The sequence below is a fragment of the Homo sapiens genome, chromosome 12, assembly GCF_000001405.40.
Source record: "Homo sapiens chromosome 12, GRCh38.p14 Primary Assembly".
NCBI classification, from domain to species: Eukaryota; Metazoa; Chordata; class Mammalia; order Primates; family Hominidae; genus Homo; species Homo sapiens.
The window spans coordinates 43,164,217-43,236,305 of NC_000012.12; positions in this window are offsets into that span (position 1 = coordinate 43,164,217).

A 72,089-nucleotide genomic window follows, 5' to 3' on the forward strand; every position below is an offset into this window, starting at 1 on the left:
TCCATGTTTTCCATCATAAAATAGGTTTTTCCAAAAATTGAATTATTTACAAAAATTTAAAAAAATCCTTCATCTTTAGAATGTATTTTTTGAATTATCATTCGTTATACCAGAAGATACTTAATTTAAGAAACACATAATTTCCTTATTAATATTCTACAATAAATTTCTTAGGCTCATTGTTCTTTAATATATAGGCAAAAATATTTGGTGATTTCTTAAACAATTGGGTCCAAATACTGCCTTAATTTCATTTCCTACCAATGAATTCATTCCCTTAAAACCAGAGAGATTCCAGTTTTTTACACACGTTCCCCAAGAAACTGAATATTTTAGGCTTACCACAAAACAGACAGTAATAAAATTATAAAAGCAGAGATGTACAAACATGACTCCAGAGGTCTCAAAATGTCTCTAACAGGGGATGCCTGACATTATGGCAAACTAAGCTTGCTAGATATTCAGCTTCTTACCACAAACACATTAAAAAATCATGACTAGAAGATAAAGATAAAATATTTAAATAAAGACATTTTAATTACATACGTTAGCTCAAAAGAAAAAAAAAAGTGAAACATCTAAGCCAGAAGGATTAAATACATTTATATTCTGGCCACTTCTGGGGGAGTTGCATCCTGTTCTAGGTTTGGGACACTGGAGTTCTAATATTTTTAAGGACACAAAAGATGACTCTTCTAGCATGTGAAGACAGAAGAAACTGGAACTGAACCCCTTACATAAAACCTAGAGCCTTTCAGATCTGTCCTATTGTTAATAGGAGAATAGAAAAAATGCCACAGAATGATCTGAGTAAGCAGCAATATAGCTCATCTTGCTCAAGAGCTATTTTATGAAAAGAAAATAAGAGTCACAGGAGAAATCAAAATTCCAATAAAGATGTGAGCCCAGGTCTTTCTTATTTCAAAGCTCTTGATTTTTGCTTTGGTCTCTGCTGGCCTTCCTTTCTCTGAATTGTCTTTATGTTATGTAGAGTAAAGAGAGTTTTATTCTTGAACCCAGAACCAAAGCTATACACAAACTATTCTCACAACTTTTTTTTTTAAAGACATGCCATCCTATCGACCTTGTTAAATGATTTTTTTTGGAATGATAGGGCATTCCTCCTACTTTTCCTGCAATTATTTTCTAGCATAGATCTCAAAGATCTGCAAACTAGTAAACAATAAACCTAAAGCAGTAAAAACTTCAGACCCCTGCATCCAAGCTTAATTAAGTCAGAAATTGAATTCCATTATGTCATGGGATATGCCCTAGAGAATTGTATTGATTCTCTCCTCTACGCCCAAATGCACTTGAGCTAAAAGGCATCTTTGCAATCACAAAGCATCCCAGCCTGGAGAAAGCTATATTTTGAGAAAGAATGTAGGTAGGTATTCATATTAGATGTGGGAATCAAAGTCACCTTAAGTACAATCTTGATGTTACACTTGTGTTTTAAAAAAATGGGAAGTTGGAGATGAACTCGTTCATGGAGCTCAGAATTATTTGCTGTTTGACCAATATTGTACCATATAAGCCGTGTTATCTGTAAAACTATACATTCATGTATTAAATATGTATAAAAGGTAAGAGGATTGTTCTTTTATTGTGCACACATTTCCATGAGCTGCAAAGATGAGAATGTGATGGATGTAATAATACAGACAACAAATTTGTGGTTGTATGGGGAATATTCACTGCACCCACTGGAATTGATTCTAGGCTAGAATCTATAACTATTAGATGTAAGCATGTAGAGACCATCTCATTTTATTCCTAGTAACTGGCATTTCTTCCCACCAGGGTTTATCCTGAAGCTGATGATTGAAAAATGAATCCTCAAACGTAAGATAACTGTTAAATACACCCACCCAATAGACTAATTGAAATATAATAACACAGTTTACAGGAATTAATTCTAGAGTAATTTACAAGCTGGGGAAACTTAAATCAGGGACCCTAATCCAAAAGCAATATGGAATAGAATGGTGTTTTCTAAATCATAGTTGTTATGATAACACTTTCATGATTTTTCCATGTAAAATTTCTGAACTATATTTAATATTTTATTTAAAATCTACTCATTCTTTTTGTTAAGTACACTTATTTTAAGAAGAACTTTCATACTTCTGCCATATGTAAAAGTGGTGTCACCTGCTGTTCCATATTTGATGATCCACAAACATCTGTGACACTATTCACAGCTACAGTTTTAGGTAAGGATGTCTCACTACTTGTGAAACCCAGAAGGCTGCCAAGTCTATCCAGTGGTGCCTTTCAGCATGCTGCTGGGTTAGTGTACATGATGAACAGATAGCATATTGAATGGTGCCTGGGATGTCAAAGGAGCCAAGGTTACATGCCACCTAAAGTCATCTCGCATATTATCTCTAGTATGGATACCATCAAAAGAAAAGAGACCTCAATTAGGAGTTCAGAAACCTAGGTTTCTGAGGCTAGTCCCAGTTCTACTAATAACTTACCTTGCCTTCGGGAAAGTCACATACCTCTCTGGAACTTCTCATTTGTAAAATGAGAGCTTCTTGGAACTTCTCATTTGTAAAATGAGAACAAACTCTGCCCTGCCTCCTCCAGAGCAAGATTTTTAGGATTAAATGAGATGGTCTGGTGGAAGTGCTTTGGAAATTCTAAAATGCAAGCTATACATAAGCAAACCTTATTGTGTGTGCTTCTGCAAGCATGAAATGCCTGGTCAATGACTGGCAATGGGTGCACTTGAAAACATGTTGAAAATTTTGAAGCGATATAAAAATGAAGTATTACTACTGTTTTCTGGCCGCAACTTTTTTTTTGGCGCAAGCACAAAGTCAGCCAGCATTCATGCACTCTGTAGGTCTCATAACAGAACAAAGTGTACCTGTGTTTTCAAGACTTTAATCTTTGCAGCACAACTCTGTAATAACAATTAATGGATATTAAACATCACTGTCTCACTGCGATTTCTGCCATCTTGTACAAGATTCCCTTGCTATGCTACGCGATCTTCCACCCTGTATGTTTTTGCATTTCTCCCTTCTTACCTCCACTCTTGCCCACTCCACTTCTCTTGATTTCCATCTATTTCTTCCTCAGATTTTGTTTAGCTTATTTTTTTCTTTTATTTTTGTCTGTTATGAGTCCACACTCAATATCCTACATTGCATCTCTTGTTCATCGACATATTTTCCCAAGTAGAGAGTTAACTCTCTAAATACTGTTTACAGCTGCCAATGTAAACATAAAGGAATATAATCCTTAATAAAAATATAAGTAATGTATAAACAATAAAAATACTACTCAAAATTATTGAGAACTTACTATGTGCTGCGCACTTTTTTATGTGATTTATACAAATGAACCCATTTAATCCTCTTAAAAGTACTTTGATCTAGGTATTATTATTTTATCCATTTTATATATAAGGAAACAGAAGCCCAGAGACATTACATATATTACCCAAAATTACATAGCTGTTAAGTATTAGAGCCAAAGTTCAAACTCTGACATTTTTACTCCAGAGTTTATGCTCTTAATATTATGATACAATGCACCCAAAACATGTGAAAACTGCTCCTATTAAATCTCAGGAACACACGCTACTCATTCTCTCAAAACAAATACTATGGAGAATTATATTCCATGAAAAATGGCTTCATGCCAGTAATAAGAAAACAAAAAGTACAGAGATGGTCCTAAATAGATTGCAATACAATTGGAGAAAGAAATGTGAATCTAATGAATGAAACTTCATTTTATGTCGCTAATATCTTTTGAATTTAAATGGAGATTTCCAGTTCTTTCACAGATAAACAATAGCATAGACATTTTCCTTTCATCTAAATTAATGAGTTTGGCTGTGTTTTTCAACGAATGTTAAAAATAGAAAGTATGACACATTGTATATATATTCTTTTTTTTCCTAATTACCAGTTTGTAAAGGAAAAGTGTTGAATAGGTAACTCAAAGTTTCAGAGAATTGAAATTGATGCTGGAAAGTAATTTTTTACAATTATGATTAACTTTTTCAATGGAGGCTTGTGTGTGTGTGCGTGTGTGTGTCTGTGTGTGTCTGTGTCTACCATCTGCAATCTTCTGCTCCAAAGAGAGGGCACCTACAATTTGTCCAGGATAGTCTACACTCAGTCAATAAATGTTGTAAAATTTATGACAGTCAAATATAGATAAAACAATTCTCTAAGTTCTAATAGTAGCACATGTTTTATACACGTTAACTTGCAATTTGGATAGATAACTTCTTAGAAAAGTATTTTTTAATGACAAACTCATCTATGCAAACCAGAAAAGGTGTTACAAAGCTGAGTTAAGATAGGGAAAAGGTGAAAACAATTATCTACCTTTACAGCATAAAAAATAATCATGATGTAAATTAGATTCTTTAGATAGGGAATAAATTAGCATTCACCCTTAAATAATAGCTTAAAAGCAGACTACCTTCATAACTTCAGAAGTAAGGCAGGATGAACACATCCCTTTGCTTTGTTTGACACATTGGACAGATCGAAGTGTGCAATGATCAGAGAGTTTGATGGTGGTTAGAGCCTAAGTTTGTTTTTCTATCTTCCTTTCTCATACTGTCTTCACGGGAGAGTGTCCATATGTATTGATCTTTCTTCACTAGTGGGCTTTCTTCTTACTGCTCTTCTTTGAGAGTTCTTAATTCTTTCATAAGTTATCACACTCCAACAAAGGAACAACCCAACCAAAGTGTAATAATTCTGCTGTATGTGGGAAAGCATGTTTGCTTTGAAGAATTCTTCCTAGCTTGCCAGAAAGCCTTTCTCACAAAAGAGAAAGTTATTTCTACTAGGTTGAGTTTATGTGTTTTTGTCTTATGTTTCTAGATACTTAATATGAACTTGAGAAACTTTGAGAAGTTTGGAATTTCGTGAATTATGTGTGATTCAGGAAAATAAACAAAATTTATCTAATTCAAACACGAAGACATGATTAACTTTAGAGAACTTGTTGACATTTTCAATGTGCACATCAAGGATTAGAAGATATATAAGGTAGGAAGTAAATGTCAGGAGAGAACAATTGTGGTTTGCTAAACACTGCATAAAGCCTAGGTTTTATGCTGTTTATATATCTTTACTGCTTTTTTTGAGCTCATAAAATCATGAAGTGTCCTGAGCTGAATTAATAGATGTTCTGTGTGGGTGTAAGGAAGTCATTTTAAAAGTATCATCTTGCAAGATGTTTAGTTTTTAATTATCAATGACAAAGAAGAACAGGGACAAGATTACCTCATTTACCACTAGGTAATCTTTCATTTTAACACATTTAAAATGTTTTCATTTGACATCTACAGCCAGACTAAATGGTGGGCATCTATACAGAGGGCTTAGATTCAAAGGTAGAGGCATCTATATTTTCAGGACTGTAACTTAGTACCCACATTTAAACTGATTTTATAATATCGAATATGTATTACACACCTGGTGGTGAACACTGGAGTAATTTAATATAGTGTCTCCCCATTATAAAAACCTATTACTTAGAAAGCTAAATTTCCCATGGAATTCTGTGCAAACATCTTTCTTTAGTGTCACTTTTTGCTTTGCTTTAGAGGATTAAAGACGTTGTAATACATAATCTGATTATGTCAGAATATAGGAGTCTTTTCTCCTCGTTTCAAACTTTGATATAATAGTTTCTTCTTTTAAGCTTTTTAAACTATATGATACTCAATAAAAAAAAATTCACAGCTGAATTTCTCCTTTTATTTTCATTTTTTGAGATGGAGTCTCACTCTTTCACCCAGTTCAGTGGTGTGATCTCAGCAACCTCCACCTTCTGGGTTCCAGAGATTCTCCTGCTTCAACCTCCCAAGTAGCTGGGATCACAGGCACGCTTGCCATGACACCTGGCTAATTTTTGTATTTTTAGTAGAGACAGGGTTTCACCATGTTGGCCAAGCTGCTCTCAAACTCCTGACCTCAAGTGGTCCACCGGCCTTGGTCTCCCAAAATGCTGGGATTACAGGTGTGAGCCACTGTGCCCAGCCCACAGCTGAATTTCTATGCAGCAAAATTTCAATCAATTTTTTACTCTAGTTCTTGTTCACTGTTCCAATTGATAATTGATAATATTTTTAAAAGGTGAAGGTTATGGAAAGGAGAGAATGGAGTAGAAATTAAAACAGGACCCTCCACATTTGAACATTTAAGAGTATTCTAGAAACTTAGGTGGTTATAAATATTTTCATTCTCCTCATTAGGAAATATTTATTTAGATTTTGGATTCAAAAGCTCTTTTTCTTGTTGTGAATTTTACAGATTTTATGTGGCTCACAGTTAAACTTTCTTCAGGAATTTGGAATGTTCTTTAGGATTTCCTACATAATTCGTGGGCTGCTTATTAAATGAAATACTAAGTTGAGAGACCTATTGTGCAGGTTAAACATTTTATAAAAATAGGGTATGAAACTATGGGTTTTGAGGATAAATGATACAATTAAATTCATGGGAATGCTAGGGATACTGCCACCTTGGGAGGAGAATTTACGGCATGTCTTTAAAAGATGTGTAGACTCTGCCTATTATCTAATTTTATTACCAATCAATTAATGTTGACCTGTCTAGTTGTTGTTAATGGTGGTGACGGGGCAGTTAATAAAAGGGTTGGGTGAGAGAAGTGTAGCAGGGATAGAAGTTTAGGTAAGAATAGGTTTGGGCCTGAAAAACTAAGAATGTCTGGTACATACAACTTCAAACACAATAATGCGTTCTATAAATATTCATAATTATTTTACATAAGGCGATCAGCCATAGTTAAATCAGTCTCTCTCTCTTTCTTCCCCTTGTATCTCCATTCTCCACTCTCTTTCCTCTCCCCATCATAAGCAAAAACTTCCTAATGTTTAATGTATATCTTTTTGGTTTGGAGCTCTTAGTTTCTTATATTTTTTTAGCCAAAACTACACATTTTAAAGTATATTGAAGTATAACATACATACAGGAAAGCATGCAAAGTGTACTGAAGAATGGTTGCAAACTGAACACACCTGTGTTACCAGCACCCACATCAAGAAATGTAATGTTTTCGGCACCTCAGCTGCCTCCTAAAGCCCCCTCCCAGGCACTCCCACGAAGGGGATCCAATCACCGTGACTTCAAACACCCAAATTAGTTTTGAACCTTGTATACATGGAACCATATGATATATACTCTTTTGTGAGTGCTAAACATTGTCTCTAAGATTTATCCAGATGATTAGTTTCAGCAGTAGTTTTATCTGATTATTTCTTCATAGTTGTCCACAGTATGGATATACCATACTTTACTTACCCATTTTATTCTTGTTGGATGTTGAAATGTTTCCCAGGTGGCTATTACCAATGCTACCTGTGCATTTAGTTCAGTAAACACATGTAAATATTTCTCCTAGCTATCTACTAGGCGTATAGTTGTTGTTTCATAGTGTATGCACTTGTTCAGCTTTAGGAGATACTGTCAAAGAATTTTTCAAAGTGGTTTGTTGATTTATACTCTCATAAAAGTGTGTCCAGTACCTAGAACTGTCAGCTTTTTAACTTTATCCATTTGTGTCTGTGCAGTAGTATTTTATTGTGGAGTTTTTAATAGCTTTATTAGGGTACATATTTAAAATGTACAATCTGATGAGTTGTGACAAACGTATACACTTGTAAAACCATCAACATAATCAAAGTAACAAACATAGGCATCATCCCTAAAAGTTTCCTCCTGCCATTTTGTAATCGCTGCATCCTCTTCCTCTTTTTCTCCCCTTGCCCCAGGAAAACCACTGATATCTTGTTCTTATGTATATAATTTTCTTTATTTTTACTTTAGCTTCCTTCTAGCTACTTTTAAGAGTTTTCAATTTGTCACTGATTTTAAGTTATTTGATGATGTGTCTCGGTGATTTCTTCATATTTCTTGTGTTGGGGTTTGTTGTACTTCCTGGAACTGTAGGTTTATTATTAATCAAATTGGAACACTTTCTGGGCCATTATTTCTTTATCTATATATGTTTTTTCTGGCTTCCCTATCTCTCCTTTCCTTCAGGAACTTCAGTTACATGTGTGTTAAGCTGTTTGAACTTCTGCCACAGCTTATTGATACTCTTTTTTAAAATTCATACTTCTGTGTTTTATTTTGAATAATTTAAAATATTCTGAGCTTACTAATCGTTTCTTCTGCTACATCTAATCAGCCATTAATCCCATCAGGTTTATTTTTCCTACTAGAAATTTTATATTTTATCTCTAGAAATTTAGAATTTCCATATTGGTCATTTTTATGGTATCTTTCATGTTCTTCTTTACCATGTCCATGTTTTCCTCTACCTTTTTAAATATATAAAATATGGTTTTAATACCAATTTTAATGTTGTAATTTTACTATAAGTAATTTTTCAATCTGTTTTTATTGATTGGTCTCTTTATTTTGGATTTTTTTTCTGCCTCTTTGCACACGGTCATTTTTAATTGAATGATAGTGTGAATTTAATTTTAATTAAACTTTATGTGTTGGATATCTTTGTATTTATATAATTATTCTTGGAATGTGTTCTGGGACTCAGTTCTTTTTTTTTTTTTTTTTTTTTTTTGAGACGGAGTCTTGCTCTATTGCCCTGGCTGGAGTGCAGTGGCACCATCTCCGGCTAACTGCAAGCTCCGCCTCCCGGGTTCACAACATTCTCCTGCCTCAGCCTCCCGAGTAGCTGGGAGTCCAGGAGCCTGCCACTATGCCTGGCTAATTTTTTGTATTTTTAGTAGAGATGGGGTTTCACTGTGTTAGCCAAGATGGTCTCGATCTCCTGACCTCGTGATCCACCCGCCTCAGCCTCCCAAAGTGCTGGGATTACAGGCGTGAGCCACCGCGCCTGGCCAGGCTCAGTTCTTTAGTTGGAAATAAATTTAATTATTTTGACGGTTTCCTATGAAACTGTGCTAAGCATGACCAAAGCAGCCTGTATTGTAAATGTCTATTCAAGTAATTTGTACATTTATCATTGGGGCTGTTTATGTTTTCCTTACTTATTTTTAGGACAGGTAGTCACTCATTGAATATATATATTATATTATATATATGTACACTATGTATATATATACACACAAAAAATACACACACACACACACACACACACACACACACACACACATATGAAATATCTTCTCTCACTCTGACATGATTTTTAACACTCCCTGAATAAAAATGTTTTTTCCTGAGGAGGAACGTAATAAATATTTGCCTCCCTGAACAGAGCTGTCTGCATTGTAGCAGCCAGATAAATAGCTTGTTAAAATGATGGAGGTCTAATGGGAATTTTGTTACCAGTTCACTACATAGGGAAGTTCACTGGAGCCCTTCCTGGAATCTCCTCAGTCACATTACAATCATGCCATCTACTTTTATTGCTGCTGAGATTGGTCCTATGTGTAGAAAAGTATAAACAAACTTTCCCTATGACATGTGTTTGCCTAGAATGGGCCCTATAGATATTTTAAAAACCTCTGGAGATCTTTTACCAAGAAATATTATAAAATAAATGAACCAGCCTTCCTTCTTATTAAAAACATACTTTTGAAGATGAATGCTTATTCAGAGATGAAAATGTCTATAGAAATATTTTTCTAGAAATATTAATCATCCAATACTTTAGCTTTTCACTTAGAAAAGAAAATGAATCTTTCTGTGTAAATACATCTGCTGTGGCTTGAATATGTCCCCCCAAAGTTCATGTGTTGGTAACTTAATCTCCAGTGCAACAGTGTTGGGAAGTGGGATCTAATAAGAGGTGTCTAGATCATGAGTGCTCTGTGCTTATAAATGAATTCATGGTGTTATTGCAGGAGTGGGTTAACTGTTGTTAAAATGCAGTTGTTATAAAAGCGAGTTAGCCCCACTTGTGCTGGCCTGCTCTTTCACTCTCATGCCCTTCCACCATGGGATGACATAGCAAGAAGGCCCTCACCAGACACAGGTCCCTCACTCTTGGACTTTCCAGGCTCCAGAACTATAATAAATAAATTTCTTTTCTTTATAAATTACCCAGCTTGTGGTATTCTGTCACAACAACATGAAACAAACAAAGACAGCATCCAAATGGGAACATGTTATATCAGGTATTTGTGTTTCAAAGGGAAAAGGGTTAATTAAAGAGCTTCAGATTAATCACTGTTAAAATAAGTAACTTCCACTTCTTTGTCTAAATTATTTTAAATATTTATTATACTGAAATTATAATGACTGGGGAATATATCCCTTATTTTTACCTATCTTACATCCCAGATAATGTTAATCTATTTATCTATTTGGAAATAATAGCTTACTGTGAGCCAAGCACTAAGGATACAAGACAATATAAACTAGACATCAGTCCTTATCCAAAGGAGTTTTTGTTCAGAGGGATGAGATATAGGTAAACAGGCAATGTTAAGTACTATCACAGAGGTCAGTAAAACCTTTAGATACCAGGTGATAGTTTGTCTTGTTAGAGACTGATGCCTGGAGGAAAATATTTTTGAATGTTATATGTTAAGCATGTAATGAAGTCAATAAATCTCATTAAGCCAGGACTTGATGTCTTTTCCAAGTAAGTGAATATTGCAGATATTTAAGTACGAGTGTGTCTAAAGTGTTTTTAAGGGAAAGAGGGGAAAGAAGAATCTATAGAGAGTTAACAAGGTTCTTTTGAAGAAAACTATATAAAACAGAGGAGCACATCACCAGTAATCATTATCATCCCTATCATTATCAAAACTACTACCATTCACTGAGACTTGATTCTGTCCTGGGTGACCCATGTGCATTGAAACTTAGTATAATGGCTTTCTTTAAGGTCTTGCTGCTAGTAACTAGATTCAAAATCTTTCTCTCTTTAAAGGCATGTTTTTTTTTCTACTTCACTAGGGTTTCTAGGGTTTCTCAGAGACCAGCACGTATAGTACATTCTAATCCAGTAAGATGAGAGTAACGAAACCACCTGATAGTAGAACTTCAGCACACAAGTCCATAGGAGATATGCCTAAGGCTCGGACAAATAGGATCTTTTCTATTTACAAACTAAAAGAAGTCCTAAAATATTAGATAATTTAAAGAGGACTGGTAAAGCTATCATGTAGAAACCTCAAGTGGTAGGGCCTGGAAAGGACTCTTAGATATTACAGTGGGGATGGGAGCTGGTAAATGCCTGGAGGGATTGCTTAGTGCCTTGCCCTTACATTTATTAAATTAGATGAGCAATGTGAAACCATAGTTGTTACATATTCTTACCCTCTATAGTTAGAAGGGGCTCAGAATATGCCATCTTAAAATATGGCACTTTCGCTTAAGAATTATTTTGAGCTGAAGGCAATTGAGAAACAAAAGATTCAGGAAAAGTTCTGTGCCCCCCACATTATGTGCATAGCATTTGCCTTCAAGGAAGTTACCTCCCTGTACCAGGAAGAGGAGACCAAATTTTATCACAGGGATGGGGGGTCATATGAGCATGAATGTGCATAAACAAACCTTATCAAAATAAGTCATATCTTCCGTTAGTTTCCCCCATATATTTCCTTGTCACTTTCCCACAATTTATCCCAGCCAGAAGCCCAAATCCCCCTTCCTTTGTCTAGTCATTCCTCCACAACTTACCACCCTTTGTTAAAATGGTACATGAACCCCAAAGTCTAATTGCTTTTTTGAGTTTTCACTGCTTTCTTGTGAAGCTCCTCCCCACCACACAAAAATATTAACATCAATAAAATTGTACATTTTCTCCTGTCAATCTGTCTTTTGTCAGTTTAATTCACAGGCTTCAGCCACTGCACCTAACAGAGTAGAGGAGAAGTTGTTTTTATTTCCCCTCCTAGACAGTCTATACCCTAGACTTTTCTCACACAGAATGTAATATAATGTGGCAGGAAAAATATCTGGCCAGGAGTTAAGATATTTATTAGTCTCATCCTGGACATTAGCTACCTCTGTGATTGAGTTAAAGGATTCTACTCCAAGTCTTTGAGCCTAAACTTTCTTATCAGCATAATAAAACGATTAGACTAGAAGAGGATGGCAAATAGGATTCAGTTCATCACTAGAAGCCTTTGTCAAAGAAGGCTGAGAAGCCGTGTGTACCATGATCAATCACTACTGTCTACGATAAGCACTGGAGTGGAGTAACTGCAGTATATGTGTAGAATATGTGTCAGCTCTGGAATAAAAGATGGATAAAATCTCTTCAACTTCTAGCATTCAGTGAATCAGTTTGTACCCTTTAATGGGTTGTTGATACAGGCTAGAGAAATTTACCATATTCCAGATTCCATCAGAGGAAAAAGTGGGCAAATATCTGAAACGATGACACAATGTTTGGGGGAGAAATGGAATCTGTTTTGAGTCTTAGGTGAGAAGAGCAGCAGTAACTCAAGATTTACCAAGGGTGCAATATTCCATTTTGTCCCATGTTATCCAAAAATTGTGTTTGGGTGCTAAAGATACTTATACAATTAGTATATAAAGGTAGTTATACCACAACCCCTGCCCTCATTCTAATGTTAAGGTTAATTGATGCTTCTGGAAGGAAAATCTTTATGAAGAATCTAGTTAATGTTATCAAAGACTTGGTTTCCACAACCTGATAATGGACATCAAGTTCTTCCAGTGTGAAACAATTTGAATTTACTTAAATACAACCATATCATGCTGCATTCAAAGTTTCAGAATCTTCTTTCTACATAATTTAAGTTTACTCCCACCTCTTTCTTCCAGATGCAGATGTAATTTATGTAGAAGCAGACATTGAAATAAGCCACTCGGTGCTGACTCGTTTTCATTTCCATAATGTTCTTTGGGGGGAAAGTATTAAATCAATTTTAACCTGTTTGGGCCTGCGTCCAAATAATGTGCAGTCCTGTTTGAAGAGAATCAGTTTTGAAATTTGTAAAAGAGGTCATATGAAATGCATTACTCAGTTAAGTAAAGGAACTTATACTTTATTATAGAATACTGTACCATCTGCTGGATGAATATAACTAATTAAATTTGACTTGGTATGTGATTGTAACAAACAGTTGAAAAACAAAAATTCTACAGTGAATTCTTCAGCAGCACCTGAAATGATAGATACCCACTCAGAAAGATTGCATCCAGCCCTGGTCAGGTTGCAAACAGACTTTCCATTGTCTGGCTGCAGTCTACATAATGTTTGCATTAAAAACAGGTCAGTTTCAGTAACTATTCACAAGCAACACAGAAAACTCAAATGCAATGTTGGTCTGCTGTCAAAGAGCTAACAAGCTAACATGTTGGAATCAAAATGATTGCAAAGCTTCCCTGGTCATGGAAAAGAAACTACAAGTTCGCTGAGAAGAGTACTGCCAACGTCCCTGTTTTTTAAAAAGCAACCAAACAACTCTGTATGAAATACTCATTGCCTGTAATCCTGCAATTAAGTTGGAATGCTGCAGTGACAAACCAGGCTACAGCTATACTACTCTTTAGTATCGGGTATGAGGAAATCAAACCTAACTCTTTCTATAGGCTTCAATTGCATCTGTCAAATGGAAATAAGAGACCTTGTTAGGGGAGCTGTTAGGGGAACTGATACAGTTTGGACATTTGTCCCCTCCAAATATCATGTTGAAATTTGACCTCCAATGTTGGAAGTGGAGCCTTGTGGGAGGTGTTTGGGTCATGGGGGTAGATCCCTCATGTACAGCTTGGTGTCATCTCTGCAGTAATGTGTGAGTTCTCACTCTATTAGTTCCCATGTTTAAAAGCCTGGCACCTCCCTACCTAACACTCTGTCACCATGTGACCTCTGCACAGGCTGGCTCCCATCTGCCTTTAGTCATGAGTGGAAGCAGCCTGAAGCCCTCCCGAGAAGCAGATGCTGGCACCATGCTTCTTGTATAGCATGCAGAACCATGAGACAAATAAATCTCTTTTCTTTATAAATTACCCAGCCTCACATATTTCTTTATAGCAACACAAATGGACTAAGACAGGAACGAAAGGATATAGAAAGTGTTTTATACCAAATGCTATATAAACTTACCTATACAGATGCTTGAATAACAAAATGATTAGTTAAAAGAGAAACTTTTTTTCTGAAATATGACAACAGATGGTCCCCAACTTACCATGATTCTATTTATGATTTTTCCATTTTATGATGGTGCAAAAGTGATACACATTCAGTTGCTCCTTGACTTACAACTGGGCTTTATCCAGATAAGCCCATTGTAAGTTCAAAATATCCTAAGTAAAAAGCACACTTTTGACTTATGATATTTTGAACTTACAATGGGTTTATCTGAAGGTAACCCCCATTGTAACTTGAGGAGTATTTGTACTCAGTATCAACCACTGAAGCATCATCGTGTTTGACTTTTTCACTTTTCACCCAGATGTTCTTATTATGTGTTGGCACAGCCTTGGTACTTTCTATAAGGCAAACAAATGCATCATTGTAGAAGCACCAACAAGGGTACTAACTTTATAACTTTTATGGGAACTATCTTTTGAAGATCACTCATCATTTCTCCAGGAAATGTTGGTAAAATTAATACATTTTTATATTTAAATGATTTGTCTTTTTAAAAAATAAAGTAACAGTATATCCTTTTTTAAAATAAAGGGCGTGTTAAAGTATTTCTTCACTTGTTCAAACAATTGAATCTTAATAAAAGGAAGGGTTCCTAACAATTGTCCTTAATAAAAGGAAGTGTATGAATAAATGCACTTTGCACTGGAATCCATAAATGTAAAAAAAATAGTGACAAAAAGCTGATCTATATAATTTGGTGATAAAGAGTTCTGCCTAGGCTGGCGCGGTGGCTCATGCCTGTAATCCCAGCTCTTTGGGAGGTTGAGGTGGGTGGATCACGAGGCCAGGAGATCGAGACCATCCTGACTAACACGGTGAAACCCCGTCTCTACTAAAAATACAAAAATTAGTCAGGTGTGGTGGCAGGCGCCTGCAGTCCTAGTTACTCGGGAGGCTGAGGCAGGAGAATGGCGTGAACCCGGGAGGCAGAGCTTGCAATGAGCTGAGATCGCGCCACTGTACTCCATCCTGGGTGACAGAGCAAGACTCTGTCTCAAAAAAAAAAGAAAAAAAAAAAAGAGTTCTGTCTAGTGTACACTTCTGCTTTGTGCCGATGGTGTTTATGAAACAAAAGTATTATCACTCTTCAGAAGAGAGTTGGGGTTGAACAAAAAGAAAACAGAAAATTTGTCTGAGAAACAGAAGAAGCTGATAGCATTAGGGCCTACAGGACAAGAGAAGTTTCTCACGAGTAATTTGTGCAGGAATTAAGAGTTCATTAGAAATGACCTTTAAAAAAATAACTAGCTTATTCAAATACTGAGTTTATTTTTCTATAACCATTTTTGCCAGTATGAAAATCATGGTTATCTTGGCGGGCCTATGCAAGACAGCTGAATTCAAAGTAACCTGTTGACATATGGGAATGATAGGAGCAAATGCCAAATTGAAATAAGCAGAAGGAACATATGAAATAAATCATTGCAAAGCTGAACACATGTAGATAGAGCTGGCCAAATTAGACTTTGGGAAAAGCAAGAAAAAGCAGAATGAGATAAATGCTTGGGGTTGGAATCAAAGAATACTGTAATTCTCCTGAGGTCAGAAGAAGCTGCAACATGCAAACCTGAGCTATAGAATTTAAAGGTGGTTACAACAAAATTTTATCTAGAAAAGCCATCAAGGCTTATTCTTTAATTGTATATTTATTAAAGACATGTTACAGGATATCCCTCTTAAGCTGACCTGCCTGTTTACAATACGTGTCTACTTAAGAATGGATTTATAAACATGCATCATTTGCCAAGGTTGAAAATCTCCATCATCTTTTATAAATACATTATCCAGGCATTATTAAAAAGCTGGAACTATTGTCCCAGTGAGATGATTTCTGGCAGGTCTCTGCAGGATTTCCTGTTCTGATATCATTTGAGTAGGTGATGACCGCACGTCAGTCAGGAGCAATAGGGGCTTGCACCTGTGCTCAGTCAAAATGCATCCTATCAAATCAGGGCACTGGGCTTTCCTTTCAGTAGCCCGTTTAAAGTGGTGCTGACCTGAAAATAATCTTGTCTTACTTTTGAAATTTCCTTTTAAAATTGTTTTGAGCCAATCTGTCAACAGGTGTATGCTTTTTCCGCCAGATAGCAGCAATTAAGATATCAACTGCTATTTCTTTGATTGCAGAGCGCGGGGGATGTCCTCACTGAGCACAGTTTAGGTTAGAGGCAGCATCTGGGTTTCTGTAAGAAGCTGATTTTATCCAGTTTGGCAGCTGATTTGATTGAGAAAATGTCATCAAGTGATGTTTTTCCAGTCACAAAAAGGTACTGTGGAAAAGATCCTTAAAGGACTGTCATGAAGACCCATTGTCCCCACAGTGACTGGACACAGCCATACTTCTCTTGCTCTATGAGGAGGTTTTGAATTTAAATAATAGAGAAACACTTTAGGTTTTTATTGGCTATTTTTAAACTAGTTTCATGGAGACAGATCTTTAGTGTACATATTAAATTTTAGAGAAATATACTTTTTTGGAATTGATACAATTCTGCTTTTTATATCTTAATTTATGTGACACCACTGTCATTCAAGAAACACTATGAGTTGTTATACCTCCATGACTCCTACTTCTTGGTTCCTTAAAAGCAGGAACTTAGACAGTAATATTAATAATTATTATTATAACGATTACTTTTTATAATGCTTACTATATATACATTGGCACTGTTCCAAGTACTTTACCTGTATTATCTCATTTAATCCTCACAAAATGCAGGGAAATAGGTACTATTATTTCCCTTGAGCAGATAAAGAAACTGAAGCTTAAAGAGTTTATTTAATATTAGAGTGTTTATATTTATCTTTCTGACTCCAGTTAATTTATTTCCTAGCATAGTGTATCTGTGTGATAGGATTACGTTGTAGCCTGCCTTCAGTATCTGGCTTTCAATCCCTGCCTTAAGTCCTACCCTATAGGTTTCAACCTCTGTTCTTAGTCACTTTGGGCTCCTGTATTAGTCTGTTTTCATGCTGCTAATAAAGACATACACAAGACTGAGTAATTTATAAATGAAAGAGGTTTAATTGACTCACAGATCAACATAGCTGGGGGGGCCTCAGGTAACTTACAATCATAGTGGAAGGGGAAGTAAACATGTCCCTCTTCACATGATGGCAGCAAGGAGAAGTGCCAAGCAAGAGGGGGAAAAGAACCTTATACAACCATCAGATCTCTTGAGAACTCACTTCACTATCATTCGAACATCATGAGTGTAACTGCCCCCATGATAAAATTACCTCCCACCAGGTCTCTCTCACTACATGTGGGGATTATGGGAACTACAATTCAAGATGAGATTTGGGTGGATACCACAGCCAAACCATATCATTCTGTCCCTGGACCTTCCCAAATATCATGTCCTCACATTTCAAAATGCATCATGCCTTCCCAACAGTCCCCTGAAATCTTAACTCATTTCAGCATTAACTCAAAAGTCCACCATCCAAAATCTCATCTGAGACAAAGCAAGTCCCTTCTGCCTAGGAGCCTGTAAAATCAAAAGCAAGTTAGTTACTTCCTAGATACAATGGAGTACAGCATTGGGTAAATACACCCATTCCAAATTGGAGAAATTGGCCAAAATGAAGGGACTACAGGCCCCATGCAAGTCCAAAATCCAGTGGGGCAGTCAAATCTTAATGCTCCAAAATGATCTCCTTTGACTCTATGTCTCACATCCAGGTCACGCTGATACAACAGGTGGGTTCCCATGGTTTTGGGCAGCTCCACCCCTGTGGCTTTGCAGTGTACAGCCCCTCTTCTGGCTGCTTTCATGGGCTGGCATTGAGTGTCTGCAGCTTTTCCAGGTGCACAGTGCAAGCTCTCAGTGGATCTACCATTCCAAGGTCTGGAGGATGGTGGCCCTCTTCTCACAGCTCCACTAGGCAGTGCCCCAGTGAGGACTCTGTGTGTGGGCTCCCACCCCACACTTCCCTTTCACACTGCCCTAGCAGAGGTTCTCCAAGAGGGCCCCACCCCTGCAGCAAACTTCTGCCTGGACACGCAGGGATTTCCAAACATCGTTTGAAATCTAGGTAAAGGTCTCCAAACCTCAATTTTTGATTTCTGTGCTCCCACAGGCTCAACACCACATGAAAGCCACCAAGGTTTGTGGCCTGCACCTGCACCCTCTGAAACAACAGCCTGGGCTGTACATTGGCACCTTTTAGCCACAGCTGGGATGTAGGGCACCAAGTTCTCAGAGTGAACAAAGCAGCAAGGCCCAAAAAGCATTTTTTCTTCTAGGCCTCTGGGCCTGTCATGGGAGGGGCTGCCATGAAGATCTCTGACATGCCCTGGAGACATTTTCCTCATTGTCTTAATGATTAACATTTGGCTCCTTGTTACTTATGCAAATTTCTGCAGCTGGCTTGAATTTCTCCTTAGAAAATGGACTTTTCTATTGCATTGTCAGGCTGCAAATTTTATGAACTTTTATCCTCTGCTTCCCTTTTTTTTCCAATTCTAAGCCATATATTTGTGAATGAATAAAACAATCCTTTTAAGAGCATCCAACTGACATCTTCAACACTTTGCTGCTTAAATTTTTTTTCCTCCAAATACCCTAAATCATCTCTCTCAAGTTCAAAGTTCCACAGATCTGTAGGGCAGAGGCAAAATGCTGCCAGTCTCTTTGCTAAAGCATAGCAAGAATCACCTTTGCTTCCATTCCTGATAACTTCCTCATCTCCATCTGAGACTACCTCAGTCTGAACTTTATTGTCCATATCACTATCAGCATTTTGGTCAAAAACCATTCAATAGGTCTCTAGGAAGCTCCAAACTTTTCTACATCTTCCTGACTTCTTCTGAGCCCTCTACACTGCTCCAGCCTCTTCCTGTCACCCAGTTCCAAAGAAAGTTCCACATTTTTGGGTATCTTAATAGCAGAACCTCACTTCTGGTACCAATTTACTGTATTAGTTTGTTCTCACGCTGCTAAAAAAGACACACCCAAGACTGGGTAATTTATAAAGTAAAGAGGTTTAATTGACTCACAGTTCAGCGTGCCTGGGGAGGCCTCAGGTAACTTACAATCATGGCGGAAGGCAAAGCAAACATGTCCTTCTTCACATGGTGGCAGCAGGAAGAAGTGCCAAGCAAGAAGGGGGAAAAGAACCTTATAAAACCATCAGATCTTGTGAGAACTCACTCAGTATCATGAGAATAGCATGAGGGTAACCCCCACCCCATGATTAAATTACCTCTCACTGGGTCCCTCCCACAACATGTGGGGATTATGGGAGCTACAATTCAAGATTAGATTTGGGTGGGGACACAGCCAAACCATCTCAGCTACTATAACAAAAATACCATACACCTGATGGATTAAACAATATAAATTTGTTCTTCATAGTTCTGGAGACTGAGATGTCTGAGATCAAGTCCCAGCATGGTCTGGTTCTGGTAAGAACCCTCTTCCTAGTTTGCAGATGGTTGCCTTGTTACTGTGTCCTCACATGGTAGAGAGAGAAAGCAAGTTCTCTCTTTACAAACGCACTCACCCCATCATGGGAGCTCCATCCTTATGACCTCATTTAACTCTAATTACCTCCTAAAAGCACACCTCCAAATACAATTACTGGATAGAGTTGTCCAGGTTCTTGGCCTGTTGAACAAAGAATTGAACAAAACACACAAAGTAAAAAAAAAGAACAAAGCAACAAAAAACAAAGCAACAAAAGACAAAGCAACTGAAGAACTGGGTACCGAAAGCACGGATTTATTGAAGACAATTCACAGAGTGGGAATGGGTGGCTCCAGAGCAAGCAAGAGGCTCAAAAGCCTCTTCAATTAGAGTTGTTATTAAGCTAAAAAGAACCCAGCAACACCCTTTGGTGCCTCCCAGAAGCCTACAATTGGCTACACCCCATGGTGGACTGGCCTGAGACCAATCAGTAGAGACCTGGCACAGTCAATCAGAGGCTGAAGTGCCTTGCTATCATGGGAGCAAGGATGTGGTCTATATGTTGCACCTGAGGCTCTCCTGCCTATACAAAATGGCTGCACCTGCTGTTCTCCTATCCATGCCTCAACCCTTGGTCACCCCAATTCCCTATATTCTCCTACCTCAATAACATCCCATTGAAGATTTAGGCTTCAACACATGAATTTCAGGGGGATGGAAACATTCAGTCCATAGCATGATCTGAATCAGTTAGGAATCAATACTGCCTTTCATCCCTGGCAAGAGTAACTGCTATTACTCAAATCTAATAAAGATGTATGGAATTCATAATATATCTCTTAACATTCACTCCTAAAGTATATCAAGTATGTCCCATTTTTAAAACCACACTGATTGGCTGATTAGTTCATCCATTCATTCATTTATTCACTGAACAACTATTTATTGAGTGGTGAAAACCAAAATGGTGGAGTCAAGACCTCGCTTTAAATCAAGGTTCTGCCATACACCAGTTATGTGATCTGCGGCAAGACTCTCTAGCTAAAGGAACAGGGTCTTTGGAATCAGGCAGACTTCAGTTTCTAATTAATTGCATGGCCTTGAATAAATTACTTAACTTATCTGAGCTCCAGTTTCTCAATCTGGAGAAAACACAGGATTATTATGAGGAGATTCACTATAAGCAGAGTACCTAGCACTTGGTTGAACAGAGCGCACACATTAAATTGCACCTATTGTTAATATATAACTTCTCAGGGAGAAAAGATCTCTTTGTCAAGGTAGATGTGAGGAGATTTTCTGGGAAAGGCAGAAACAAGGTGACCAGAATTCCACGATCCACCCCACACCCTGGTTCACAGCGTACTTCTGCTGCAGGGAGCCATTCCATCTTCAAGGCCCAGAGAGGCATTCCTACAACACCCCATGGTTCAGGCTGGAGTGAACAAACACTGGGAAGCTGAATTATAAGGAAATCACCCAAAACTTCTCCTGGCCCGCCGGGCTTTCCATCTCTTTTCAACTTTAAAGAAAATATCACATATTTATTCCCTCTAAGCAGGTTCATAGGGTGTTTATAGATCATGCAATCCCACACAAGGTGTAAAGTAGACCCTGCAATCCTCAGAGAACATTCACATGGATTCAACTGATTATGATGATGATCACTCATATCACAGATGTCAGAATGATTGGTGCTTCTTACTTGAAGAGAGCCAGGTGTCTGAAAAGCCAGCCACAAATAATTACATATAGAAAGACAGAATTGGAAGTTTTAAGACTTTTTTTCCTGTTACTAGTCTCTGCTTTAGAAAGCATTTAATTGATTAAAAAGAAGGCTTAATTTCTCTCTCACTTTGGAAATATGTACTGTATTGTTGTGTGTATGTATATTAGACATCAATATCTTCTTCTTAGTATTCAATATTTTCTGGGTGCTCTATAATGGATGCTTTTCATTCCATTGTTTTTTTCTGGACCTCAAGTATAGAGGGTTTATGACTTTCTTCTCTAATTAATTGTCCATTGTCTCCTTTTCCAACACCCATTTGCTGTCCTCCACCCACAGGCTCCCATTCTAATACGATGAATATAAATTATTTTATTTAGATGTAGTCTTATAAAACATAGCCATGTATTTTTAATGTAAGTTAATGGAACTTCCTTCACTTATTTATATTATCTTCTATGATGCATGATAGAGTTAGTTTTACATGATATAAATTACATGATAGAGCTTTCTGTAGTCCTTATTAGGTTACTTTTAGATAGTTTGTATTCTTACATTTTATATCTAGGAACATAGTTTTTGGTTGCTATTGTGGTGAGAATCCCATTTTTAATTATATTTTCAATTTGTTATTACTGGCCATCTTAATTAGCTACTACCACAATAATACTAAGCAGTAAAAAAATCTCAAGCTCAGAGTCTCAATATAATAAACATTTTGGTTTTATTTTTGGTTATGCTTCAACTTATATATCACTCATTTTATTACTTAGCTATTGCCACAGTAATGCAGTATAACAAACCAGTCTAAAACTGAGTGTCTTACAAAACTAAGCATGTCTATTTTTTCTCAAGGGTCTACAGGAGGGTTAGGGCTCTGCAGTACATGGCTAAAATCACCTGGGCTTAACTCTAAGCTACAATTATATGCAGGTTTGCTCTATACATCTCTTCATTCTCCTTGGAACACTGGCTACCCAAGGAATATTCTTTTGATAACTAGCAGGAATGCAAGAGGACAAAACCAAACCATTCAAGTAGGTTTAAAGCTTCTGTTCTCATTCAGTCCACTAACAGGCCATTGGTCAAAGCAAGTCAGATGGCCAAGGTCAGTATCACTTTGGAAGGAAGTATACTCTGCCTAAAGTAGACCCTGGAGGATAGCACTGCCAAGCTTTATAATAGAGGGTGTGCATGTATAATCCTGTTTTATAATCTCTACTGAGATAGATAAATTCTATTGATTTGTATAAGTTCAGTTGTGTTTTGTTTTTAATTGTTGCTGAACTCTCTTACCACTTCAATAATTGTTGAAACTTTTGGAGTTTTAAGGCAGATAATTATGTATTTTGTATATAATGAAAGTTTAATGTCCCCCTTTTTGATGCTTATATCTATTATTTCTTACTTATTTTCTTTTTTTATTATTATACTTTAAGTTCTAGGGTACATGTGCACAACGTGCAAGTTTGTTACATATGTATACATGTGCCATGTTGGTGTGTTGCACCCATTAACTCGTCATTTACATTAGGTATATCTCCTAATGCTATCCCTCCCCCCTCCCCCTACCTCATGACAGGCCCCAGTGTGTGATGTTCCCCTTCCTGTGTCCAAGGGTTCTCATTGTTCAATTCCCACCTATGAGTGAGAACATGCGGTGTTTAGTTTTTTGTCCTTGTGATAGTTTGCTCAAAATGATGGTTTCCAGCTTCATCCATGTCCCTCCAAAGACATGAACTCATCCTTTTTTATGGCTGCATAGTATTCCATGGTGTATATGTGCCACATTTTCTTAATCCAGTCTATCATTGATGGACATTTGGGTTGGTTCCAAGTCTTTGCTATTGTGAATAGTGCCACAATAAACATGTGTCTTTATAGCAGCATGATTTATAATCCGTTGGGTATATACCCAGTAATGGGATGGCTGGGTCAAATGGTATTTCTAGTTCTAGATCCTTGAGGAATCGCCACACTGTCTTCCACAATGGTTGAACTATTTCTTACTTATTTTCTTAACAGCATTGCCCAAGACCTACTTTGCTGAAGAATAGTGGTGATAGTGGGAAACTTTGTCTTGTTTCACATCTTGAAGGGAATAAGTATGATGCTTCATCATTAAGTACAATGTCTACTGTAGGTTCTTTGTATCTTATCAAATTAAGGAAGTCCTTTTTTATTCTTGGTGTTTGAAAAGTTGTAATGATAACTAAATCTTATCAATATTTTCAATGCATTAATTGAGATATGCAATTTTTTCTTAGTTGATAATGTGTTGAGTAAGGTTAATAGAATTTATGTTGCTATTTAATTCATACTTGCTTTATTAATTTTTAAATACTGAAAGATTCAGTCAGTATAATTTAAAGGATTTTTTCATCTGTGTTCATTAGTAAAATTAACCTGTATTTTTTGTTATTTTTATTGTTTTATCTCATTGTGTAAGTTTATAATCGTTTGATAAAATGAGCTAGATAGCTTTTACTCTTGCTTTTTTTCTGAAAAAACTTTTACAAAATAGAACTACATCTTCCTTACAAGTTTGAACAAAATTACCTGCAAAATCATCTGGGACAGAATCTTTTTTGGGAGTTGAGATTTTTTATTGCTGTTTCAATGTCTTTACTGTCTTTGCTCTTTTCACATTTGCTCTTTGCTTTTTCCTCCTCCCCCTTCTTGCCTTTCTGTTTCTCCTTCATTTGCTATAAACTCACATCAGCTTTACTTAGATTGTAAAGACCAATTATTCTTTTATTCTAAATGGCTAATAAAACTTCCTAGAAAAATATTATGGCTAAGGCATGACTTTGCTGATTTTAATGAGCATATAGTTCTTCATAATACTCTTACCATTTTTAATTTCTATCATGGCTAGTTGTTTCTCCATTTTCACTCTGTATTTTGTTAATTTATCTTTTTTAAAATCGGTTTTACCAGAGGTCTACCTTATTAAACTTTGCATTCAGTTCAATTAAGCTTCTCTATTTTTATTTTTCTCCTCATTTTATTTATTTTGGCCCATATTTTTATTATTTCTTTATGTTTGTACTGCTACTTTATAACTTCTTGTGCTGAATGATTTGCTTATTTATTTTCAACTTTTATTTCCTAATAAATATGCTTAAATGAAATAATATATTTAAATGTAGACGAAGCTTTAATTTGAAGCCAGCAAACTTAGAAATGATTATGGGTATTTTCATTTAATTTTACACATTTTGTCCTTTTCCTTATATTTTCCTTTCTAAATTCAGGAGTTATTAGTATTGTTAAATAATTTTATATATTATGTGGTTTTATCTATTCTTCATTCATTTCTTTGAGATGTAAGCTTGTTAAGTAGGGAAATGAGGGCATAAGAGCATACAGGGCAGTTAAAGGTGGTAGAAAAATGGATTGCAGTTCCCTGTAAGGTGATGAATTATTGGAATTTGGAAATTAGATTGAGCTAGAAAGAGTGAAGCCAGTGGTCTGGAAATAGGATACTTGTAATCAAGATTATGGAGTGGTTGCAGTTATCAGTAATAAAAAGATTTATGGAATTCTCAGCAGTCCCTTCTCATTTGAGGAGAAGAGATCATGGTTCTGGAAGGCCAGTTATCATAAACATCATCCACGTGCATATTGAAATCACCTAAGACTTATGACAGGTATTGATATGGTTTGGCTGTGTCCCCACCCAAATCTCATCTTGAATTCCCACATGTTATGGGAGGGACCCAGTGGAAGGTAATTGAATTATGGGGGCAGGTCTTTCCTGTGCTGTTCTCCTGATAGTGAATAAGTTTCATTAAATCTGATGGTTTCATAAGGGGGAGTTGCCCTGCACAAGCTCTCTCTTCTCTTGTCTGCCACCATGTGAGACGTGCCTTTCATCTTCCACCACGATTGTGAGGCCTCCAGAGCCATGTGGAACTGTAAGTCCATTAAATCTCTTTCTTTTGTAAATTGCCCAGTCTCAGGTTTGTCTTTATCAGCAGCATGAAAATAGATAATACAAGCATGGTGCTGAAGAGAATGACAGGAGCCAGGAGCTAGATGTTCAGGGAATGACAGGGTTAGTAGACAACTGCAGTAAGAAGAAATAAAGGTTTGGCCTGAGAATCAAAACTGGAAATATCTGGGGAAGAGGACAGAGACTGAACAAGAAGCAACAAAGAAATGCTAGGAAGGCATCTGCCATATCTCCGAATTCAGGAATAAGAGGGGCATGAGAGAGAAAAGAATCACCACTGAAAGAGACTATGGGAAAGTCGTGTCCTCCAGGGAAATCCAGGTTTTATTTAGAGCCTGAAGGTAAGGGAAAAGTAGAGCAAAAAGGTCAATGATCAGAGGGATTTGCTGATGACTGATAGGGACATCTGGAGGGCCCAGTGGAAGGGTTCAGGACTTAGGAAAGGGTGGAGATTGGTCAAAGAAGGGGGTATAAGAAATGTAAGGTATGGGAAATCAGAAAGGACCTAAGAGTCCTAGACTTCTTCTTTTTTTGAGATGCTCTTTTGCCCAGGCTGGAGTGAAGTGGCATGATCTTGGTTCACTGCAACCTCCAACCCCCAGGTTCAAGCTATTCTCCTGCCTCAGCCTCCCAAGTAGCTGGGATTACAGGCACCCACCACCACACAGGCTAATTTTTGTACTTTTAGTAGTGAGACGGGGTTTCACTATGTTGGCCAGGCTGATCTCGAACTCCTGACCTCAGGTGATCTACCCACCTTTGCCTCCTCCCAAAGTGCTAGGATTACAGGAGTGAGCCACCAAGCCCGACCTAGACTTCTTTTAGTGACCAATGTAAGCAAGATAAAGAACAGATGAGATAAGTCCCCATGTTCTTAAGGTAGACAGAGGTGATAGGAATAGTACGGGAAGCCTTGGAAAAGGGAAGGGGGCCTTACAAAGGCAGGAAAGTCCATAAAAAGATTCCATTTTTGTTCCATTTGCTTCAATAGTTCTGTTTCAGGGGTCATGTGCTGTTTAGCTGTTGTTGTCTAAATAACAGTTGTTCCCATCAGAGAAGGGCTAAAGCTCATGTCTTTCCTGGTGAATTTAGGAAAGATGCCCCAGGCAATGAGCTCCCAGGCACATCACAATTCCATTTGTGGTCTCACTCCAAGCAGGAATTTTTAAAATCCTGGATTCAGCTTTATACCATTAAATAGCAGTAGCTGCAGCATTGGGAAGACCCTCTCTTTAGGCTGTAATCCGCCCGCTCTGGGGGACTAGGGAGGAAGAAGTAGAGGAATGGCTTCCGGGCTTCCTCTGGTCAAAGGGCCTTGCTCTCATTATTACCCTTGTCTGGAATGTTCTCTCTTCCTCCATCTTTCTCCTCTTTCTTAACTCCAGCCCAAGGGTCACTTTATGAGGGAAACTCTCCCACATTTCCCAGTCTCGGCCTCCTTGGTTTATGATCTCCAAGAACCTGTTCCTTTCCTTCAGAGCATTTATCTCAATTTGTAATTACATACTCATTATTATGATTATTTTATTTATGACTGCGTTCCCACAAGCCTGTAAACTTCATGAGAGCAGAAATGGTGTCTTTTGATATTTGTCACAGTATCTCCAGTATTCTGTGCAGTGCCTTACTTGTAATACTCATTTAATTAATAAATAAATGAAAGAATTATTTAAAGGAATAGCCGGTGATGCTAAGGACAATTTCCACTAGAGACATTTTTTATAAAAGTAGGAGAGCAGATTCAAGAATAGCTTATTAGAATTACCACTGTCTATGTCAGGTAGCATTCTAGGACAAAGTACCTCATACATTTTTTTTCAATTGCTATTTATAGTTTTTACTTCTCTGAAATTTCTAACCTGATACTTGAGGGGTGGGAAAGGGCAAACCAATAAAAACTTAAAAGCTGTCCTATATATATTTCTTTTTCTTTTTTCAAACTTTCATGTAGAAAAATTACAGGTTTTGACTCACCAAAAATATTTTGGAAACTGCTGAATTAACTTTATTGCTTTGATTGATTGCAGATGGTGACATAGACAAAAGTAAGGCATAGTATTTCAAGGTCAAGTACTACTGCGTTTCAATTAAATGGTGGATGAAGAGAGAGGAACATCCTTTTTGAATTCTCTAAAGTATCAAGTCTCATCTACTTTGAACAGTTTTCTCTATGAGACTGCCTTGCTGAGAAAATGGTTGCAAAAACCAAGGTGAATGGTTGATGATGAGATAGTAATAAAAACATGAAATACATTGACTGGTTTTTAGTGTTTAACGACTGATTTTATTAATCTGATTCCTCAACCGTGTCAGTGGTATCCTTTGCTTTCTTTGATTTTACCTACACATCCCTACCCCCATTTCCTTCTGCTCTTCTAATCTGACATTCTGGAACGTCATCTTTATTAGCTTGTTGATAATGTTGTACTGCTAACTAAATGGCACTTTTACTCATTTCTGTCAGGGTCCAATCAGCATGGTTAGGGTGATATTTAGGGATCATAATGATATGTTAGCAGTGAATAATTTTAACATATTAACTGTTTATTCCTCTGGTTGTCAGGCCCTGAAAAAACAGATGACAGTACCCTTGGTTGATTTTACATTTCTTTTGGCTGAGATCACTAGTATATTGAAGTGTTAAAATGTCACTTCTCACATTTTTCTTTGCAATTAAAGTTGGTTCATCTCACATTTGTAATTTTTTATTTGTAAAGAAAGTAATTGGAAAGTAAGCCCTCTTGTTCATTCAGTTTCCCCATTAGGGAACTTTCATATTAATGTTATAAATATTCTTAATTATTGTAGTAGCACCTTCAGCAAAATCAATTGCCATATCAAGTTGATAATATTATACAATATACATATTTACATAAATCCTCGAAGCTATTATTCTATTTTTTTTCCATAAGTTATTGGGGTACAGGTGGTATTTGGTTACATGAATAAGTTCTTTAGTGGAGATTTGTGAGATCCTGGTGCACCCATCACCCAAGCAGTATACACTGCACCATATTTGTAGTCTTTTAATCCTCACCTCCACTTCCACTCTTCCCCCCAAGTCCCCAAAGTCCATTGTATCATTCTTATGCCTTTGTGTCCTCATAGCTTAGTTCCCACATATCAGTGAGAACATAAGATATTTGGTTTTCCATTCCTGAGTTATTTCACTTAGAATAATAGTCTCCAATCTCATCCAGGTCATTAGAAATGCTGTTAATTCATTCCTTTTCATAGCTGAGTAGTATTCCATCATGTACATATACCACAGTTTTTTTATCTATTCGTTGATTGATGAGCATTTGGGTTGGTTCTATGATTTTGCAATTGTGAATTGTGCTGCTATAAACATGCATGTGCAAGTATCTTTTTCGAATAATGACTTCTTTTCCTACAGATAAATACCCAGGAGTGGGAATGCTGGATCAAATGGTAGTTCTACTTTTAGTTCTTTAAGGAATCTCCACCTGTTTTCCATAGTGGCTGTACTAGTTTACATTCCCACCAGCATTGTAGAAGTGTTCCCTGATCACTGTATCCACACCAACATCTACTGTTTTTTGATTTTTTGATCATGGCCATTCTTGCAGGAGTAAGGTGGTATCGCACTGTGGTTTTGATTGGCATTTCCCTGATCATTTGTGATGTTGAGCATTTTTTCATATGTTTGTTGGCCATTTATATATATTCTTTTGAGAATTGTCTATTCATGTCCTTAGCCCACTTTTTCATGGGATTGTTTTTTTTTTCTTACTGATTTGTTTGAGTCCGTTGTAGATTCTGGATATTAGTCCTTTATCAGATGCATAGTTTGTGAAGATTTTCTCCCACTTTGTGGGCTGTCTGTTTACTCTGCTGACTGCTCCTTTTGCCATGCAAAAGCTCTTTAGTTTAATTAGGTCCCAGCTATTTATCTTTGTTTTTATTGCATTTGCTTTTGTGGTTTTGTCATAAAATCCTTGCCTAAGCCAATGTATAGAAGGGTTTTTCCAACGTTATCTTCTAGAATTTTTATAGTTTCAGGTCTTAGGTTTAAGTCCTTAATCCACCTTGAGTTGATTTTTGTACAAGGTGAGAGATGAGGAGCCAGTTTCATTCTCCTATATGTGGCTAGCCAATTATCCCAGCACCATTTGTTGAAAAGAGTGTCTTTTCCCCACTTTGTGTTTTTGTTTGCTTTGTCAAGGAGCCGTTGGCTGTAAGTATTTGGGTTTATTTCTGGGTTCTCTATTCTGTTCCGTTGGTCTATGTGCCTATTTTTGTTCCAGTACCATGCTGTTTCGGTGACTGTGGCCTTATAGTGAAGTTTGAGATCAGGTAGTGTGATGCCTCCAGATTTGTTCTTTTTGCTTAGTCTTGCTTTGGCTATGTGGGCTTTTTTTTAGTTCCATATGAATTTTAGAATTGCTTTTTCTAACTCTGTGAAAAATGATGGTGGTATTTTGATGGGGATTGCATTGAATTTGTAGATTGCTTTTGGCAGTATGGTCATTTTCACAATATTGATTGTACCCATCCATGAGCATGGGATGTGTTTCCATTTGTTTGTGTCATCTATGATTTCTTTCAGCAATATTTTGTAGTTTTCCTTGTAGATGTCTTCCAACTTGTTTGTTAGGTATATTCCTAAGTATTTTTTTTTTTTTTTGCAGCTATTGTAAAAGGGATTGAGTTCTTGATTTGATTCTCTGCTTGGTCACTGTTGGTGTATAGTAGACCTACTGATTTGCGTATATTAATCTTGTATCTGGAAACTTTGCTGAATTGTTTTATCAATTCTAGGAGCTTTCTGGAGGAGTCCTTAGGGTTTTCAATGGTCATATCATCCATAAACAAGGACAGTTTGACTTCCTCTTTACTGATTTGGATGCCCTTTATTTTCTTTTCTTGTCTGATTTCTCTGGCTAGGACTTCCAGTAGTATGTTGAAGAGGAGTGGTGACAGTGGGCATCCTTGTCTTGTTCCCGTTCTGAGAGAGAAATTTTTCAACTTTTCCCCATTCGGTATTATGTTGGCTCTAGGTTTGTCATAGAAGGCTTTTATTACATTAAGCTATGTCCTTTGTATGCCGATTTTGCTGAGGATTTTAATCATAAAGGGATGCTGGGTTTTATCAAATATTTTTTTCTGCATCTATTGAGATGATCATGTGATTTTTTTTCTGTTTATGTGGTGTATCACATTTATTAACTTGTGTATTTTAAATGAATGTTCTAATAGTTTCAAATCATTTGAAATGAATGTTCTAGATAGTTTCAAATCCTTTCAAATCATCCTATGACCTTTGAAAAGAAGTTAATCCATTTATTGACATTTTTCAAGTCAGCAGTATATATATACATATACATGTTATACATATGTGTATGCGTAAATACACATATATATTAGACCTGCAGTATACATATGATAAAAAAGTTATTAAAGTCTTTGGAGATGGATGATGCAATACAGGCAAAGAATAAAATACAAATTTAAAAGTACAAAGTACAACTGAAAACATATATCAAAAAGCAAATACATGAGGGAAATATTCACTTCAAATATAATAGACAAAGGGTTCATATATAAATATTTCATATTAATTCATGATAAAACTACCAGGAAGCTAATACAAAATATAGTGGGGGAGAGGACAGAGTACTTGAGCAGACAATTCGCAGAAATGAAGTATAAATGATTAATATATACATGAAAGATAATATTTAGCTTCACTAATAAAGAAATGCAAATTATAGTACCAAGTGAACATTTTCCTAGCAAGAATAAAAATGTGTAATCTTTTCAAAATGTAAGTTCAGATCAAAATGGTCTACTAAGTTTAAACTTGAAGGTACCCCCTTTGCTTTGAACACATAGCAATGTCAGATTAAGTCTAAAAAGAGCAAAGCAGAAAGACATATCAGGGTTCAAAAATAAACTCATGAAACTCTAGAAACAATTTAGAATATTTTAAAGGCATAACATATTTCTATAAGCTTTATGCTAATATAACTTCAAAGACATAAACAATTTCTCAATAAAATTAAAAGGTTCAAAATCAATATAAGAAGAAACTTTTAAAAACCTGGAAAGATAATCATTAAACACATTTACTGATCAATCAAAAGTTTCTCTCTAATAAAGACTCACATATATATGAAAACTTACATGAGCGAGTGAGGAAATGGTGAACCATTTAATAAATGGTGCTTGCTATTGGTTATCTATGCGGAAAAATGACATCCTTACCTTACTTCATACATATAAATTAGTTCCAGCTGGAATAAAGGTCTCAATGACTAAAGAAAAACATTTGATATTTTTATTAAAAATATGGAATACATCTTCATAAACTTGTGATAGGAGATGACTTTTAAAAATTATGAAGCAAAAGCACAAATTATTTAAAAATATATATAAATTTGAATATTAAAATTGAAATGTCCTAGGCCCAGTGCCTTGGCTCACACCTGTAATTAATCCCAGCATTTTGAGAGACCGAGCTGGGAGGATCACTTGAACCCAGGAGTTTGAGACCAGCCTGGGCAACAGAGTGAGACCTTGCCTTATAAAACTTTTAAAAAATTAGCCAGGCAGGGTGGCATGCACCTGAGATCCCAGCTATTTGGGAGACGGAGGAGGAAGGATCACTTGAGCCTAGGAGGTTGAGGCTGTAGTGAGCCATTATCATGCTATTGCACTCCAGCTTGGGCAACAGACCAAAATGCTGTCTCAAAAAAAAAATTAAAATGTCCTGTATCAAAAATGTTATAAACAAATCAAAGGACAAATCACAGATGTAAGTTAAACAAAATATTTATAATTGACCAATATATTACATCTGAAATACGGAAAGTATTCTTTTATTACAGACTTCTATTACTAGCAATATGTCCAACTAGAGACTCTGAAAACCTTCTGCCAAAAACATATGAGAGTGTTTGATAAAATACATACTTTCATGTAAAAAATAAACCTGTGAGATAGTAATAAACTGTCCTCCTGCCAGAATCAAAACAATAGCAGAACTTCAGAGAGATAAGTAGGCTCTAAATCTTCTGGATATACTGTTCTCCTAGAGCATAGTATTCTGGGACAAAGCCTTGGATGCAGCAGTGCCAGAAGCCATATTGAAAACTGTCCTGGAGATAGTTGGTACAAGAGATGCTATATCATCAGGGAAGTGGTAAACTAAAACATAAACTAAATGAAAATTTTCCCGCTCATCTTTGGCTCTAGGTACAGATTAAGAAAAGTTTTCATGCAATTACAGGAACGCTGGCTGGTCTCACAAGGGTGTGATGCCTGAACCAATACACTTTGCATAATGTTAAATATACAAATTCTATAAATAGAATTTAAAGCTGATCCAAGTCTGTAGTGAGCTTCAGTATATAGAAAAGCAAATGCATTTTGTCCCTGGAGGAAATGTTATTCAACTTATGCCTCAAAATTTCTATAAACAACCAACTTTCAAAATAGATTGTCTTCCAGTATTAAAATTATCAGTTATAATATACAAAATAAATGTATATTATTTTGTGCTTAATAAATTTAACAAAATACAGGATGGAAATTAAAAAATATGAACAAGGAGAGGTTATAAAAATAAGAACAGTTTGCAAAGAAATCTAGAAAAATCCTAGAAATAAAAAAATCAATTCAAATTAGAAACTTATTTAAAGGGTTAGGCATAACTGAAGAGAAATTTAGTGAACCGTATCATCATATAATTTCATAAAAAATCACTCATAATGTAACACAAAGAAATAAGAGAAGGAAGATATTAAAGAAAAGTAATTATTAATATGGAAGAAGGAGACATAGGAATTCAAAAAGGAAATAAAAGAGATGAGGGAGAGAAAATATTAGAAAGAAAAATGTAGAAATTTTATTCAGAATCAGTGAAAGCTATGAATCCCTAGATTGGGAAGCCCTTTGAATTTCAAACAGGGTTATAAATAAAAAAATCATCAGTAAATATTCTAGTAAAACTACAATACATCAAAAACAAATAATATCACTCAAAAGAAGACAGAGAGAAAAGCAATTTCTTTAAAACAATCACTAATTAGATTGACAGCTGATTTCTCTAGCAAAGATGAAAGCTAGTAGGCATTAAAATCTTGAAATAAAATAGAATTGAAAACCGAGAATTCAATGCTTAGAAACTCTATATTTTAATAATGAATGAAATATAAAGATATTTTCAAATATACAAAGAAAAGAATAGTCCGTGTCTAAACTATAGACCAAAGTGATTTCTTCTGTCTCAGATGAAATTTCTGATAACTAAGGGAATAAAAAAGTTAAACATGTGAGTAAATCTAAACAAACATTTTTGTTATTTTTAACATGTAACAAATAATAATAGTGTTGTTTTTTTTGTTTGTTTGTTTTTTGTTTTGAGATGGAGTCTCGCTCTGTCGCCCAGGCTGGAGTGCAGTGGTGCCATCTCGGCTCACTGCAAGCTCAACCTCCTGGGTTCACACCATTCTCCTGCCTCAGCCTCCCGAGCAGCTGGGACTACAGGTGCCCGCCACCACACCCAGCTAATTTTTTGTATTTTTAATAGAGGCAGTGTTTCACCGTGTTAGCCAGTATGTTCTCTATCTCCTGACCTTGTGATCTGCCCGCCTCGGCCTCCCAAAGTGCTGGGATTACAGGCGTGAGCCACTGTGCCCAGCCAATAGTAGTGTTTTATTATGGCATTATAATTAAGCAAAAATATTATATAATAATTATATGTAAACCAGGAAGAACGGTTATTGCAACTAAAGTATTCTAAAGACCTTATATTGTTTAAAATAAGGATAAATAGATTAACTTTAGTCTTTGTGAAGTATGCATGTCAACAGTTCTGTAAGAATAAAAAGAAGAGAAAAAAGGGCATGCCTTTTAAGTGAGTGGGAGTTGGTGAAACAAGAAAAAAAAACAAAAAGAGAAAAATATCCTCAATCTATTAAAATAAAGAAAATGAGAGAGAAGAAGAAGAGATAGAAGAAGGAAAAAGAGGTGAAGGTGAAAGAAAGGGAAAGGAAAAGGGTAAGGATAAGGACAACTCTAATTAAATATCTTCGTAGTTAAACATTTACTTATTAACACATTTCTCAGTGGTTTACCCATTTGTTTTTACAAGAAATAGGTGTTATTAAGTATCCTAATTTATAGTTTACAATTGAGAATCTAAACTATAATACAAACGTCACATATCAACTTGAAAAATCGTTGCTAAAGTATTTGCAGGAAACAATGGCCTTAAATGCATGATTTTTTTGTGGTAAAAACACATAACACAAAATTTACCATCTCAACCTCTTTTAGGTGTACAATTCAGTAGTGTTAAGCATATTCATATTATTGTGAAAGAGACCGCCAGAACTCTTCATCTTGTAAAACTGAAACTTTCTACCTGTTAAACAACTCCCCTTTCACCTCCTCCTCTCAGTCCTGATTATTCTACTTTCTGTTTCTATGACTTTAATTGCTTTAGATATCACGTATAAGTGAAATCATACAGGGTTTGTCTGTTTGTGACTGATGTATTTCACTAAGCATAATGCCCTCAAGGTTCATCCATCTTGTGGCATGTAACAGGATTTTCTAATCTTTTTAAGGCTGGATAATATTCCATTTTTTGTACAGACCACATTTTGTTGATCCATTCATCTGTGGATGGACATTTGAGTTGCTTCCACTTCTTGACTGTTGTGAACATAAGCGTGCAAATATCTCTTTAAGGTCCTGCTTTCAATTCTTTTGGACAGATACCCAGAAATGGGATTTCTGTATCATATGATAGTTCTAATTTTAATTTTTTGAGAAATAGTCGTAATGATTTACATAGCAATTGCACTATTTTACAATTCCATCAACAGCGTGCAAAGATTTCAATTTCTCCACATTCTTGCCAACACTTGCTATTATCCATATATTTTTTAGTAGCCATCCTAATGGGTATAAGATGATATATCATTGTGGTTTTGATTTGCATTACTCTGATTATTAGTGATGTTGAACATCTTTTAATATGTTAGCATTTGTATAACATTTGTGAAGAAATGCCTATTCAAGTCTTTTGCCTACTTTTTAATCAGGTGGTTTAATTTTTTGTTGTTGAGTTATGAGAGTTCTGTATATATTTTGGATATTAACCTCTTATCAGATATATGACTTGCAAACATTGCCCCCTATTCTGTAGGTTGCTTTTTGACTCTGTTGATTGTGTGCTTTGATACACAAAAGTGTTTAAGATTGATGTGGTCCTATTTGCCAATTTTTATTTTTATTGCTTGTGCTTTTGGTGTCTTATCCAAGAAATAATTGTCGAGTCACATGCTTGTTTTTTTTTCCCAAAAGGCAGAGTGTTAAGTATCTAAGACATTAGAGAAAGAATCAGAGAAAACCCAGACGAAGTAGTACAAAGAAAATTAAAAAGATAACAGAAACAATTAATTAAACAGAAAACAAAATATATTGTGGAAGATTAACAAATACAAAAATGTATTATTTGAAAAGACTAATAAAATTTAGAAGCCTCTTAATTACATTCTAGCAAGTGTGATTAAGGAAAAGAGAAAGAAAAAAGAAATGAACGACACTAATAATTGAAAAGTAACATAACAAATACATTAAAAACCCTAGATCATAATGGTTTAAGGAAAAGAGTGTTTCACATTGTAACTCTATTTGATCTGACTGAGAACCAAATCCCTGAGAAATAGTTAGCTGTTTTAAAGTAGAGTGGCCAATGCTTAAGAGCAAGTATTTTTAACCTTGTTTTGAATCCCAGCCCTGCCACTTAACTATCTTTGTGTAAATTACTTAACCTGTCCCTACCTTGTTTACTTATGTCTAAATGGAGATTATAGTAGTACCTTCCTCATAGGGTTGCTGAGTTATTAAATTAAATTCATGAATATATTTTACCTCTCTTGCACTTAGTATGTGATAAACAAATGTTTGCTGCAACAATGACTAGAGTAGTAACATGGAATAACTCTAGTGGAGCAATATTCTTTCCACTGTTTCTGCTGTTGCACTTTCTGAGCTTTTCAATGCTTATCAACATAGTTCTATCTAGTAAGGCAGAATGAAAGGGAGAGCAGATGAAATAAAAATTAAAAGTTACATTTCAGCAATGCTTATTAGAGTTTGGAGAAGGAAGTGAAACTTGGTAACTTGTATTTTAAAAATTTATACCTCTATTTTGCCTATTCATTGACAGTTGGCTATACTCAGGCCAAATTTATACAGCAACCGTAAGCAGTTCTTCAGTTTAAATCAATTAGTTTAAACGAAGTTCCAGTTTAAAAACTCAGATCAAGTCAATAAATCATATTAAGTTCTTTTTGTGTAATCCAACTTTTATTTTATTTTAATAACCATTTAATTGTGTCATTTGCCAGCAAGTAAGGCCTTTAAAAGTGTTATTGTGTTTTGTCCAATGTTATATTGCTATCTCTAGCGTAAAGCATGGCACACACTAGCCTCTAATCATTATTTGATCGATGAATAAAATAAGTAGCAACTTATTTCCATGTAGCATCTTCATGAATCTCCAGGAACTTACTTGATGTACTTATTTTGATTATGTTTCTGCTTTGTTTCTAATTTTTATCTATATCTCACACTTACCATTTTATCTCTGCCCGTGGAACTTGGACTGGGAGACAAGGTATCATAGAAGTTGCTCACGCCTGTAAGCCCAGCACTTTGGGAGGCTGAGGTGGGCGGATCATGAAGTCAGGAGATCGAGACCATCCTGGCTAACACGGTGAAACCCCGTCTCTACTAAAAATACAAAAATTAGCAGGGCGTGGTGGTGGGCGTGGTGGTGGGCGTGGTGGTGGGCGCGGTGGCGGGCGCCTGTAGTCCCCGCTATTCAGGAGGCTGAGGCAGGAGAATGGTGTGAACCTGGGAGGCGGAGCTTGCAGTGAGCCGAAATCGCGCCACTACACTCCAGCCTGGGCGACAGAGCGAGACTTTGTCTCAAAAAAATAAAAAATAAAAAAAAATAAAAAAGCACTGGCTTTGAATTCTGACTTTGGCACTTATCTCCTGCATCATTATTTTGGGTAAATTAGTTACCCCTTTGAAGTTCCTTTTCATAATCTGTAAAATTCGTATGGAATTTTAGAAATAAAGGTAAGACTGAGCTGGATTTCAATCCCAGTTCCAATACTTCCTAGCTTGGGGAAAGTCAATTATGTAATCTTGAATTAATATCAATTTCAAGTATATACTAGAGCTGTCTTTATGTAAAACTTATACAGTCCTATGAGACAGCTATTATTATTATTTCCGTTTTACAGATGAAGAAGCTAAAGCCAAGAGATCTTCAGGCTCCTACCCAAAGATCTATTCTGTCCTGTCAGACCTTCTTAAAGGTTATAATCTGAACTTTGCCCCATAAACCATTGGCTTGATTTCAGGGATACATCTTGCTATAGCAGAGTGGACAAGAAGACAATGATATTCTAGTTCTTGTACCTAGAAAATAGATGGTGGAGCGAGGAGAATTCTGATCCTTGTGAGTTGACCCATCTTCATGGACATGATATTTGCCTTGTCTTTGGGGCTAAGTTCTTTGTGAAGTCCTTACATTAACTTCTGAAATTTCCCAATTTTCCAATGTGGTTATGAGCATTCATAAAATACATATGATATCATTATGTGGGATAATTTGAAATGGTGGAATATTGAGGGATAGTTTACCTATCATAGTAGCTAAAACCATATACAGTCCCACATAAACAACTTGGAAATATCTCCAGGCAGTGGCTTCAGGACTCCAACTGTACTTCAAGCCATACCTCATAGACCAGCTTAAACTCAGGCTGCTAACTTTCAATTTCAACTGAGATGTAGAAAGTCACAAAAGACTGTTATTCCTACCTTAACAAAAACAAGTCAGATAAGTAATATTACCATAATTTTGTGAAACTTATCAGAGAGCTGAGAAAGGAATGAGTTCATTGTAGGAGAGAAGAGACATCTCAATGGTATGGTAGTGGAAGGAGCAAACCTGGCACAAATTGAGAGAAAAAGAAATCAGGAAAATTTTAAACAAAGTTTTCATGGTCATATATGTATTGACATGATGGATTGGAATCCCAAGGTGCAAGAATCTCAGAGTGAATCCACACTCATCTTTCAATCTTTTCCTGTGGTGCCTTCACATAGTGCATGACGGCAGCATATCAAAGGCTGGGGGCAGGGGAAAAGGGCTGAGAAAATACCTCCACGGTGCATGAACCCTTCATCAGGTGACAGACAGTAGTCTGAAAAGGGCTGGGATTAGGGCAGCAGAGCTTACATGACTACTCTCCCAAAACACTCAGAGCTTTTACAGATTGTTTGCCAGCAGCCCATCAAAGGATGAGGGTAGGGCAGGAAAGCCAAGACAGATCTCTCAGGAGTGCAAAAGGCCACTACATGGTAGTGGCCCAATGAAGACAAGGTCAGGGCAGGAAAACTGAGACAGATCCCATCTTCATGCCCAAAGTGCACCAGGCCTTCACCAGATGGAACACAGCAAAGGGCAGCTAGATGCAGGGAGAGCTCTTGAAGTGCAGAAAGTAAGTGGAGGAGGGGAGGGCAGAGGTGCAAAGAAAGCTTCCTAGAAACTGCAAAGCTATCTGCTGGATTATAAAGCAGAAAGAGATATCTTACAGGTAAGAATGATGATAACTAGGGCTGGGCACAGTGGCTCACACCTGCAATCCCAGCACTTTGGGAGGCTGAGGCAGGTGGATTGCTTGAGCTCGGAAATTTGAGACTAGCCTGGGCAACATGGTGAAACCCTGTCTCTACCCCAAAAGACACAAAAACTAGCCAGGCATGGTGGCACATGCCTGTAGTCCCAGCTACCTGGGAGGCTGAAGTGGGAGAATCACTTGAGCCTGGGAGGTGGAAGTTGCAGTGAGCCAACATGGAGCCACTGCACTCCAGCCTGGGCAACAGAGTGAGACCCCATCTCAAAAAAAAAAAAAACAAATAAATTAAAAAATAAAAAGAATGATGATAGCTAGGCTGTAAAGTATAGCCAGGTCTTTAGAGTCTTGCTGATGCATAGATCTCAAGACCTGCAGATCTCATCTTCAAGACTTTTAAACCCGGAGATAAGCTGAATCTAATTAAAGCCATAACAAAACCCAGACCAACTGAATTAATGATTAAGTTGTCTCAAACTCTCACCATCACAGCCTGATAATGGAAGCAATACTATTTTCTAGCAATAAATATTATGCACTTCAGTGTCCAGAGTACGTTTTCACACGAAGTCTGGGATAAAATGAAAAATTATGAGACATAAAGCAGGACAATGTTACCTAATGGAAAAAACCTTCAACAGACACAAACCACAGTTGACCCAGATGTTGCCATGAACAGATAGGAGCTTTAACATAACTACAATGAATATGTGAAAAGTTCTACTAGAAAAGATAGGCAACATGTGGAAATACACTGAGAATTTCACCAGAAAAATGGAATCTATAAAAAGATAGCCAAATGGAAATTCTAGCACTGAAAAAGTACAATTCTAGAATTGAAGAATTCACTGAATGTGCTTAGCAGAGACTGGATACAGCAAAAAAAAAATAGATTAGTAAACTTAAAATGGGTCAATGGAAATATTTTAAATTAAAACGAGAGGAGAAAAAAATAGGGAAAACAACTTGAAAATTTCATCCAAGTTTTCTGGGGCCATACCAAGCTGTCTAACCTTGTATAATTGGAGACCAAGAAGGAAAGAAGAGAATGGATGGTTTAGAATATTTGAAGAAAAAAGGCTTAAGAGTTTCCAAAATTGAAACAAATCAACCTGGAGATTCATAAAACTTGGCCAAATTCAAAACAGTAAAAATAAAAGCAATATCACATTTAGACACTCCTCATACTTCTGATAATGATAGATAAGGAGAAAAATCTTAAAAGCATCCAGAGAAGAAAAATACATTACATTTAGGGGAATAAGAATAAGAATTGTGGCCAGTTTTTTATTAAATATAATGAAGGTCAGACAACAATGGAATAAAATTTTTAAATTGCTTAACAAAAATCTGTTAACTCAGAATTCTATACCCAGTGAAAAGTAAGCTGAGTCTGTCTCTAGCAGTCCTACACTAAAATAAAGGCTTTAGGCTGTAGGTGAATGATAGCAGATGGACAAGTGGATCTGCAGGAAGGAATGAAGAGCATTGTAAAGTGTAAATATGTGGCTAAATATAAAAGAACATTTTTATTATCTACATTGTGTGTGTGTGTGTGTGTGTGTGCAGTTAATTGCTTTAAAAAACTATTAACTCTTTTAAGAAAAAATAATATATTTTTAGGTTGATAACATATATAGATGTAGAATAAATAACCAAATAGAACAAAGGCCCAGAGGTGGAGGTAAATGAAATTATACCATTATAAATTTCTTACATTGTTCAAAAAAAAGGACATTCTTAGAAGGTAAACTGTGACATACGTGTATGTTAATATCTAAAATACTGGTAAAAAATACAAAGAGGTGTAGCTAGAAAGTCAATAGAGAAGATAAAATGGAATAAAACATATTTAATTGATCAAAAATAAAGCAGAAAAATAAAGAAGAGACAAATAGAAAACAAATAGCAAATTGGTAGACTTAAACTCAATCATAGCAATAATTACATTACATAAAACAACCCCAACCATCCATTTAAAAGACAGAAATTATTAGACTGCATATGAAAAGCCCAACTCAACCATATAATGTCTAAAAGTATACTTTAATTATAATAAAATGCACTTTAATTATATAGACTTAGACATGATGAAAATAAAATAATGGGAAGTAACATATTATGCAAACAAAAACATAAGATATATATAGCTATATCATATATATACATATTATGTATATGTATAGCTATATTAATATCTGACAAAATGAAATTCAAATAAAGATGTATTATCAGATATTATCTTTTATTACTTCTTAAATGGAAACACTTCATGATTATAGAAAGTTAATTCCTTTAAGAATGTTTTCTAGAATTGTTTTCTAACAATTTTAAATATGTGTGCACCTAAGAAGAAATCAAATATTTGATTTAAAAATGACAAAAATAAAGGAAGATACATGCAAATCTATAATCATGGTAGAGGGTTTTGACACTCAGTTTCAATAATTGATAGAACAGGTAGACAATAAATATGGTTATAGCATATTGGAACAACACTATTAACTAACATGACTAACTGACTTTTATAGGGTACTACATGCAGTAACCACAGAATACACTTCTTTTCAAGAGCACACAGAACATTCATCAAGATAGACCACATGCTAGGCCATTCAACAAGTCACAGTACATACCAAAATGTATTATGAAAGAAGGAAAAGAGAAAACTACAATTCCATCCAGCAATCCCACTACTGGGTATATACCCAAAGAAAAATAAATCATTATATCGAAAAGATACCTGCACTAGTATGTTTATAGCAGCACTATTCACAATAGCAAAGATATGAAATCAACCTAACTGCCCATCAATAGATGAGTGGATAAAGAATTGTGGTGTTTATAATAGTATTCCATAGTGTGTGTGTGTATGTGTGTGTATAACCCCTTTATATATACATACACCATGAAATACTATTTAGCCATAAGAAAGAATGAAATCATGTCTTTTGCAACAACATGGATGGAACTGGAGGCCATTATCTTAAGTGAAACAAGTCAGACACAGAAAGGCAAATACCACATATTCTCACTTATAAGTGAGAGCTAAGTAGAGTGTAAACATGGAAAATGATTTTTAAAAACAAATAACTAGAAAATTTTAGAAATAAAATAAAAATGCTACTTGTCACAACATGGATTAATCTCAAAATCATTAAGATACTAGACAAAAAACAATACAAACTATGATTTCATTTACATTATGCCCAAGAACAGGCAAAATTAATCTTTGCTGATAAAATCAGAAAGTGGTAGTGGCAGTTGTGGGATGAAGTGACTGCAAAGGAACGTGCTGGAATTTTCTTGGGTGATATAAAATAGCCTGTATTTTTATTTACTGGTAGTTTTGTGGGGCTATATAGTTACCAAAACTGATTAACCTATAAATTTAAGGTTTGTGCATTTTATATACACTTATGCTTCAACAGAAATGAATAAACAGATAACAAAAAATTCCAGCTATTGACTCATCTTGGAACAAGTTCACCTTTAGGGTGTAATTCCTAAGCAGTATTTCTCCCAGTGAGTAATACAGACCACCTACACAGAAATAACCCAAGGGCTGTGTTACATATCAGATTCCAGTGCTTTACTCACATCATATCAACCAAAATAAAATGCAATCATGTTAAATATATAAAAATGTGTAAACATATACAGATATATTTATGTATATCTATATGTAGAGAGATGTAAATATTGGAGGAATTTAAAACATTTTCATGGTTAAATTATAATGTAAATTCTATTCAATTTATATTAAATATTAATCATTAAATTTTAGTAATTAAAATGGAAGAGAAACGAGCTTATCTGGCTTGTATATCCAACCTATCATTTACTAACCAAGCTTTTGAAAGAAATTCTACTGGGTGCAGAAAGGTAAGAAATAGGGGAAGAAAGAATATAATGTACCTGGCCATATTCTTATATGCATGTTTGTAACTTAGCTTTCATTTAAATATCATGGATATAATTTAAATAGCAAATGGTTCTTGAAGGCACTACTGTTTCTCTCTCCCTGGTTTATCACTTGATTATTATTTAACAGGGTTTCCCCAGGGACTAAAACAACTAGATTCAATCTGCCATGCTAAACTAGAAATCATGTCATATTTTCTAGCTCAGATAAAACGGTCACCATTCTTAGGCTGTGTTATGTTACCTGAGCCTGGTTTCTTTCTTCCATTATACCGTGTAGTTCCAGCATTCGCTTCCTCTCCGAATGCTGTATGATTGTTGTTTTGTGTGTGTCTCTTGTAAGAATAGAGGCGTTCTCTAGGCCCTAATATTTTGGTGGAAAGAGCACCTTCCATGCTGAAATCAGTACTCCATTGGTTGGAAATGGCCAATACATGCTATTATTAAGTACCTGGTTGGAGTCACCCTTTCAGTGCAAGCCATCAGGGCATTGGGGGAATGCTGGTTCTGCTCTGTAATATAAATTACTTCTTCCAGTTTTACTTTATTGCATTCAGTAGATCAATTTAAATTATTGCCAAAACTGTATTGAACAGGCTTCTCATTAGACTGCAAAATCCTTGAGGGCAAGGATTCTTTCTTCAAAACTATTTTAATTGCAGGTCTAGTACGTGTTAGGTGCTTGATTGCTGTAGAATCAACAATCAAATCATTGTTGATTCAATGTACAAATTTATAGAGCTAAAATCTATCCTGTTTCATATTTCATATTTCCCTCTCCATCTTTGGACAGAGGTTTCCTACCAGTTACTAATCCATTCTATTTTCCTCACTTGTCGCCATATGTCTTCCCATTTTGATTTCAGAATATTATGAAAGAAGTAAGCTCTTTCTTGTCCCCTAAACCTGTCATACCCTGTGGGAGCTGTGCAATCCAGGAACACTAAATTGCTTGTAGTTCATATGCATACAACAAAATGTGTCCTGCCTCCTTGCGTTTTGCTCATGCTCTCTCCTCTGGCTGGAATACCCTCTCCCCATCAACATTCATCCTGTGACAAACTTATACTCTCTTTAGGCATCCTCTCTACCAGAAAATCTTCTCTGATCTCTTAGCCTCAGAAGTGTAAACTGTTCGTCTCCTGGGAACCTGCAATATCACCTGCCCAGTCTTAACTGTTCTTATTACATTATATTCATCTGTGCCATATTACACATTATGTAGCTGCCTCTTTCATTAGACTATGAGCCTATTACGCATGAAGAATGTACAGTATTTATATCTCTATATCCCCCTAACACACAGTAGATGTTTAAGTCATGTGGTTTGAGAGAATGAGTCCTGCCAAATGCTGAGTTCACACATGGTACTCACAGCATTTCACGCACTGCCAGCCCCGTAATGTTAGGAAGTAAATGAGATCATATCTCCTTTTAGGTGGTGACTGACTAATTTTTTAATAATAAATGCTAAAACTGTGGGGCGGAGTTGCAAATAAAGTCATCAAACTATCGTTTCTGAACCTTTCTACTTATCTGGAGGACACTTGCCTATCTCTGGTCCTCTGGAGTCTCTCCCATTCTCTATACAAAGGAGCAAGAGCTAGGACTAAGATGGCGATTATGAGAACAGAAAGGAAGGAATAGCTTCCAACAATTCTCAAATGAGCAATGAGCAACAGCACTGCTTATGCATGAGGATGGAGAAGAGTCAAGAAGGAGTCATGCATGGTTGCAAAGCATTGAGCCTGAAAACTTCCTGGGGAGAAAATTTTCGAGGAGACTGACCGACAGTAACCTGCCAATGGCATTGGCCCATGGAGACAAAGAGATGTTATTTCAAGCAGAGGCCAGAGGAGCAGCATGAACATCAGAGAATGACTTAGCTCTGAAAGAATTGCCCAGAAAACACTAAGGACTGTGAGCTGAAGTTGGTCCCCTTCCCTCTCTTTCATGTGCTGTCTGGCTTTCTCTCTTCTCCATCTCCAAAGCTTTCATCCAGCTGACCAGTACTCACCCTCTGAGGGTCAACCAAATATTTGTATAGAACTTTAAAGTTCACAAAGCCATTTCACACACATCGTCTCATCAACCCTGTGAGATAGATATGCATGCTTATTTTAAAGGAATAGTCAAAGAACCTGAATAGTAGCAAGGGGCAGAATCAGGGGTTGAGCATGAGGTATTCTGATTTTGTATTTATTCAATTTCTACTATTCAACATTATATCACATTCTCTAAGAGAAAGAAGTATAAGCAATGGCCTTTTGACCTCAGGGATCTATCATCTTATTGGGGAAACAAACATAAAATATATCAATTGATGAGAGAAAAAATGTGTGCATTCAAAGATTATATATTAATAAACATATAGCAATATGTTAATATATAAAATTATGTAACAACTGCCACATTAAATCCAATAGTCCATCTGGGAGAAGAATCCTTTAAATATTTATTCAGGCTCAGTGGCCAACGGCACAGAACACTGTAGAATTGGAGCATTTGCAGAGATTTTATAGGACCACTAGACTTTGTTTATTTGACTACATAGAAACTGTGTCTTGAGAAACTGAATTTCTTTACTTATAAAAATGTAAGTAATATTTTCTCATCTGATGCCAAATAGAATAAAGCATACACATAAAAAAAGAAAAGCTCCATAAAGTCAGCATGATTGTTAAAAAAAAAAAGGAAAACTATGTACATTTTTTAAAATTATATATATGTTTTATGCATTTTAAACTGAAATGGGAAGATGGAGCTCCTGGTGCACATAGTAGAAATATAACTTTCATATATAAGCTTTACATTTATTGACTTTTTTATATTAAAAATTCACTCTTTAATAATGGCAGAAGAAAATAAAAATTGATTTCAAAAAGGAGTAATTTAGTTCTCCAGGAGGAAATCACTTTGACCCTAATTTAAAATAATTTACAGGAGATAAGTCCTCTCTAAGGATCATGTTATACTTTTGAAGTTTAGTCTTTTTCAAGCGGGAGGCAATTAGAATTTTTAGAGGCTAGTGTTTGTGGCAACATTTTAAAAAGGCAGTTTTGGGATTCCTTTCAAATCAGCACTCCATCCCCACCCCAGTACCTCAGTTCTCAGTGAAGCTGCATAAAAATAGATTTCAGTCTTCATGTTAAAGACATTTTACCAAATTCCATGGTTTTCACAAACAAAATCATTTTTTTTCTTATTCTGCCCTCAATAAAAATGAAAAACAGCTTCGAATTACTCCTCCTAGGTTATTCATGCAAAATCTTCCTTCAGCTTTTTGCCACCCAGGAGATGAGTTCTTTATTTCATTTAATAGAAGATTTTTAATTAGAAGAGCTCTACTACAAACAAGAACAAAGAAGGTAAGGAAGGTTCTGCTGGAAAAAAAAAAGGCTTGATTTAGAGAGGGAGCAGACAATTCATTTGATTTTATTTGTTAAATTAAGCTATTCTTTTGTTCTTCCAGAGAGGCTGAAACACAGAGACTGGGAAATGCACAAATGTCTGGAGACCTATCTCTAAGAGGAGAAAAGTGAGTCATTAAAGACACCCAGTTATGTGTGGGAGTCATCACTGAGGGTCAAATTATCAGGCCAAAAACAACTGGGCATAACTCAGTTTCTGGAGCTGTTTCATGTCAGGGTTAACTCCCACTTCAAAGAAACCCGACAGACGGGAAATGAAAGTTCAGAACTTCTTCTTTTGAATCTGTTTTCAAAATGGCTCACGCAGTTTGCAGTCTGCTGTCTTTTAAAGTCAAACTTCAAGGCTTATCATTACTATTTGCCTTTTATCGAGAGCCAATAATATGCCCTGAAGATACGCATGTACATATAAATTATTATTCCTCACTTTTGGGGTTGGTGGTGATAACATTGCTCTCCTTTGAGGAGAACATGGCTGGAAAACTTGATGAGGGATTCCCACACATCTGCAATAAGAAAACCATGTCCAAATCAAGTAGTTGCAAAAGTGACTCATAAGATGAGATGGCTTTCCAAGAAGGATACTCCACCAGGATTTGGATGCAAGTTTCATAGAAGGGAGCAAATGAAGAGCTTTTGAAAGAAAAAGAGGAAAACAAGACCCCGTCACATACACACACTCCTTGTTTGGTCAAATAGAAATAAGCAGATTGCCCCAACTGAATCATCTCTGCCTTCCTGGTAAAGAGATCTTCATTGTACAAAGAAAATTAAAATCTCTTTGAGAAGCTTCAGACTTTGCTTCTGAACTTTTTCGGATCCTGAAACCTATTAAGGTCTGCAATTAATTTGTTCTCTCCTCTGTGCTGCCACAGATCATGTTAGTAACTGGTGATCCAGATTTAACTAGGCCTTGAGCACGAAAATAAATACAGGGGTCATCATCATTGTAAATGAATCGGTTTCATCTAGTTCCATCCTAAACTAACTGGTTTAGAAGTTTCTAGGAGGTATCACAGAGCTTAGTAAAACAAAACAAACACATAAAACAGCTCTGCTTTCTGTTTTGTGGAGCAGAGACTCTTACTTTTTTATTAGAAGCCTCGATCCTGGGACACTTCTTTCTCAACCTAGGATGGCCTTGCTTCGTTCACATCCTCCATCTCCATTCTGGGCTCTAACAGCCACTCCACCAAGATGGGGAAAACATGGTCAAGAAGATTCTAGCACTAACAAAGTCCCAGGCAAGCTCCTTTAGGAAACCACTTTGACTCATCCAAGGAGTCTTGCTCTTATTATTATTTACAACTGATTTAAAACTTTCTTTCCTTAACACAGTCTCTCCTTTGCGTTGCATATTGTATAATATCAATGAATTTTTCATCTTTTTTTGAATAGTTAATACATGCACGTGGTTCAATTATAAACACATACTATAAAGTCTATTGTAAAACTTCTCAGTCTGCCCAAGACTCACAATCCTGCCTAGTTCCTATCCCTATATGAAGGGAGGTAGAACAAATATGGCATAATATAAGGATATTTCCCTATAAGGATTTCCTGAGGTTTGTAAAAGTTTGTTTATTGGGCATTTTTGTTTTACTTCTCTTCATTAGAAATACAGATGACTGAAAACTTTGCAAATTTAATTATTGAAAATATTTTTAAAAGACAAAAAAATCATTGAAAATGTAGGGGGGAAAGACAATTAAGGTTTCCAGCTGTTCATAGTCTTATTATTAATGAATATTTATAAACCAAAATTAACTTTAAGTATTTCCTTTTTAAATATGCAATACTGTCTTCAAATATGTCTCATGCTTTTGTGCCTTCAGGCATCTGTTTCCAGCTGTTCATATTTCTATTATTAATTGAATATATTTACAGCAAAGCTAGTGTTGTGCCCTTTTGTAATCACTGCCAGTATTCTGTGTGCTCATGCTAACGGATTCACCTAGAAAAATGCCCTCGTTTCTCACCATCCTCTTAACTTACCATCACCATCACCGTTCCCATGCCCCACTACAACATACATTGTGTGACATATTTTAAAGCGACATCAACATTATAGCTGATGCCTAGGAGGAGGAGAAATGTTTCTTATGTTTACAGTGTATGTGATTGATCTTGGCATTTTTTTTGGAGGAAACTTAAAGTTTCGCATAATGTCAACCTCAGCAGTGAAGAAAAGTAAAAGCCTCCAAAATGACTTAGAAAATACAGAAAGAGACAGAGAGAATTATCTTCAAAGAAAAAGCTGCTAAACACCAGAATCAAAACAGTCACTAAAGGACAAATGTGCTCCCGGGAGAAACAAAGATCTCTTCAAAATGAATCATATAATGAAAAGATAATAATTCCAAAGAAAGGGGAAGTAGAATCCATACAAAATCAGAATTTAAAATATATATGACTAAGGAAGTCAGAAGAGAAGAAATAGTGAGTTAAGGTTATACAATTTTGAATTCTGACTCTCATTTGTAATAGTTTAGTGAATTTATAAAGAGAGGCCTATTTTTCTTGGCTATTATATCAGCTCTGTCACATTTCTTTCTTTAGATCTCCCATGATGTTCTTTATCTTATAGAATTGAAACTGAAGGAGAGCCCAAGAACATTTTCTCTTTTCCCCAGTAGTTTAAAATCGTTTTTAAAGAACAATTTTCTAGAATCACAAATGCTTGGAAGAAGCCTCTAAAAAGAAGCTCAAGCAACTCAAGTACTTTAGCATAAAAAACAATGTCAAATATATAAAAGTATAAGCTAATCTTCTACCAGGGAGGAGAATATGACATACAGGATAAAGAATACAACCAGACAAAAGCAAAAAAACTAAAATGAAGTCAGATTAGAAGTTAATATTTCCCTTTTCTTTATTTGTCAGATCAAGTCAATTCTCTGTCTGATTCCAGAAATTTAATAAAATTCAGAACAACTAAGAATAATTTCCTTTGGGAGAGAAAACCATCCAGCAAGAACATAGCTAGCAAAGGACCTATGCCTTAGTTCCAAGGTTTGGCACTTACAATATACACACAATATACACAGTTCTAATCACATAATGCTAATGATAAGGAAGGAGCTCACTCTATTTCCTAACAGTGACAATATCAGTTATTTATTGATTCCTGGTGAAATAGCCTACAATATTTTCCTTTCACACCATTGGAAAGAATTGTAATTACGTGGAAATCTGTGATAATGTATTAAGAATCTCATGTCGCTACTCTACAGAGCACTTAGAATGGAGTAACATTACTCCATACATGGCAATTAGAGTGCAACTAATTAGTGTCACTTACTGTGAGAAGCAACTGATTAATTATGTTTAGACATTGCTGCTGAGAGAAAACTCAGAGTCTCCAGCTTCTAAATTGCATGCTCTGCCATTCAGCTAATAGAACATCTCTGCTAGCTTGATAGTTACTGGATATTTAATGCAGCCTCATTCTCTGGCTTATACAGGCACCCCTGAAGTTCTGCACTAATGCTATATTCATGAAACTACCGTATATCAAAATTACAGTGTACTTTTCCCTCTGTCACATTAGGAGCATAATTAGTGAGGCAGATGTGCAGCTACAAACTTCTAGGCTCAACGCAGTGGGCAGTAATGTATTTCACTGTCATAGAAACAATATCCTGGCACCTCCAGCACTTGGGCAACTTTCTTCAATTTGGAAAATGACAATTGCTCAAGGATTCAAAGGAAAAGAGAGTGGTACCTTTGTCACCCTCTGCAAGCTACTGTGTCCAGAAGGCATTTTTAAAAGGGCCCACCACGACATACCAAATTTAGCCAAATTCTTATTTATCCTCAATTCTCCAGTCCTTCTTTCCCGAGATGAATCTGATGATTGCCCCCCCGCCCGTCATCATCTCCATGTTTATGCCACATCAGGGTGGGAAGTGAGGCCAGATGGTTATTTGAAAGTGTGTCAGCCTGCTTTGCAGCTGTTCTGAAATTTGCTCCTAAGGCTGCTAGGGAGAGAACCCATACTCCATGTCTGCTCCATTCAGGGTCAGCAGAGGGAGAATCCACGACAAGCATTTATTCCTTCTTACAAATCTGCCAAATCCTGCTCAGAAAGCATGGAAGCATCCCAGAAGTGTTATGAAAAACAACCTATAATGATGAACAGAGCCTGGCCCACTGGACTTATGGAGAGGTGGGGCCTCATTGGCCTGAATTTCTGGGTTGATAACAAGTCAACTAGTATAACCTCTCTTCATTCTTCCTGTTTCTCCCTCTGCCACTGCCCAATTCCAGGCTTTTATTAGCTTCCATCTGCACTACCCATTTTTTAGGTCAGTCATCTCATACTTTAATATGTTAATGAATAAGCTGTGCATTTTGTTAAAAGGCAGATTCCAATTCCATAGGTTTTGTGTTTGGCTCAAGAGTCTTTATTTCTACTGAGCATCCAGATCCCCTCGATGCTGCTGTTGACCAACCACATTTTGAGTAGCAGGTAACTAAGTGATTGCCTTGTGTTCAGTTTCTCCCCTTCTAAAACACCCTTTCATATTGCATTTAGAATTATTTCTCTAAAGTGACATGTCATGAAATGTGCCCCTGGGATTTTCTGTAACAGAATCATCTGGATCTCCTATCAAACCTGATTCATCATTACTTCTCACTGTAAGGTCCCCATATCTGCATTTTTAAGAATCACCCCTATGGTTCTTATGGGAATTACTACTGTAAAGCTAAGTCGAAATCAGGTTGATTTTTCTACCTCAAGCCTTTTTAATATTCTCTTACTGACTTTTAAATAAAATTCCAAATTGGTTACCCTGGGATTTAACTTCCTGCATTATCTTTTCCCCATGCCTTCCTCTATGGTTTCAAATATCTAGGAGAGAAAACAGACATAATCAATATGATAGTGACAAGTGCTGTCATTACTGAAGCCCTATTTATATCTCACTTAACCTATTGAAATCTCACCATTTATGTGCAATAAACATAATTGATTTCATTTTATATTTTAACCCTTTGAAGTAAGTAATATTTTTTCATTTTATAGATGGCAAATATGAACATCAGAGATGGAGCTAGGTTTATAAGTGTGATGAACTCAAAAGCTCATGTTATTTTTAGTCTTCCATGTTGCCAAGCCTTGAATGTCACTCCAATTTGCTTTATAAATGTTCCATTTTCAAATAATTGTTTACACAGAAATTGATTGTCATGGGGCCTCTCCATTTTTTTCTGTTACCAAAAATATATGATTATTTCTAGTGCATGAACTGAACATTGAAATTTTGTGCTAGACAAAAGTCCCAAAGTTTTTGCTGTGCTGATGAAATGAAATGTTTCTACTTCACTCTTTTACTTTCTAAAGTTCTATTAAATTTTAGTTACACTATTCTGTATCTCCGAATAGCTCTCTAAGACTAGTTGCAATAAATCATTCTACAAAAATATGCAGTCCATATATTTATCATAAAAATTTAAAACCATCTGTACATTGTTTGTCTAACACAGAACGTATTTATTTGTATATTTCATGTACATTCTGTTGTCTTAGAATATCAACTAATCATAAAGAGCCATTGATGAACTTGAAGTAGTATTTAGTGTTGTTTACAAAAGACATTACTGGAAAAATGTAAAAACTATTAAACTGAGACATGAGACTGAATTTGGCCTTTTTTTACATTAACACCTTGTAAATGGAGTGTATAAATCAATCATCAAATAGCATGTATTAAGAATCCACAAGCATATGGTGCTATCTGAGGCACTGCATAAATAAAACAGACACATCTCCGTGATCGCCATTCCTAAAATGGAAACTGTGATATGGCAGAGACTGCACAAGAATAGTTGTGTATCTCTTAGTGTGATTGTTCCATTTATCATGTGAAAGATTAAGAAAACCATTAATTTCTGTGTGATGGGGGATTGGGAGATTCGAATACATTATTTTCTACTTCTGAAGTACTCTTGGAAAATACAAATGACCTAATATTAACTGAATATCATCAGCATCAAGCTAAGGATTTTGAATAGTCAGTTAGTGCTCTGTTTTGATTTTCAGCATAGATTAAGCAAAGCAAATCAATCAATAAGAACATCTTAATTGAATTCTTTAACATCACATGAGTAAAACCAAAGCTTTTTTTGTTTTAAATCAAGAGGACATTGTTCTCTCAGGTATTTTAATGACAAGTATGATCAAATAAGACAGAGCCCATATGTGAATGTCTGTACAGCAAAAATTATAAGTAATATATAACATCATATACCACATGGGGAACAGACGTAAATTAATAGTAACAACAGCAAGAAGAAGAAGAATGACAATAACCAGAAGAGCAGTTACTATACTACTGTTATGATTTCTGGTTTAAATTATTTTCCATCCTCTTATTAGCCATGTGGTATAGCACAATAAGTGCTGAGAGGCAATATGCTCATTTCCTAAAATATTATGCTGCTCCTCACAGCTCTAATATTCCATATTTTTCCATGGGATCCTCCAATCTATCACCATAGTAAAAAAGAAAAAAAGTGCGTTTAAGCTGCTTTAAACTTTCCCGGTAAAAATTTTTTTAGACACTAGACCAATGCCTTAGACTCAAAGTTTTCTTATTCAGAAACATATAGAATGGTCTCGTGTGGCTATTTGCTCTATAATAGAGTGTATTTTCCCTAGAAATGGAAAAATTGATTAGCTTCAAAATTTTCAATTATTACACTCAAAAGTTCAAATATGTTGATTGAAATGGCATTAAATATTATAGATTCAAGCCCGTTAAGATTCTCTGCTATCCAGAATAAGCTATGGGAACAGGTTACCTGGGCATGCACAGTTACCTTCTTTGGAGAATACCTACCCCCTCTCCTTCGGTTCCAGATCTAGCTATTTTTGTAAGTCATTCCCGATCATTAGGAATGTGTCTGTCATGTCACTGGCAGAGGTGGCCCAGCCCCATCATTTCTTTTTATTCAAAGTGGTGGATTTCCTCCGGGCAAAGCTATTAAATTTCATAAACCAATGAAAAATATTGACGTATTCAAAACAATATTACCAATTTCTTTTATTCTAACCATGTGTGCTCTGTTGAAGCCAGGTAATCCCTCTGCCCCCTAAACACCCAATTTATAGAAGGACATTTATCAATTCATCTCTAAATCTTCAATTTTTCTCTTCCTTCCCTTCGTCACTTCCTTCCTTCCTTGCTTCTTTCCTTTCTCCTTTGTATCAATTCATATTTCCTTCAGGTTCTAAATACCTTATGACTTCTTTCCGTGAAAACTGTCCACCACTAATAATTTAATAGCTAATTATAATCATCTCCTTATTGTGCATGGACCCACTAGACATCCCGTATTAAAGAGCAGATTCCTAACAAATTGACTTCATCCTGAAGGCTATGGGTCGTCAAAACTTATTTTAGGTCTGAGGCATCATTCTTAAGAGAGAGATCATTCAGAGATTTGCCATTTAAGAAAAAAATAGAATTGGGAAGTCATGTTAACATGTGAAAGGAAGCCACACAACTGTCTCCTTTGTCATTCTTTCCACTTGCCAAAAATATATGTGTATATATCCATGAATGTCATAAGTCGAATGGTCTACATGACACTAGGCATGAAATGAACAGTAAATCTAAGATATCGTAACCACTGTGGTCATGTAACAGTGTCTAAAAGGAAGTATAATGCTATCCACACGTTTACCCAGTCATTGGTCAGTGTCAACACAATTGGAAGTTATTCTTTCCAAACAAAATGAATTGAATATTGTTGTAGCAGCTTGCAAAGCACACAACCATGGCTGACAGAGAGACAGAAACAATGAAGGTCGCAGGACACAGAAGTTAGCAAGAAAGGCCATTCCTGTTGCACGAGTGACTTGCAGCAGTCATTTTGCAGTATGAACAACCTTAGCAGTGGCATTGATAAAGCCTGAAAAATCTTGCAATAATAAGAAATAAGGACCTTGATACAAAGCAGTGACTCTCCTGTTATACAACAGGGTAGGAAACAAATAAACAGATATGTGATTGGGAAAATAGAAGACAAAAAAATTGCACTGGACCAGCAAAGAGACTACAACTTTATATCATGAAGCTACTATGTAAGTATTTATAGTTTTTTTTTTCATTTATTCTTCTAATGAGACCATGGACTCTAACATAGAATGGCTTTGATTTAAATCATCCCTTCACCACTTCTAGATCTATGACCTTGTGCAAGTTACCTAACTTCTCTGAGCCTCAGTTTCGTCATCTTTAAAATGGAGATAATACACAATAGCCATAAAATCCAGAAGCAGATGCTACTATGCTATCATAGTTTATTTTTTTACATTTTGAACCCCTGATTTACTTCTCCTGGGGTTTCCTAAAAGCACATATTTAGTGGAAAAGCAGAAATGTATATCATCTGAGGCAACACATCACAGAAGCATGTGCAGAGATTGATAGCAATGCTGAATTAATGCAGCATGTTCATTGCAATTTTGCACAGCACATTGGACATATCATACACTGTAATGCAAGATCTAGAAACCATTTATAATATAGTGTCCATTGTCTGTGTGTCCCAACTTTAAGGCCACCCTCTCTATATCATAGTCTCAGGTATCAAAAGTTCTTAGACACCTATGCCATTGTAAGCACCATGTAAATGCTGGATATTATTATTGTTATTTACATAGCAAGGTGGACATAGATTTACCTTTTATTATGGTTTTAATAATTGTTATGTAATCTTTTTCATTTCTACATAAAGTCTTATATTAAAAGACTCCTGCAAAACTTCTTACATGGGGATGCTTGGATTGTTGTAGCTACCTGGAATTTGCAGTCATCATTCTAGGACCTGGAAGGGAAAGGTCTTATGAGTGGTCTAGCTTATAGAATGAAACCCTGATCAAGCATATTTTTCTCCATATATACAACATGTGGCCATCATATAAAACACTATTTTCCATTAAGATTATAACAAATTCAAAGCTCTGTTCCTTTCAGCAATACTCTTTCCAAGAAACCTTTAGTTGTTTATTCAAGGGAAGCACTTCTTAAACCCCAAACCAGAGGATCAGAGCTATTACCCATCATTTGTGGACTCTGTATATTAATGGTACATAGTGTTATTAAAGAACCTGGTTATGTGCAGCTTAACACATGAGTCTAGGATTGCTCTAAGTCACATTTTCAGCAGGTTCCTGAAGCAATAAAATGGGTAAAGAATGACCAGACCTCTAACGAGTGTCCTTTATAACTGCAAAAACGATTCTCCCAGAATCACTGAAGGTGAAGAGGGCTGACTGGAAGGCAGCATGGACAAAAGTGTGGTTGAATGGCAGGGCAATCTGGCATATGTAAAGCTCCACTTTAACTAAATGATCTGTAATCATCAGGGTGGGTAGTTTGTGGTGGGTTGTATAATGACTGGAGAAGAATTTTTTTGCTTACTTTACTCTGTGTCTCCAGAGACCTGTCAGAAAATAGAGAGGAAAATATTAAGGCTAGATAAATCTAAAGACGCTTTCCTTCCAAAGCGTGTTCTGTGGATTATCTCCTTAGCCCTTCTAAGGAAATATCTGTCTATGTTCAAAATGATTTGAAAACCCTGCATTCTAAACATCCTTCCTGAAGATTTACATAGCATATTGATTTAGCAAACGGTCTGGGAAAATGTGTTGTGAGGATTTTGTTTTGTTGTGCATAAATTTTGTTTCATGCCGCAGTTTCCAAACATATTTGACAATGGAACCTTTTTGTTTATTTAACAGAGAGGTTTATTCACTTGTCAATGTGTCATGGAACAGGTTTAGGAAATGCTGCTCTGGAAATGAGCTTCCAGAATTCTCTTTAATCATTTATGGAGCACCAATGTTCACAGTGGGAGGAATTAATTGAACAAAATCTGCTTATCTGCCTACTCTTCAGTTCAGCCATGATTCCAGACTCCTTGACCACCTCAAATCTTCTGTCCTTTCAACTACTACCCATGGTGCCTGGCTCTCCTGGCATTGTGCCTAGGCCCCAATACTTTTTGCTCAATGCTTTTGGGATTAGGAACTTGGCTTCAGACTACTTTTTGAAATATATTCTGACTGATGAGAAATCTGCTGTCAGTCCAGTTGTCAACCCTTTAGAGGCCACCTGTCTTTTGTCTCTGGTAGCTCTCAAAATACTCTTTTTTGTGTTTGATTTCTGCAACTTCAAAGTGATATATCTGAGTATAGATCTTATTCATTCTCTTCTGCTCTCAAGATACTATTTCAGTCTGATAACTTGTGTATGTATGTGTGTTTCCCAATTCTGGAAATTATTAGCCATGATCTCTTGGACAGTTTCTTCTTCACAATTTCCTTTATTCTCTACTTCTGAAACTTTTATTAGAACTATACTAGAGGCTTTCCATCTAAACACCATTTCTCCAACTTTCTGAGTTTTTATCTTGTTACCTGTCTGTGCTTCATTTTGGTTGAATTTTTGGTATTACCTAATTCTTTGTGATTAGGTCTAGAATTATTCTATTTATTGAGCTCTTCAATGCAATGGCTAAATTTTTTATTTGACAGATTACTAACTGGTGTTTCTCATTTTCATTTGACCTAAATTTATAGCTATCTGCTTGTATTTTATAATTTCTTATGGATATTTTCCTTTCTTTTCCTGCCTAAGGGTTAGTGACAGACCTTCAAGTCATTTTAAGATGCTATGTTATTTGCATTTTGTCCAGTCAATGTAACTTTGTTTTATTGATTTTATTGCTTCTCTTTAATGTTAAGGTTTCTCTATGTACATGGAAGATTCACTTTCAGTATTCTCCTGGGTGGAAATTACTTGCCAACCCCTTCCTCCAAAATCTGCCCCTGTGCCCACTGGTGGGCTTTCTCTCCCCAGCGAACCTGGGGACATTGCAGAGGCAGCTGCTGGATCAGCAGGTGCTGCTTGTTTGGCAGCTTCTGACCTCCCCAGCAGCTTTCAAAAGCCACAGCCACAGCCAGCAGTCACAGCTTTCTCCTATCTCTTTTCAAGGGTGGAAAACTCCTAGACCAGCCCCAGGTTTCCTGCCATGAACTTGGATCCGGGACCCCAACCTGCATATGGTGATTTTTGCCCTTGTCGCCCTGTAGGAATTCAACTTCCTAGGGTCCAGCGGCCCATGGCTTTAGCCTCCATCCAGGTTGTTTCTGTTCTGTTTCTGGTTCACAGTGAGTTTAAAGTACAGCTATATCTTTTTGGTTTGGCATTTAATATTTTATTTATCATTTTTATATATTTGGATTGGGATAGTGAGATTTTAATGCATAAGTTTATAGCACCACCACAACCAGAAATCTTTGAAGAATTCTTTAAGCTCAATTTAAGTAAATGAGAACCTATTGTTAAAAATAGTGTTATTTGACAATCCATGTGTTGTAAATAATTTGTATGAACCTGTGGTCATTGCTGCTGTTAGGTTTCCAATGAATGTTAGAAGGTATCTAAGAATAAAAAATTTTCCTTTGGAACAATCCAGGAAAAATCAAAGCGGTGGGGGGCGGTCAATATTTCTTTATTCAGGGTCTGGGTGTGCCATAGACTGCACACATCTACATTACTCTTAATATTAGAATCTATTCTATGTTACCAGATTTAATTTTTAATCAATGTTTTAATGCAAAGTGTTTCTAATATTTTATCTGAATATTTCCCAGCTAATATAAAAATTACCTTCTATAATAACAGTGTAACTCCTCATGAAATAGAATCAATTATGAACAGAAAAATCAAATTGAAATATTGTAATGTGCTTGAATTCCTTGGGTAGCTGTTCTAGTGGTCATTTAATCAGCATGAAATGATGTGAAGAGGTGATCTTCTACCATATGATGGCAGAAGGATAACATGATCTGAAGCCAAGAGCCAAAAGCAGAAGCTTTTGAAATTACTTAGTCTTCTAAGCTTGGAGGTGAGTGGCAGAAGAGTTCATCTATGGATACATAATTAAGGGAGTATGGTTATTCTTAGAGATGAATCCCCAGAGAATACTCTAAGGGTTCTGTAATTCATTAATTGAAAAAGCCTGACAAAGGTGGCTAAAGGAGTTTTTGGCTCCTTGATAATTGCTGGAGCTTTGTCGGCTTATGTGTAACGTATATGTCATTGTTCTCACATAGTGAGCAACTGGTTTCTTGATGCCATCTGGCATTTTTTGGCTAAACACAGATGCAACACCATAAGGTGAAATACCAGTTTTAAGATAATAATAATTTATATTTATCATAATGTACTAGCCAAAAACCAGAAGCCAGTAACTACCTAAAAATATGTCTTAATGTTGTTTTTATTGTGCTTGTGTTGTATTTTCTTTTTGATAGCAGTAGGCAATAAAATAGTTCAGCAACAATTGGATTTTGAGGGGGGAAAAGATGATAGAATTTTAGTGAGCCCTTGTTTTTTGAATTGGCACACTGTTTTGAATAGGGTTAATGCATGGACACAGTACTCTAAAAAACGTGTTTGGAAACTTTTAGTTTACTTTTCGATTAGATCGCCAAGAACAGATTATTGGCATCAGATGTGCAATGATGAGCAACATGTACACAAAAACCATCATGTGTGGTATTGAGTCAAACACACTGAAGCATTTCTGGGAGGTGAACTCTTAGTTGATAGCATGATCAAGCCATTCAAAAAAATATGGCATCATTATTGTAAGCTTAGAGAAACAGAGACTCATTTTCATTTTCCAAAGTCAATTGAAATTCTTTACTTATGGAATTTAGATTATTCCTTTCTTGGGGAAGATAATTAATATATGAAATCATATACTGAAAATCAATTTTAAATATATGTGGCCATATGACATTTATTTTTCTCTTGAAATAATGACAATATATTGATCAGTGGTAGACAGTACAGGAGGTGAAGCTGCCTGGGTGTCTGATTCACTGGGAAGTTGTGTGTTCATGGTCACACCTTTCCAGGCGGCTGTTGTGTTGACAGCAGCGGCACAGCCCTCCAGACATGTGGAAATGCTTAGATGCATATTTTAAAATTAAAAGCTGAAGTTTCTCACAAAGGTTTTATTATAGCAAAAGGTAAATTTATAATTTTGAAGTGATTGGAGCTAGATGAAACAACAGTTGTAATATTTAGTTCCCAAAAGAATAACTTAAAATTTTTATTTCAAAAACTCCTTATATATATTCATTCTCTATATAAATATATTTTTCAATTTATAAATTGATACATAATAACTGTACATGTTTATGGGATACATGTAATATTTTTACACCAGCATACAATGTAAGTAGAATACAAATTAGGGTAAGTAGAATATCCATCACCTCAAACATTTATCATTTCTTGGTGTTGGGAATATTCCACATTTTGTTTTCTATTTTGAAATACACAATAAATTATTTTTAACTATAGTCACTCTACTGTGCTATCAAAACCTAGAACATATTCTTTCTATCTAACTGTATTTTTGTACTTGTTAACCAATCTTTCTTCACCACTGCCCTTCCCAGCCTCTAGTAACCATCATTCTACTCTCTACCTTATTGAGATCAACTGTTTGAGCTCCCACAAATGAGTGAGAACATGTGATATTTGCCTTTCTGTGCCTAACTTATTTCACTTAACATAATGTCCTCCAGTTCCGCCCATGTTGTTGCGAATGACAAGATTTTATTCTGTTTTCTGGCTGAATAGTATTCTATTGTGTATAGATACTGAGAGGTGACAGCGTGCTGGCAGTCCTCACAGCCCTTGCTCACTCTCAGCGCCTCCTCTGCCTGGGCTCCCACTTTGGCGGCACTTGAGGAGCCCTTCAGCCCGCCGGGGCACTGTGGGAGCCCCTTTCTGGGCTGGCCAAGGCCGCAGCCGGCTCCCTCAGCTTGCGGAGAGGTGTGGAGGGAGAGGCGCGGGCGGGAACCTGGGCTGCTCACGGTGCTTGCGGGCCAGCGTGAGTTCCGGGTGGGCGTGGGTTCCGCGAACCCCGTGCTCCAAGCCACCAGCCGGCCCCACCGGCCCCGGGCAGTGAGGGGATTAGCACCTGGGCCAGCAGCTGCTGTGCTCAATTTCTCGCAGGACCTTAGCTGCCTTCCGGCGGGGCAGGTCTCCGGACCTGCAGCCCGCCATGCCTGAGCCTCCCACCCGCTCTGTGGGCTCCTGTGCGGCCCGAGCCTCCCCGATGAGCGCCATCCCCTGCTCCACTGCGCCCAGTCCCATCGACCACCCAAGGGCTGAGGAGTGTGGGCACATGGCGCAGGAGTGGCAGGCAGCTCCACCTGCAGCCCCAGTGTGGCATCCACTGGGTGAAGCCAGCTGGGCTCCTGAGTCTGGTGGGGACGTGGAGAACCTTTATGTCTAGCTCAGGGATTGTAAATACACCAATCGGCACTCTGTATCTAGCTCAAGGTTTGTGAACACACCAATCAGCACCCTGTGTCTAGCTCAGGGTTTGTGAATGCACCAATTGACACTCTGTATCTAGCTACTCTGGTGGGGCCTTGGAGAACTTTTATGTCTAGCTCAGGGATTGTAAATACACCAATCGGAACTCTGTATCTAGCTCAAGATTTGTAAACACACCAGTCAGCACCCTGTATCTAGCTCAGGGTGTGTGAATACACCAATTGACATTCTGTATCTAGCTACTCTGGTGGGAACCTGGAGAACCTTTGTGTCCACACTCTGTGTCTAGCTAATCTAGTGGGGAGGTGGAGAACCTTTGTGTCTAGCTCAGGGATTGTAAACGCACCAATCAGTGCCCTGGCAAAACAGACCACTCCGCTGGCTCTACTAATCAGCAGGATGTGGGTGGGGCCAGATAAGAGAATAAAAGCAGGCTGTCCCAGCCAGCGGTGGCAACCCGCTGGGGTCTGCTTCCACGCTGTGGAAGCTTTGTTCTTTCGCTCTTTGCAATAAATCTTGCTACTGCTCACTCTTCGGGTCCACACGGCTTTTATGAGCTGTAACACTCACTGCGAAGGTCTGCAGCTTCACTCCTGAAACCAGCAAGACCATGAGCCCACCAGAAAGAAGAAACTCCGAACACATCTGAACATCAGAAGGAACAAACTCCAGAGGCACCACCTTAAGAGCTGTAACACTCACTGCGAGGGTCCGCGGCTTCATTCTTGAAGTCAGTGAGACCAAGAACCCACCAATTCCGGACACAATACCACATTTTCTTTATCTGTTCATCTGTTAATAAACTTAGTTTGATTCCAATCTTAGCTATTGTGAATAGTTCTGTAATAAACATGGAAGCGCAGATATGTCCTCAATAATTATCTTGAAGATAACTTATGCAGGTATAAATAAACTCATTTTTCAATATTCCTCTAAAAGACCATGGGACATACGTAATTATTCAAATTTCCTCCCTTTCTTCAGGTTATCAAATTCTCTCACATCAGATTCAGTCTTCTTGTGTGACACCTAAGTTCCATCAAGATTCAAGGAGATTTTATCAACTATGTAGTGACCACATCTTCTCTCCAACTTCACCATCCCCTGACTTCTTTATTTCTAGACCAGCTTTGTCCACTGTGGTAGCCACTAGTCACATATGATATAGAGCATTAGATACAGAGCTGTCTCTAATTGAGATATGCTGTGTGTGAAACACAGCCTAATTGCAAAGATAGTATGAAATATGAATGCAAAATGCCTCATTATTGTTATACATTATTACTTATTGATTGTATGTTAAAATGAAAATATTTTGGATACATTGGATTAAATAAAATATATTATTAAATTTTATCTGTTTCTTCTTACTTTTTAAATGTGACTAGAAAATTTAATATTAGATATGTGGCTCACATTATATTTCTGATGGTGCTGCTATTCTACAGAGTTTCACTTCCATTTTTCTCTATAGGTCACCCTCTGGATCTTGTCATACAGTTTAGGGTAATGGTTTCTCTAGAGAAATGTCAAACTCCTGTGATTTATGTTGTGGCTAAGAACTACTATATGATTAAGAATGTGTGTGTGTGTGAGTGTGTGTGTGTGTGTATAATATCACCTAATTATGCAAATTGAAACCTCTACAAATTCAAAGCACCAACATGGGCTGGACGCTCATTGCTTTCTGACAATCCCGTAACTGATGTTTGATCAGCAACCTTTTTCATTCCTCTCAATAACAACGAACTCTCTTTAGTCTTAAAATTCCTACTCTCTTTGTCCCAGCTCTCAGCAAATAGGCTTGCCTCGTATTTATTTCAAAGATTGAGTTCATAAGGTATAAACTCTCTCAACACCTTTACACCTCACCAGTAAAATTTTCTGCGTCCTCACTCACATCTTTCTCCCTATTTCCAGTCTCAGAGTGAAAAATTTTCCTTCTGTTGAATGTCTTCCTTTCCACCTGAACCCGTGATCCTATGTGCTTTCAATTTTCTCTGCACCCCTACTCATTAATTATCATACTTGTACTTCAGTGCCTTATACAAGCTCTTTTCTGCAAGCCTATAAAAATGGTCAGGTCTTCTTTATCCTAGGCACGATAATGAATCGACACACACACACCAAAAGCCTTCTAGCTTTTGACTGTTCTTTCTCTTCCTAGTCTCAAAAAAAAAAGTTAATGCTTGCTTTCTCCTAATTATCATTTTTTTAATTTACTCCTCAATCCATTTAAATATGATTTCTGTGCCTACCCACAAAAACTATTCATACTAAAATTAGCAATGATCTCCTAATTGACAAATTAGTGGTCAGTTTTCAGATCTATGCTCCTTCCTACCAAAACTAACTGACAGAGTTGATCACTCTCTCCAACAACAATACATTTATTTGTGTTTTTTTCTATCACTCTCAGGAATTTATTTTCCATTCTATCTCATGGGTATCTTTGCCTCTGCTACTGCCATAAATATTGGTGCTCTGCCGATTTTTCTTGTCAGTCTGTACATTTCCTTTTTCCATGTACTCTTATTTTGTGGTCTCATAACAACAAAAATGGCTCAAGAATAAAGGCAGAGTTTCACAGCACTGAGTACATAATTAAGTCACTTTGGATAATTTAAAAAATTTTAATGCCTGGGCCCCAGCACAATAACAATTAAATTAGAATTGCTATATTTTTTAAAGCTTCCCAGATGAATCTATTAAGCAACTGAGTTTAGAACCATTGACTTTTGTTGTAATCTGTATGCTGATGTCAAACAATAGCACAAAGGAATTTAATTATTTTGCAAATCATTTAGTTACATGTAAGATATTTGGTAGACCAGGTCAGGAAACAGAGATGGATACGGGATCTATAAGGTTAAAAAGCACAACTGGAAGAACTTTAAGGTTAGGAGGGAGGAGCCAAAATGGCCGAATGGGAACAGCTCCGGTCTACAGCTCCCAGCGTGAGCGACGCAGAAGACGGGTGATTTCTGCATTTCCATCTGAGGTATCGGGTTCATCTCACTAGGGAGTGCCAGACAGTGGGCGCAGGTCAGTGGGTGTGCGCAGCGTGCGCGAGCCGAAGCAGGGTGAGGCATTGCCTCACTCGGGAAGTGCAAGGGGTCAGGGAGTTCCCTTTCCTAGTCAAAGAAAGGGGTGACGGACGGCACCTGGAAAATCGGGTCACTCCCACCCAAATACTGTGCTTGTCCCACGGGCTTAAAAAACGGCGCACCACGAGATTATATCCCGCACCTGGCTCGGAGGGTCCTACGCCCATGGAGTCTCACTGATTGCTAGCACAGCAGTCTGAGATCAAACTGAAAGGTGGCAGCGAGGCTGGGGGAGGGGCGCCCACCATTGCCCAGGCTTGCTTAGGTAAACAAAGGAGCCAGGAAGCTCGAACTGGGTGGAGCCCACCACAGCTCAAGGAGGCCTGCCTGCCTCTGTAGGCTCCACCTCTGGGGGCAGGGCACAGACAAACAAAAAGACAACAGTAACCTCTGCAGACTTAAATGTCCCTGTCTGACAGCTTTGAAGAGAGCAGTGGTTCTCCCAGTATGCAGCTGGAGATCTGAGAACGGGCAGACAGCCTCCTCAAGTGGGTCCCTGACCCCTGACCCCCGAGAAGCCTAACTGGGAGGCACCCCCCAGCAGGGGCACACTGACACCTCACACGGCAGGGTACTCCAACAGACCTGCAGCTGAGGGTCCTGTCTGTTAGAAGGAAAACTAACAGAAAGGACATCCACACCAAAAACCCATCTGTACATCACCATCATCAAAGACCAAAAGTAGATAAAACCACAAAGATGGGGAAAAAACAGAACAGAAAAACTGGGAATTCTAAAAAGCAGAGCGCCTCTCCTCCTCCAAAGGAACGCAGTTCCTCACCAGAAACGGAACAAAGCTGGATGGAGAATGACTTTGACGAGCTGAGAGAAGAAGGCTTCAGACGATCAAATTACTCTGAGCTACGGGAGGACATTCAAACCAAAGGCAAAGAAGTTGAAAACTTTGAAAAAAATTTAGAAGAATGTTTAACTAGAATAACCAATACAGAGAAGTGCTTAAAGGAGCTGATGGAGCTGAAAACCAAGGCTTGAGAACTATGTGAAGAATGCAGAAGCCTCTGGAGCCGAAGTGATCAACTGGAAGAAAGAGTATCAGTGATGGAAGATGAAATGAATGAAATGAAGCGAGAAGGGAAGTTTAGAGAAAAAAGAATAAAAAGAAACAAACAAAGCCTCCAAGAAATATGGGACTATGTGAAAAGACCAAATCTACGTCTGATTGGTGTACCTGAAAGTGATGGGGAGAATGGAACCCAGTTGGAAAACACTCTGCAGGATATTATCCAGGAGAACTTCCCCAATCTAGCAAGGCAGGCCAACGTTCAGATTCAGGAAATACAGAGAACGCCACAAAGATACTCCTCGAGAAGAGCAACTCCAAGACACATAATTGTCAGATTCACCAAAGTTGAAATGAAGGCAAAAATGTTAAGGGCAGCCAGAGAGAAAGGTCAGGTTACCCTCAAAGGGAAGCCCATCAGACTAACAGCGGATCTCTCGGCAGAAACTCTGCAAGCCAGAAGAGAGTGGGGGCCAATATTCAACATTCTTAAAGAAGAGAATTTTCAACCCAGAATTTCATATCCAGCCAAACTAAGCTTCATAAGTGAAGGAGAAATAAAATACTTTACAGACAAGTAAATGCTGAGAGATTTTGTCACCACCAGGCCTGCCCTAAAAGAGCTCCTGAAGGAAGCGCTAAACATGGAAAGGAACAACCAGTACCAGCCACTGCAAAATCTTGCCAAAATATAAAGACCATCGAGACTAGGAAGAAACTGCATCAACTAACCAGCAAAATAACCAGCTAACATCATAAGGACAGGATCAAATTCACACATAACAATATTAACTTTAAATGTAAATGGACTAAATGCTCCAATTAAAAGACACAGACTGGCAAATTGGATAAAGAGTCAAGATCCATCAGTGTGCTGTATTCAGGAAACCCATCTCACGTGCAGAGACACACATAGGCTCAAAATAAAAGGATGGAGGAAGATCTACCAAGCAAAGGGAAAACAAAAAAAGGCAGGGGTTGCAATTCTAGTCTCTGACAAAACAGACTTTAAACCAACAAAGATCAAAAGAGACAAAGAAGTCCATTACATAATGGTAAAGGGATCAATTCAACAAGAAGAGCTAACTATCCTAAATATATATGCACCCAATACAGGAGCACCCAGATTCATAAAGCAAGTCCTGAGTGACCTACAAAGAGACTTAGACTCCCACACATTAATAGTGGAAGACTTTAACACCCCACTGTCAACATTAGACAGATCAACGAGACAGAAAGTCAACAAGGATACCCAGGAATTGAACTCAGCTCTGCACCAAGCAGACCTAATAGACATCTACAGAACTCTCCACCCCAAATCAACAGAATATACATTTTTTTCAGCACCACACCACACCTATTCCAAAATTGACCACATAGTTGGAAGTAAAGCTCTCCTCAGCAAATGTAAAAGAACAGAGATTATAACAAACTATCTCTCAGACCACAGTGCAATCAAACTAGAACTCAGGATTAAGAATCTCACTCAAAACCGCTCAACTACATGGAAACTGAACAACCTGCTCCTGAATGACTACTGGGTACATAATGAAATGAAGGCAGAAATAAAGATGTTCTTTGAAACCAATGAGAACAAACACACAACATACCAGAATCTCTGGGATGCATTCAAAGCAGTGTGTAGAGGGAAATTTATAACACTAAATGCCCACAAGAGAAAGCAGGAAAGATCCAAAATTGACACCCTAACATCACAATTAAAAGAACTAGAAAAGCAAGAGCAAACACTTTCAAAAGCTAGCAGAAGGCAAGAAATAACTAAAATCAGAGCAGAACTGAAGGAAATAGAGACACAAAAAACCCTTCAAAAAATTAATGAATCCAGCAGCTGGTTTTTTGAAAGGATCAACAAAATAGATAGACCGCTAGCAAGACTAATAAAGAAAAAAGAGAGAAGAATCAAATAGACGCAATAAAAAATGATAAAGGGGATATCACCACCGATCCCACAGAAATACAAACTACCATCAGAGAATACTACAAACACCTCTACGCAAATAAACTAGAAAATCTAGAAGAAATGGATAAATTCCTCGACACAAACACTCTCCCAAGACTAAACCAGGAAGAAGTTGAATCTCTGAATAGACCAATAACAGGATCTGAAATTGTGGCAATAATCAATAGCTTACCAACCAAAAAGAGTCCAGGACCAGATGGATTCACAGCCGAATTCTACCAGAGGTACAAGGAGGAACTGGTACCGTTCCTTCTGAAACTATTCCAATCAATAGAAAAAGAGGGAATCCTCCCTAACTCATTTTATGAGGCCAGCATCATTCTGATACCAAAGCCGGGCAGAGACACAACCAAAAAAGAGAATTTTAGACCAATATCCTTGATGAACATTGATGCAAAAATCCTCAATAAAATACTGGCAAGCCGAATCCAGCAGCACATCAAAAAGCTTATCCACCATGATCAAGTGGGCTTCATCCCTGGGATGCAAGGCTGGTTCAATATACACAAATCAATAAATGTAATCCAGCATATAAACAGAGCCAAAGACAAAAACCACATGATTATCTCAATAGATGCAGAAAAGGCTTTTGACAAAATTCAACAACCCTTCATGCTAAAAACTCTCAATAAATTAGGTATTGGTGGGACGTATTTCAAAATAATAAGAGCTATTTATGACAAACCCACAGCCAATATCATACTGAATGGGCAAAAACTGGAAGCATTCCCTTTGAAAACTGGCACAAGACAGGGATGCCCTCTTTCACCACTCCTATTCAACATAGTGTTGGAAGTTCTGGCCAGGGCAATTAGGCAGGAGAAGGAAATAAAGGGTATTCAATTAGGAAAAGAGGAAGTCAAATTGTCCCTGTTTGCAGACGACATGATTGTTTATCTAGAAAACCCCATTGTCTCAGCCCAAAATCTCCTTAAGCTGATAAGCAACTTCAGCAAAGTCTCAGGATACAAAATCAATGTACAAAAATCACAAGCATTCTTATACACCAACAACAGACAAACAGAGAGCCAAATCATGAGTGAACTCCCATTCACAATTGCTTTAAAGAGAAGGAAATACCTAGGAATCCAACTTACAAGGGACGTGAAGGACCTCTTCAAGAAGAACTACAAACCACTGCTCAAGGAAATAAAACAGGATACAAACAAACGAAGAACATTCCATGCTCATGAGTAGGAAGAATCAATATCGTGAAAATGGCCATACTGCCCAAGGTAATTTACAGATTCAATGCCATCCCCATCAAGCTACCAATGCCTTTCTTCACAGAATTGGAAAAAACTACTTTAAAGTTCATATGGAACCAAAAAAAAGCCCGCATCACCAAGTCAATCCTAAGCCAAAAGAACAAAGCTGGAGGCATCACACTACCTGACTTCAAACTATACTACAAGCCTACAGTAACCGAAACAGCATGGTACTGGTACCAAAACAGAGATATAGATCAATGGAACAGAACAGAGCCCTCAGAAATAACGCTGCATATCTACAACTATCTGATCTTTGACAAACCTGAGAAAAACAAGCAATGGGGAAAGGATTCCCTATTTAATAAATGGTGCCGGGAAAACTGGCTAGCCACATGTAGAAAGCTGAAACTGGATCCCTTCCTTACACCTTATACAAAAATCAATTCAAGATGGATTAAAGACTTAAATGTTAGACCTAAAACCATAAAAACCCTAGAAGAAAACATAGGCATTACCATTCAGGACATAGGCATGGGCAAGGACTTCATATCTAAAACACCAAAAGCAATGGCAACAAAAGCCAAAATTGACAAATGGGATCTAATTCAACTAAAGAGCTTCTGCACAGCAAAAGAAACTACCATCAGAATGAACAGGCAACCTACAAAGTGGGAGAAAATTTTTGCAACCTACTCATCTGACAAAGGGCTAATATCCAGAATCTACAATGAACTCAAACAAATTTACAAGAAAAAAACAACCCCATCAAAAAGTGGGCGAAGGACATGAACAGACACTTCTCAAAAGAAGACATTTATGCTGTGAAAAAACACATGAAAAAACGCTCATCACTGGCCATCAGAGAAATGCAAATCAAAACCACAATGAGATACCATCTCACACCACTTAGAATGGCAATCATTAAAAAGTCAGGAAACAACAGGTGCTGGAGAGGATGTGGAGAAATAGGAACACTTTTACACTGTTGGTGGGACTGTAAGCTAGTTCAACCATTGTGGAAGTCAGTGTGGCGATTCCTCAGGGATCTAGAACTAGAAATACCATTTGACCCAGCCATCCAATTACTGGGTATATACCCAAAGGACTATAAATCATACTGCTATAAAGACACATGCACACGTATGTTTATTGCGGCATTATTCACGATAGCAAAGACTTGGAACCAACCCAAATGTCCAACAATGATAGACTGGATTAAGAAAATGTGGCACATATACACCATGGAATACTATGCAGCCATAAAAAATGATGAGTTCATGTCCTTTGTAGGGACATGGATGAAACTGGAAATCATCATTCTCAGTAAACTATCACAAGAACAAAAAACCAAACACCACATATTCTCACTCATAGGTGGGAATCGAACAATGAGATCACATGGACACAGGAAGGGGAACATCACACTCTGGGGACTGTTGTGGGGTGGGGGGAGGGGGAAGGGATAGCATTGGGAGATATACCTAATGCTAGATGACGAGTTAGTGGGTGCAGCACACCAGCATGGCACATGTATACATATGTAACTAACCTGCACAATGTGCACATGTACCCTAAAACTTAAAGTATAATAATAAAAAATAAAAAAAATAAAAAAAAACACAACTGAAGTATTGAAAATACTTACTGTATTATTTTGAAAAGACATGAGAAGGGACATTGTTTTTACAAGACCTATATTTATAAGACCTAATTTCTTATAAGACCTAATGAATGTTTTTAATGTCTCACAAGTTCTCTACAAATATACATATATTTATACAAAGATATACACATATTAATATTTATACACACACTGTCTCTGTTTCTCTCTTCTCTCACCCTGGTCTCTTTTGCCTAGACATAGCTCCTCCCCCAATATACTATCCCAGACTCTCTGGCTCTGTAAATTTTTCCATCTCTTATTATTGTCATTTGTATAACAAAGGCCTAAGAGCTAATCAAAGCAAATAAAGAGCATTCTTCTTACATACTGGGAAAGGGAAGGATTGAGACCTTCGCTTTTAATTGTAATGTATGCTTATATCTTTCTCTCCCACAAAAGTCATTTCAATGAAACTTTGGGTTCCTTGAGGGAGGCGATTATTTAAAATGGGTTTTTTTCCTTCCACGTGGTGTAGTATGCTTGTCCATAGGAATGACTTAAATTACATGTGAATAAATAAATAAGTCACATTGTACTTTCCCTACTCAACTATAGTTACACTCATTTCATTTATTTTTTCATTTATTGATTCATCACTTCCTTCTATTTCTCACCAAGCATTTATTGAACATCCTTTGCATACTAACAGCCAGAGATGAAGAGATTAAGAAACAAATCCTTTGTTTCAATGAATACACAATCTCATACAGAATTTGTAAGCATTTGGATTAGTGTTAGGCACATAGTAGGAATAATAAAAGTATTTATTAAGTTAAAATAAAGTAGTGCATACAATGTAAGCATTACTATAATTCAGAAGAAGGAGGGACTTGAGAATGAGAGGAATAATGAAGCCAGTTTGGATCTGATTGGAGTGTATAAGGATTGTGAAGTTTCCAGGTTGGAGGGGGCTGTTTCTAGAGAGTTAGAAAAATTGTTCTGGAGCTTGGAACTCAGGATAGAGGATTGGATTTAAGATGAAAATCCAGGAATCTTTAGGGTTTAAGTCATGGTTAAATCTTTGATAAAATCCAAAAGTGAAAAGAAGAGGATCAAGGGAAAAGTCCTGGGGATAATAACAAGTCAGTGCAAAGAGAGGTCTTCCAAAGGAGAGAAAAAAAGACTGGCCAAAAAGGTGAAGAAGAGCTTTTCAGGACTGGCTTCTTCTCATTGCTGAAGGCTTAGATCAAATGTCGCCTCTTCAATGAGTACTTGCCTTATCACATCATGAAAAATAATACACACACCTCCCAAATCATGTTGTACTCCATTCCCTACTTTTAATAGGAAGGGAGGGAAGGAGGGGAAGAGAGAGGAAAGAAGGGAGAAAAGGAAATCAAATGAAGCAGCCACTACTTGACAGCAGCTTTTTTTGACAAGTTGTATTCTTAGTCCTCTTATGGCCAAATCTTTCAATTTGCCAAAAGAAGCCAGAAATTCAGATATTTACCATATTTTATTATTTCAAAAAGATATTATTTTTCATGTTTTAACAACTCTGAAATCAGAGTGTGTCTTATAAATTGTGACATCTTAGATTAAATGAAATTAGGGATGTAAAATTTTCTGTTTTAAAATCACAAAACATCGCTTGGTTCAAGCAATACACGCTTGTTGCCTTGATTAAAAATTTCCCAACTGAGAACTTTAACCTAGACATTTTCTCACAACACCTTCCTTATATAAGCTCCATCCTACACTGTTTTTCTATTATATTCTACTCAACAATTAAAATGCTAAATGATGAATACTGTGGAGAATGGCCCAGTCATTATCACTGTAGTTTACTTAAGAAAAGTATTAAGTAGAAGACAAAACAACATCTCATTATTCTTAACTTTTGGACAGCATACAATGTGTGCCAAAAGCTATATATTGCACATATACAGATGCCTAGTCTTTGGCTTTAGTTCTAACTATAAGAAGCAAAAAAAGACAAAAAGAAATTAAAAGAAAACAAGAAGGAAGGGAAAATATCATCAAGGTGCCTTTGTCTGGCATTCACATCTTTGGCTGGTGGATACAGTCCTAGTTTATTCTCAGTCTATTTTCCTTTGAGGATTATGTGAACTGTCTCTTTATAGCCTTTAACAGATGTTAAGAAATTACATAAATGAAACTATATATAAATAAATTCCTCTATGCTAGGAAAGTGAGTAATTGGGAGAAGTTAAAGTGTATTTTAGCTATTCCAAGATTTAAGGGGAAGAATCCAAAACCTACATAATGTTCATTCTACGTAGGACAAAGAAGCCCAAGAAATGCAATTTTCTATAAGGGGAAATAACTGTTGCTTCTTCTTTGCCTCTCCTTTTCATATTGAGGTCTATTTTTAGCAGGAAATACTAGTTGAGTTCTAGCCGATGTGTTGTGCTTAGAAAAGAAATGCAAATACCTGTTATTACCTTCTTAAATACAGGCAACAGCTTCATAGTTCTACTTAATATGAAAGAATAAGCTGTTCTAACTGCCATTTTGATCTCGTGATGTGTTTAATAA